The 72,089-nt window shown below is 33.6% G+C and overlaps 5 protein-coding genes and 2 long non-coding RNA genes across 7 annotated transcripts; 4 read left to right on the top strand and 3 right to left on the bottom strand.

The window, feature by feature from the left end:
• Positions 1-1,642: 1,642 nt before the first annotated feature.
• LOC124942464 (calmodulin-7) lies at positions 1,643-2,668 on the bottom strand. Its single transcript, XM_047482978.1, has 2 exons — positions 2,507-2,668; positions 1,643-2,161 (listed from the first exon to the last, which is right to left on the bottom strand). The coding sequence occupies exons 1-2, from the start codon at positions 2,580-2,582 to the stop codon at positions 1,788-1,790; spliced, it is 450 nt and encodes a 149-aa protein (XP_047338934.1). The 5' UTR covers positions 2,583-2,668; the 3' UTR covers positions 1,643-1,787.
• Positions 2,669-35,828: 33,160 nt separating this feature from the next.
• On the bottom strand, positions 35,829-36,663 carry LOC124942271 (NDR1/HIN1-like protein 3). The gene has a single exon (XM_047482737.1). It carries the CDS (start codon positions 36,570-36,572, stop codon positions 35,871-35,873), a length of 702 nt encoding a protein of 233 aa, XP_047338693.1. The 5' UTR covers positions 36,573-36,663; the 3' UTR covers positions 35,829-35,870.
• Positions 36,664-54,522: 17,859 nt separating this feature from the next.
• LOC124942419 (F-box protein At5g06550) lies at positions 54,523-57,424 on the bottom strand. The gene is made up of 2 exons (XM_047482924.1): positions 56,069-57,424; positions 54,523-54,988 (listed from the first exon to the last, which is right to left on the bottom strand). The coding sequence occupies exons 1-2, from the start codon at positions 57,382-57,384 to the stop codon at positions 54,748-54,750; spliced, it is 1,557 nt and encodes a 518-aa protein (XP_047338880.1). The 5' UTR covers positions 57,385-57,424; the 3' UTR covers positions 54,523-54,747.
• Positions 57,425-61,218: 3,794 nt separating this feature from the next.
• LOC124943573 (lysM domain receptor-like kinase 3) lies at positions 61,219-63,457 on the top strand. The gene is made up of 3 exons (XM_047484066.1): positions 61,219-61,478; positions 62,946-63,059; positions 63,305-63,457. Exons 1-3 carry the CDS (start codon positions 61,257-61,259, stop codon positions 63,455-63,457), a joined length of 489 nt encoding a protein of 162 aa, XP_047340022.1. The 5' UTR covers positions 61,219-61,256.
• Positions 63,458-63,781: 324 nt separating this feature from the next.
• On the top strand, positions 63,782-64,976 carry LOC124942730. Its single transcript, XR_007099739.1, has 4 exons — positions 63,782-63,800; positions 63,921-63,984; positions 64,145-64,448; positions 64,913-64,976. It is a non-coding gene; the product is annotated as an uncharacterized LOC124942730 (long non-coding RNA).
• A 74-nt stretch (positions 64,977-65,050) lies between these two features.
• Positions 65,051-65,819, top strand: LOC124941195. The gene is made up of 3 exons (XR_007099611.1): positions 65,051-65,202; positions 65,365-65,451; positions 65,797-65,819. It is a non-coding gene; the product is annotated as an uncharacterized LOC124941195 (long non-coding RNA).
• Positions 65,820-70,353: 4,534 nt separating this feature from the next.
• LOC124943572 lies at positions 70,354-70,890 on the top strand. The gene has a single exon (XM_047484065.1). It carries the CDS (start codon positions 70,354-70,356, stop codon positions 70,888-70,890), a length of 537 nt encoding a protein of 178 aa, XP_047340021.1.
• Positions 70,891-72,089: the final 1,199 nt, after the last annotated feature.

Raw genomic sequence — 72,089 nt, 5'->3', positions numbered from 1 at the left:
AATTGTTACATTTAGAATTTCATTTTTTTTATATTTACAAGATGAATTGAAGGTTTAGTTTTCTTTGTCATAAACTTAAGTTAGACTCCCTCCAAACAATTTCAACATGAACTCAATCTTACCAATGTGAATTTAAAGATAAGATGACATAATTATGGTGGAAATAAAGCGTTAATTTTATCCTAGTCAAAACTAGGGTTAGAAAGAAGTTGTGAAACTAATTTATATGACATTTTCTAGAACTTAAGGTTTGTTGAGGAAAGTGATCCAAGGATCCTTGATATATTGATTTTAGTTTCATTTCGAATACAAAAGAAAAGGTCGTTTATGAGCTCATTTTTTATGTCGATTAAATCTTTACATGTTTTTGATTGATTTTTTTGTTTTTTTGTTTTTTTGTGTTTTTGATCCTCAAATATTTATGTTTGATTATGTTGATTAAGGGTGTCAATTTGAGATTCTGTTAAAAGTGTACTGTGCAATGTGTGCATCACTTTATCAAGAAACTTAGTAAGGAATAAGGACACTAATACTTTGTTGCTTAGTTTTTCTTAATCTAAAACTTCTCTTAATTTTTGTTTTGTAGATTGAGTCTCAAGATTTTAGTATAGATGTTTAGATTAGAGTTAACAAAGTTGCATCAAAAGTTTCTACAAATCTTGTAATGTTTTTTTTTTTTAAGATGGTACTGGAAAGTAGATACTACCGCTACCACTACCTAGTCATTGACTGCGACTCACTCTTCGACCTAAAAATCTCTTCATCAAGCCTGATTTTTGACAGAAGCGCGCCTAGGCCTAACTGCACCCACCTGTGTCATACCCGACCGAACTCTAGTTACACCTGGCTACGACCGGAACAAGAGAAATTGGAACTAGTTATATTGAGAGGTGATATTAGCTCTCTGGATTAGAATATGATTGATATCTGCTCAGCTTGCCATAGGTTGATTGTATCAATGGTCCAAATTAATAAATTACACCTCTGAAGTCGACTTTCGGTGTTGTGGTTCACTTCAAGTCACAATCCCTTTATTGTGGGTCAAAACACCACAATGATAACATAATTTAGGTAGAATCATTGTGAGCTATGGATGGTCTATTGTCGTACCCCGTAATGACAATATCAGTTGATACTAGTTCATCTATACATAGATTGTACTCTTAAGCTTGATTGACAATTTCAAATGGCACAACCAGGTGGACCATGTATTCGATTGGAGAGTCAATGATCTACATTGAGTAGCAATGTTATAAAGACATGGTCCTTGTATTATTGTAGTTAGATCAGCACACATATGCCTCTTGACGCAATGCAGACAATGCTCCATTGATAGAGGACAAATTACAATACTAATATTATATAACTATCTTCTTAACTTAGTTAGACTAACCCATAACTAGCCAGTTACAACATTTAAACAGCTAGAATACCAAAATTGCCATACCTTAGGCTCAAGTGGTATATATCATCTTATCAATTGAGTTTTTTTTTTTCTTTAAGCCTTTGTGAAACATTATCCTTATTCATGAAACTTAATAAGTCTATTCCATTTCCATCTCAAATCAATCTATTTCTCATACCTTTCTACCCTAGAATTGATCCAAGATATTTCTGGTCAAAGGGTAGAAACATTAGAATCTACTTCAAGTGTTGTGATAGAATTGAGACCAATATGGGAATACACTACTACTTCTACTACTACTACTACACAATCAAAATTCAAACAACTAACTTCATTTTGTTACAAAAGAAGAAAAACATAAATAGGCTTTCACACTCGATAATTACTTTGCCATCATCACCTTAACAAACTCCTCATAGTTGATCTGCCCATCGCCATCAACATCAGCCTCGCGTATCATCTCATCGACTTCTTCGTCGGTTAGTTTTTCACCAAGGTTGGTCATAACATGGCGTAACTCTGCAGCAGAAATGAAACCATTTTGATCCTTGTCAAAAACACGGAAAGCCTCTTTTAACTCCTCTTCCGAGTCTGTATCCTTCATCTTTCTGGCCATTAGGTTTAGAAACTCGGGGAAGTCTATGGTTCCATTCCCATCTGCATCTACTTCGTTTATCATGTCTTGTAACTCAGCCTCAGTTGGGTTTTGCCCAAGAGACCTCATTACGGTTCCCAACTCTTTGGTGGTGATACAACCTGGATTTTATTTACAAAAGTTTAATAAAAATATTTCAATTGATTGAAGAACACATTTTTTCATGGAAGACTCCATTTATAAAATATACCCAAAATCCCCAAAATCTAATGCAACAAAAAAGGAGGGCTAAATCCAACTTTCCAAATGATTACAAATTAGAAGGAAATCAATTCTACTGTTTTGCAAATAACAAATGATCCTGAATTATGATGTCTCATATCATAATATTATAGATCTAATCAATTTGAATCTTGAGCCTTATCAATTTAAACCCAAAATAAATCAAGACTGTAAACATAGCATCAGTTTTTCATCAAATAAGGAAAAAAGAAAGAAAAACGAACCGTCTCCATCCTTGTCGAAAAGACTGAAGGCTTCCTTGAATTCGGAGATCTGGTCATCTGTTAGCTGATCTGCCATGGATGACACCTTAGGAGAGAATCAGGAGAGAGAGGTTAACTCCGGACAAAGGAAGAGAAGATGACTGGTGATATTATATTCAGAAAATCCCACGCTTTGTACACGGACTCGACTCCACCATTCTTTTACACCGAGAATACCGCGTTGCCCCCTCTCACTTTTTTTCCTTATTCTCATTTTCATTTTTTTTATTTGAAAAATATTTTATTATTTCATTTTTCTGCCCAAAAGTTTTTTTTTAAATATTCAAAATGTTACATTTTTTATATTAGCCCAATTATTTAATGGGCTCGAATTTCGAGCATTTTTAATATACGAGGCTCGAACTTTGATTTGAGTCATATGGGGGCTCGAACTATCCAAGTTTTGTCCATTTGAAACTTTTTACTTAATTTAATATGACATAGAATTTTTATAAAAAAAATGGCAGTTGTCACTCGTGCTCTCACACATAAAAAGAAAAAAAAATATCATTCTTATTAGTATTTCTCTCTCTTTGTCTCGATTTTTTCGCTTCTCTGTTTTATTGTTCTTAATTTCTTTCTTCATCTTCTTCAGTAATTAATCCGTTCAATTAGAGAACTACGTGAATTTTTCATTAAATATCACGACTAACTATTCTGACAACGAAGGTTAGTATTCTTCACTCGTCTCCCTCTCTCGATTTAGGGTTTAATTTAGGAATATTGAAGACGTGTTTTAGGGTTTACAACGATCGATCCGTATTTTAGGTTTTACCGATTGTTTGAGTAAAAATCATTTTGCTCTTTTCATCTCGGATGAGATTTTATTCTTAACACTATTTTAGGGACAAAAGGAATTCTCCTAGTGGAATTTATAACGTAACATAACATTTGAAATGAATGTTTAATATTTGTGTTTGTAATGTATTTTGATATTTGAAATTGTTTTTACTCTATATGCATGATAATGTTTGGAAAATTTTCATAACATTAACATTTTGATATGCTGATGACAGGGGATGACACACGGCTTCTCACTAATCTTGTGGACGTGAATTATTCTATTTGAATCAATAAATCTAAACACCTTTCTTGGTACTTAATAGATATGTCAGCCAATTATGATTTGAAAATTTTGAAGGTTATATATTTACTGCACATTCTAATTCTTTTAATAAAATCAAATGTTTTCATATGATCAACATTAGATATAATGTAATTTCCTTGGTTTTATTCTTAAGATATTCAAGCAATTAGAATGAAATAGAATTTGGTTTTATGGGAAAATGATGAGAGCAAAGTTTGTTGGGAAAAATTAAAAACAAAGTAAAGAAAAGAGTTAATAAAGTGAGATGTAATTAACTTAGAAATAAACGAAATCTATGAAACATTAAACAACTAAATTTTGTTAATGTTTAATTAGAATAAAGCTAGATGTTTAATTAGAATAAAGCTAAGTTATCTATTTTGTTTTGTGCAGGTCCATAAGACTATGCTAATTTAGATGTGGTCTAAGCAGGCTAATTAGACGTAATTAGATGTGGTAGTCTAACTCCTTCAAAATCGGTCTAAAGGGTAACGTAGTTAGACGAGGACGTCTAACTCCTTTAGACTTGGTCTAAAGGATAACGTAGTTAGACGAGGACGTCTAACTGTTTTAGACTTTGTCTAAATGGATGCGTAGTTAGACGAGGACGTCTAACTCCTTTAGACTTAGTCTAAAGAGATGCGTAGTTAGACGAGGACGTCTAACTCCTTTAGACCTGGTATAAAGAGATGCGTAGTTAGACGAAGACATCTAACTCCTTTAGACCTGGTCTAAAGGGATGCGTAGTTAGACAAGGACGTCTAACTCCCTTTAGACTTGGTCTAAAGGGATGCGTAGTTAGACGAGGACGTCTAACTCCTTTACACCTTGTCTAAAGGGATGCGTAGTTAGACGAGGACGTCTAACTCCTTTAGACCTGGTCTAAAGGGATGCGTAGTTAGACGAGGACGTCTAACTCCTTTAGACTTGATCTAAAGGGATGCGTAGTTAGACGATGACGTCTAACTCCTTTAGACTTGGTCTAAAGGGACGCACAGTTAGACGAGGACGTCTAACTCCTTTAGACTTGGTCTAAAAGGATGCGTAGTTAGATGAGGACGTCTAACTCCTTTAGACTTGGTCTAAAGGGATGCGTAGTTAGACGAGGATGTCTAACTCCTTTAGACTTGGTCTAAAGGGATGCGTAGTTAGACGAGGATGTCTAACTCCTTTAGACTTGGTCTAAAGGGATGCGTAGTTAGATGATGGCGTCTAACTTCTTTAGACTTGGTCTAAAGGGATGCGTAGTTAGAAGAGGACGTCTAACTCCTTTAGACTTGGTTTAAAAGGACACATAGTTAGACGAGGACGTCTAATTCTTTTAGACTTGGTTTAAAAGGACGCGCAGTTAGACGATGACATCTAACTCCTTTAGACTTGGTCTAAAGGAGCACGTCTAATGCCTTGCTTTAGCAGTTGTCTAAAGAAAGCATATGTCTAACCACGATCAACTAGCTGTCTTCTACTCCTACTCTACTCACTTCTGTGTAGTCTGTCAAGTTAGCTAATTGTATCAAATGAACGAATGCCACATACGTAAATATCCTCCAACTACCTATCTAGTACAATAAAACTTGAAAGGAAATTCGACGCACTACATGTTCGGTACGGCCACTATCCATTTGCTCAAAGTTTACTATATTATGGTATTATGGTGGCCTTCCAACGAAAACTTTCCACGTGTCCACGAAGAAGATTCGACCGTTGGTGTCCTTTTATTACAAATAGATGCTCAAGGACAACAGACGAGTCACTTATCTATCTTACTGGATAAATTGAACACACTAACACACATGCTCTTGCTCTTACTGATCTCTATCATCATTCAAGCTCAAGAGAGAAAATCAGTTATTGTCTAGCTGTGAGAATATTGTTGAGAATATTGTAAGTTGAACAGAGTCTGTTCTGTTTAACCGAGTATTCGCTAGCTTAGTAAGCTGTATTTAATTCAAAGTATTTAGTGGATATCCTTCCGGTTGTGGAAGAATGGGTGACGTAGGAGGGTTTACTCCGAACATCCATAAACAACTCCCTATTTTTTTTACTTTTTGACATTTATCTTTCATCGGTTCAAAGCTTCCAATCCGACGAACACTTCCGCACTTGAATCAGTTTCAAGAGTTCGAATGATTTGTGAAGAATAGAAACAGATATTAATCCCTCACAAGATTATTATCGAATCGTTTTCATAAGCTGTTAACAATAATCAGACCCTAGTCTTTATTGGTAGCACCGATCCTATCAAGTGGTATTAGAGCCTCGTTTTCTATTCTCAAGCACCAATAAGAACCTGAATCATGACTAAAGATTCCATCTCCTCCAAGATTCCTATGTTTTCAAAAGAAAATTACATCGTGTGGAAGAAGAGAGTTCATGCTCATATTGCTTCCATAGATGATGACATGTGGAGTGTCGTCACAAAATGTCCTATCAAGATAGAGAAAGACAAATCTGAGTGGATAATAAAGAAGAAAAGAGGAAGAACAACCTCGACAACTTGGCCATGGATATCTTATACAGATCTCTTGACGACATTATGTTTAACTACATCATATCATGTGAGTCTTGGAAAGAAGTTTGGGAAAGACTCACTCAACTCCGTGAAGGCAACGAGCAAATCAAAGAAAACAAGATTACAGTTGTCACCCAGTAGTTTGACAACTTTAAGATGCGTCATAGAGAGACGATGTCTGAGTTTGATGCAAGATTCAGAAAAATCGTCACCACTCTCTCTATTCTGGGAAAGACCTACAGCAACAGAGAGATTTCTATAAAGGTAATGCCTGCTTTGCCTAGGGAATGGGACATCAACACTATGGCGATGAGAGAATCCAAAGACCTCAATAAGATGGAGCTCTTTGACTTGCTTGCCGATCTGAAGGCTTATGAGTTCGAGTTGAACTCTAGGAATGAAGAGGAGAACCCCACATCCACCATCATTACCAAGTCTTTGGTGACTACTGAGGAGCCACCAGTTGCCACTAAAGTAAAGACGGTTGCCCAGCAGCTCAACAGCGACGCAATGGCTCTCTTCGTGATGAAATTTGGCAAATTCATGAAGAAGAGCAATTCTAACTCAAACTCTTCAAACAATAACAATGATGATAAGACTAACTCTAATGCTAACGTGAAATGTTTTATTTACGGAAAACTAGGTCATTACAAATTAGAGTGTAGGAGATGATGAACAGGAGAATCTTGGAATAAGTAATAAAGAAGCTATTGAGAATGGACTGGGAAATCTTGGGTTTTGTGAAATCAAAAGATCAAGTGCAGAAGAAGACAATTTGGTCTTGAATAAGGCAGTGAGCCTTAGTTCTGAAGTAGGGCGAATTAAAACCGATAACAAACATGAATCCAGTAGTGAAGAGGTTCAAAGTCAGAAAAGACCTACTAAAGCAGAACAAGATGAAAATCAAAGACAAAGCAGAAAGATCCTGGATCCAGAAGCTACTAAATCTATCACGGGAGAAGATGAGATCTACATGAGGCAACCCTCACTCAATGACAATAGTATTCCATGTAATCAAACTGTAGCCATTGAGGATAGTGAGGCAAGTGATGCTTATGATTTCTCTGATGAAGAGGTTCAAGACAGTCTGGAAAGTCAGGAACCCAACACTTATATTCATTCATGAATATAGTGACATGGAACATAAGGGGACTCAATAACCCTCTAAAATGTAAAGAAATAAGGAGGATCATTGAGAATCAGAAGATCACTATTATGGGTATTATTGAGACAAAAGTCAAAAGTCGAAACGTTGAGAAGATTAGCAAACTGTGTATTGATAGTATCTGGGAAATCATTCACAACTTAAATGACAAAACGGGCAGAATCTGGGTTATTTGGGATAACAAAGTTGTTGAGGTGATGACTCTCTTTTCGAATGATCAAGCAATCCTGGTGGAGGTCAAAGACAAAATCACAAGAATCGTGTTTCATCTTGCTATTGTCTATGGTAGCAACTCAAGCACTGACAGAAGACTCCTCTGGAATTGTCTTAGAAACTGGATCGATATTGATAAATCTTGGGCTGTCCTCGGTGATTACAACGTAACTAGAAACGAATCTGAGCGTAGCCCAGAATCTGAAATTACTTGGGATATGATTGACTTTAATGACTGTATCAGAGATATGGGTTGTATCGAGCCTACCAATTCTGGGAACTTCTTCACTTGGTCTTCTACGAGAGGGAATGAGCAAATTAGAAAAAGTAGAATTGACAGATGTCTGGTAAATGAGAACTGGATTAACCAATTTCCGAGAAGTCAACTTCATGTTTTGAATCCGGGTATATCTGATCACTGCCCGATTAAATTGTTCTGGGAAAAGGAAGAAAGGTTCAAAAGGCCCTTTAAATTTTTCAATTTCTGGATGGATAATGATAAATTCAAGGGTATTCTCGAAAGCGTATGGTCAACAGATGTCAGAGGTTCCAACATGTACAGGGTTTCTGAGAAGCTTAAGCTCCTGAAGAATCATCTCCAAAGCTTTGACAAGAAGAAGTTCAGCAATATCTCCAATAGAGTTCTGTCTGCTAGAGAAGAAATGGAAGAGGTTCAAAAAAAGTTATTAAGGGATGATAGTGATGAACAACTCAATGAAACAGAAAGATATGCGCTTGAAAACTTCAGGAAGCTGAGTCTGCTTGAAGAGAATTTTGTTAGACAGAAATCAAGACAGAGCTGGCTTTCGTTGGGTGACAAAAACACAGCTTTCTTCTACAGAAAATGCAAGGCTAGAAACATGAGAAACAATGTGTACAGGCTGAAGAATGATGATGGTGAATATGTTCAGGGTCAAAAGGGTGTCCAAGATCTGGCTATTAAATTCTATAAGCAGCTTATGGGTACAAGAAAGCAACATCAAAGTCACATGAATACCTTGTATCAAATTATTGATAAGAAAATCTCTGCAGAAGATACTCGCGAGTTGATAAGGGTGGTCACGAAGGTTGAGGTTAAAGAAGCTCTGTTTAGTATTGATGGGAATAAAAGTCCGGGTCCTGATGGGTTTAATGCACAGTTCTTCAAAGATAATTGGTCGGTTGTGGGTAAAGATGTTACTGATGGGGTTCTGGAGTTTTTCAAAAATAGGAAGATGTTAAAGCAATGGAATACAACGGTCCTAACCTTGATCCCCAAAACTACGGTACCTGAGAAAGTACAAGATTTCAGACCAATTTCCTACTACAATGTGATTTATAAAATCATTTCTAAACGTTTTAAAAATGTTATAGGAAAAATAATAAATCTTAATCAATCTGCATTCATCCCTGGTAGGACAATCTCTCATAATATTCTTCTCATGCAGAGCTTATTAAAAGGCTACGGGAAAAAAAAATATCCCCGAGAGTGGCTTTCAAAATAGATATCAAGAAAGCTTTCGACTCTGTTAGATGGGAAGCCATTCGAGACTTTCTGGTTGTTTCTGCTTTTCCTATGATTTTTATCGATTGGATTATGCAATGCGTTTCATCATCCTGCTTTGTTGTTAACGTCAATGGAGTCCACAGAGGCTATTTCAAGGGTGAAAACGAGGTAAGGCAAGGGGACCCCCTCTCTTCTTACCTTTTCGTAGCTATCATGGCGATCTTTGAGAGCATCTTCGCGATGTTCCGAAAGAATCGTCCATACATCTTTCACCCATTCTGTGAGGTAGAGGAGGTAACACATTTATGTTTTGTTGACGATTTGTTCATTCTAGCGCACGCAGACGTTGATTCCATTAAAACTATTAGGGCTGCACTAACGTTCTTTTCTAAGGTAACAAGTTTAACTATTAATGAAAGCAAAAGTGTGGCATTTTATGGAGGCGTGAATGACGAAACAAAGCAGGACATCTTCAACATCATGGGCATCAAGGAACACAACTTTCCCATAAGGTACTTAGGAATTCCGTTAACTGCGAAGCAGATTGAGATCTCACACTGCAAGCCACTGATTGAAAAGGTACACGATATTTGGTTGGGCAGCGAAAAAACTTTCTTATGCAGGGAGGATCGAACTTATCAAAACCGTGGTTATGGGCATAGTTGGTTATTGGGCGCAGCAAATGGTCATTCCGAAGAAGGTAATGAAGGAACTCGACACACTGATGAGAAACTTTATCTGGGGTAGTAGTGGAAGAGGAGGAAAGAAAGTCAAATGGACCGCTCTCTGCAAACCGAAGGACGAGGGAGGCATCGACTTGAAGAACTGTATCAAGTGGAACAAGGCTCTAACCTTTAAGCATCTGTGGGATTTGAAGCGCAATCAGGAGTCACTATGGATCAAATGGGTGCATACGAGGTTTATGAAACACGAAACCAGCATCTGGACCTGCAAAATTCACGAAGGTATGAGCTGGTCTCTAAAAATGATTCTTAAACTAATAAGCGATATTGCGGATCTTTATGACATCCGACTAGGGGACGGGAAATGCACTCTATTCTGGCACGACCCTTGGTTTGAAAACCGTCCTATCATCGACAAAGAGGAGTTTCAAAATACTCGTATCAGAAGGGACTGCGCAAAAGCGAAAATCAGAGACATCAAAAACGGGAATTGGAACATGCTCTTGAGAAGAATTCCAGAAGGAAAGAGGATACTTGATCATATAAGTAACATACAACTACACGACATACCGGATATTCATGAATGGAAAGCTGAGGACAATGGGAAGCTGGTATTGAAGAAAATATGGGAGGTAATCCGGGAAAAAGCGTAGAAAGTAGAATGGGCTCCTCTTGTATGGTCAACGAAGATTATCCCTCGACACTAGTTCATCCTATGGCTCGCCTTCTGGGAAAGACTCAACACACGTGATCGTATCAGTAAGTATATGAGCATCCCGGACGCGAGCTGTCTTCTATGCATAGGAAATGAAGAAACCATAGATCACTTATTCGGGAGCTGCTGTATTGCTTCGGAGCTTTGGGACAGATTCTATAAAAGTCTGGAGCTGATCAGTTTCCCGAGCGAATGAAATGAAATCGAAGAAGCGGCACTACTCAAAGCCAAGGGAAATAGATTTGCAACAACCTGCGTGTTCAAGTGCGGCTTTGGAGCAGTGGTGTATAACATTTGGCAAGAACGGAATGCAAGGGTATATGACAGAACCCGCAGGAGCATTGACGAGTTATGGAAAGATATTGTATCGGATTGCAATGCCCTCGCGGGAACGTGGAGAGGAATTCCAAGCACGGAGCAGAACTGGAATATCTGCAAGAACTGGAATTTACCATTTTTTAAACTCACTAGAAATGAAAGCATTGTAAATAGATAATTCATTTACATTTTTAGCTTTTATTCAGAATGTTACGACTTCAAAATCATTCTAGGCCTGTCTAGAATGATCTCTTAAACTCGTGGTTTTTTTTCCCGTTTTTGGGAATTTTTAATGAAATGACGCTATGTCGTTTTTCCCAAAAATAGCCAAAACGTGATGAGAAAAAGAAAGACAACGAGAAAGAGCTGAAGGCTCTCATGGCGGCTGATAGCAAAGCTAAGTGGATACAAAGGAACTTTGATGACTCATCATCTAGTGATAGTGATGATGAAGAGGTTGCTTGCTTTATGGCAAGAGAAGAAGAAGACTCTAAGGAATGCGAGGTATTTGATTTCTCTTCAGAAGAGTTTTTACGAGATGACTTAGTTACTGCACTCAATGACATGGTCATGGAGTAAAGAAAGTTATATAAATCTCAATATGAAATAAGATTAAAATCTGAAATCGATAAATCTATTTTATCTCAAAATACTAATTCAAAAGTTTTTGAAAACAACATGGTCGAGATCTTATCTAAAAATGAGAAACTTAAAGAAAAGGTTTAAACAATGTTTTCTGAAAACCAACGTTTAACTTATATTGTCAGTTCTTGGACAAGGTCTGGAGAAGTTGTCAAATATCAGATTGGTCTGTTAAGGCCTGCCAGATACAAATCCGGTTTAGGATATGACAAAGCTATCCCTGATAAGTCCAGTGAAAAATTAAACTCAGCAACTGACAAGTTTAAGCCAATAAAATTTGTCAAAGGGAGTTTAACTGATAATGAAACTGATTCAAGCTGTGAGGATCTAACCTTAAAGGACGAGATTACTTATGTTCCGCCAACTGTAGGCTGGTTGAAACCTAGAAAGGAAGCAACCAACAAGTCTGGCATATCAAAACCTAACAAGAAGTCAAGGAGTTTTAAACAAAAATCATCCTATAAAGTTAAGGGATCATTTGTTAGTAAGAAGACGTCTACTAAGCCTAAATCATACGCACTAATCACAACACAAAATAGGATGTCCATCAGAATAATTCAAATATGGATTCCTAAGGGACTGATTGACCGAGGACCCAAGTAAATGTGAGTACAAAAAGCTGTAAATATATTTTTGTGTAGGTGATATAGGACAGATGCATGGAGGAAACTTGGAGCACACTCTTTTGAGAACATGCTCCAGCAGATCAACAAGTGGCACATTTGTCACTCCTATGGACTAAGTTTTTCTTCCTTAAAATTATTTTTGGGTCTTGAGGACATCAAATCATTTATTTATTTATTTTAAATATGCATAAATTGAGGGGGAAATTTAATGTTTAAAATTTTCAGACAGATGCACGCAGACAAAAGCTTTAATCGGTCTAATAGACGAGGATGTCTAAAAAAAATCAAGTACTTAAATGTATATTTGCTTATGTAGTATGTGCTTCAGTGTTAGATATTTGTCTTGGTTTAAAACCTATGCAGGTTAGACGTCTGAAAAATAAGTGTAGTTAGACGCTCACGTCTAACCAGACACACGTCAAACACGTATTGTTCAAGCGTAATTAGACGTCTAGACGTCTATAAGACAAGCGTTTAGACGCCCGCGTCTAACAGCACTTGCGTCTAATAGACGTCTATCCAACATAGACGCCAGAATGTAGATATCAAGTTAGACGTCTAATTACGTGTGCAATTAGATACATCATCTTCGGACTAATGAGGACAGTTGTCATCGATATATGCGCTGTAATCTAATTTTCCCTCACAAACATTAAAACCTTTATTTTCTAATTCGAATAACTTGAAGACATGTGTCTGTCAATGTTAAAGAAAATGACTAATATACCCTTAAATATTAAGATATTTTTGGTAAAAACTCAGTTAATGATGACTACTTTTGGGAAAAGACGTCTAAAATTAATTGAAGGGTTTCTTTCTCAAAAATTGACGATTAAACATGTGACTCTTTGAATTCTATTTAAAGACATTTTGCATGTGTTCTGGGTTCTTACGCTTCATATTTTCTTACAACCCTAGTTTTCTCTCTACCTTCTCTCTAAGAAACTTTGCTTATTTCCATACTATTCTATTTCTTACTCTCAAAATGGCTGACAAGAAAGTTTTCTCTCTTGCTCACAACACCCTGCAGGTGGATTTTGATTCTGTTTACTCTTTCGATCAATAGGATGACGTGGAAATGTTCCGTTCTCTCGAGTACTCCGGCCTCAGGAAATATCTCGGCAGTCCTTATGTCTTCTACAAAAAGGAGGTGTGTGAGTTCTTCAAGACAGAGAATGTAGTTGGTGATACGATAACGACGACAGTGAACGTAAAGGCTATCTCCTTCGATGAATCAGTGTATGCTGAGTTCTTTGAACTACCATCAAAGGGTCATACCTTTGACATTGCGCTTCCAGCCGAATCTATTTCGGAAATATAGATCGCTTTTTCAAACGATGGCAGTTCGATCAGACTGAACGGGAAGAAGAAGGCTCTGAAGCCCCACTTCATTCTTCTAAACGACATTATGGCAAAGGCTCTTCAGGGCAGGGCAGGTTCGTTCGACCTGTATAGCCAAGACCATATCGATTACATGACAACCATATCAAAAGGTATTTCGATTAACTGAGCATCCCCCTCATTTTCTAATCTATGCCAGTTAGTTTATTCAAGGAACAAGTAGAGTGCGGGCTTCTCAGTCTAACTCGGCTGGTTCATGGAGCATCTAGGTGTTCCTATGGTCGGGGGTGAAGCTATTAACCCCAGTCGCATTTTCACTAACTTCTTCGTGAATAGCACCCTTGCAAGATTGAATCTCTAAAATGAAATGAATTCTGGTTCATTTAGACAATAGACGGGTGGCCAGTCGGTCACTCAGTCTAAACGTCAAGCTACTTCCATCCATTCTACGGGTGCTAAAAGAGCCAAACGTTCAGTCATGGAGTCTACAGCTAGCTCTAATAGCCAAAAGAGTACGTCAAAGAAGGATTCTAGAGTAGTTAACTCCATTCCTGAAAGGGCAAGACAAGGTATTCCTTCCCTTGCTGTTATTCCAATCTCATCTCTTTCTCCCTCCCCTAGCCCGATGAAGAAGCAAGCTAGATCTTTTGGTCCTGCTGTTGATCAGACTAAGGCGTCTAAGGCGTCCAAGGCGTCCAAGGCGTCTAAGGCGTCTAAGAAGTCTTCCAAGGTAATTTCTTCTACTCCTCCGGCTGTAGTGCCAAGTATTGATGTTCCTGTGTTGGAATAAGCTAAAGGACCGACTGTTGATCCAGTTGGTCCAAATATTGAATGCTTTGATAGGGATTTATCGCATGTCCTTCTTAAAGAATCAGTAGCTTCTAAGGCTTCTGGTAATGCCAATATTGTTAATGAAACATAACAGGTAATTGCTCCAACTTCTACTGTTGATGTATCCTCTAAACAAGCTCTCATTCAACTGAATGTTGAGACGCTTGTTGATGAAGTTGTTAAAGAATAACTCGTTGCTAAGGGAACGGGAATAAAGTTTGTACTTCCACAAGGGGACATTCCGAAGGTTATGTCCCCTTATGAAATTATGAGAGCAGTTAAGGGGGCTCTTGGCATCACAATTAGAGAACCTTTACCCACTCCCAAACCAGTTGTAGTTCTTGGAAAGGGAAAAGGCATTGCTGAAGAAATTCTAGAAAAGATTTCAGAGGTTAGCTGCATAGTCAATCTTGTCATGGAACAAGTGGAAGAGAAAGATGCTGAGAAGATTAAAATCTTCGATACCTGGCTGAATCACATGCTAATCACTCAATTTGATGAAATTATCCAAGGAGGCAAAATTGAAAAGGAATAGAAGAAATTGATCAAGATGGAGAAGAGAGTCCTGAAATGGGCAAAGACATTTGAGGTCTCTAAAGCCCTCAAAAGAAAGGATCTCGTGGTGGAGAATATTATGGGTCGTACTCTCTTTCCCATGCTTGAGGCAAGAAAGGCCAATTTCAACCTGTTTGACAGGGATGCTCTTGTAGAGCATAATGCATTGAAGCAACTTGATTTGATTATGAATAATTATTACTCCATAGTCCTTCAACACGTTCACTACACTGAGTCTTCCAAGTTGAATTTGTTTGATGATATATCCTCTAGTCAAGACGAGCCGATGCAAATCATTGAGGATGATCAGACTATTTCCGAAGAAGAAGTGCAGGCTGCTAGCCATCCTATTGAGCTGGCCAATATATCATTTAAAGAAACGCGCTTAATGGCCCCTCATATTATTGAACAGACTCCTGTCTTGGTTCAATCTGATATTAACATAGAAGAGGAAGTAGTTGCTGATGAATCTGATCATAAGCCCAGTCCACAGAAGGAGACATCTGAAGTGGCTCCTCCTATTCTTGAAGTAGAAAAATCTCCACTAGTCGAGGAAGAATCATCTAAGTTAGATGATCAGTCACTAGGGTCACAGGCTGAGGGGGAACCCTTGAAGCAAGCAGATTCTGCTGGATTCCCTCTCCAACTTGTTCCTAAGCCGTATCTTCGTCTGCTCAAACTTCTGAAGAAGCTTCTCATAGAGGAGCAAACTTTTGTAATTCGGTCATGGATGCACCGAGTTCTATGCATCAGAATATAATGGACATATCGTCCAGATTGGATCATCTTGAACAGGGGTCTACTTCAAGTAAATAAGATGTCTCTTCCATTCTTGCCACCCAAAAAGAAACTGAGAAAATTCTGAAGCGGAATACATATGAAATCAACATCCTTAATACTCAGTACAAGAAGTTTAAAAAGAATTTCTTTAATCGTCAATTGGAGCATCATGCTGAAACTAAGGCTTTCACCCTAGAGCTTCACCAAGATATTATATCAGCAATGGAACTTATTCGGGCACAAATGATGGAGATGTCAAACGCATTGAATAAAGTAGAGGCTAAGCGAATGGAGGAGGCTAATACATTTGCAAGGCAAGTTCAAGATGTAGAAGAAGCTGAAGCTGTTGCTGAGAAAGAAAGAGCTCTTATTGTTGCCGGCCCTGATAATGTTAAAAAGGGGGAAGAAAGCACAAGAGGGGGGTCAACATCCGCTAAAGGAACTCGATCTAAATCAAAGCGAAAATCTGCTAGAGGTGGTGAAGATGGTTGTGCACCAGCAAAGAGAGGTCAAGATCGTGGAGGCGATAGAGGTGGTGGCAGTGGAGGTCGAGCGATCACTCGATTCCATAACATCCTAACTGGCAAATCAATGCTTGAAAGCGACGCAGAACTAATAGTGAAAAGAGAAGGACCTTAAATCTTTCTCTTTGTTTCTCGTACTTTTAAACTTATGCTTTAATACTTTGGTGAACTACTTTGATTTCAATTTTATTAGACGTAGTTAGACGTGGAGGTCTAACTCCTTTAGACTTGGTATAAATGCTAACGTAGTTAGACGTAGTAGTCTAACTCCTTTAGACTTGGTCTAAAGGGTAACATAGTTAGACGAGGACGTCTAACTCCTTTAGACTTGGTCTAAAGGGATGCGTAGTTAGACGAGGTCGTCTAACTCCTTTAGACTTTGTCTAAAGGGATGCGTAGTTACATGAGGAAGTCTAAGTCCTTTAGACTTGGTCTAAAGGGATGCGTAGTTAGACGAGAACGTCTAACTCCTTTAGACTTGGTCTAAAGGGATGCGTAGTTAGACGAGGACGTCTAACTCCTTTAGACATGGTCTAAAGGGATGCGTAGTTAAACGAGGACGTCTAACTCCTTTAGACTTGGTTTAAAGGGATGCGTAGTTAGACGATGACGTCTACCTTCTTTAGACTTGGTCTAAAGGAATGCATAGTTAGACGAGGACGTCTAACTCCTTTAGTCTTGGTCTAAAGGGACGTGCATTTAGAAGAGGACGTCTAACTCCTTTAGAATTGGTCTAAAGGGACGCGCAGTTAGACGAGGACGTCTAACTCCTTTTAGACTTGGTTTAATGGAGCACGTTTAATGTCTTGATTTAGCAGTCGTCTGAAGAAAGCATACGTCTAACCACGATCAACTAGCTGTCTTCTACTCCTACTCCACTTACTTCTGTGTAGTCTGTCAAGCCAGCTAATTATATCAAATGAACGAACGCCACGTACACAAATATTCTTCCAACTGCCTGTCTAGTACAAGACAACTTTAGAGGATATTCGACACACTACAAGTTCGGTACGACCATGATCCATTTGCTTAGAGTCTTCTGTATTATGATATTATGGGCGGCCTTCCAACGAACACTTGCCACGTGTTTACAAAGAAGATTCAATTGTTGGTGTCCTTCTACTACAAATAGATGCTCAAGGACAACGAACGAATCACCTATCTATCTTACTGGATCAATTGAACACACTAACACACTTTCTCTTACTCTTACTGATATCTATCGTCATTCAATCTCAAGAGAGAAAATCAATTATTGTCTAGCTATGAGAATATTGTTGAGAATATTGTAAGTTGAACAGATGATGTTCTGTTCAACGGAGTGTTTGCTAGCTTAGTAAGTTGTATTTAATTCAAAGTATTTAGTGGATATCCTTCCGGTTGTGGAAGAAGGAGTGACGTATGAGGGTTTACTCCAAACATCTGTAAACAACTCCTTGTGTTCTTTACTTTCTGCCATTTATCTTCCATCGGTTCAAAGCTTCCAATCCGACGAACACTTCCGCACTTGAATTCGTTTCAAGAGTTCGAAGGATTTGTGAAGAATAGAAACATATATTAATCCCTCATAGGATTATTAATGAATTGTTTATCATGAGCTGTTAACAATACTCAGACTTTAGTCTCTATTGGTAGCACCGATCCTATCAAAGTTTTTTAGGAGTGAAAATCTATGCCTTAATCCATCTTATACTTTGATGGTTTGTGAGATAAAGAATAAGAGTTGTGTTCATATATTTGTCCTTACAATTTGATTTGATTTAGATATTGATAAATTGTTGCATTTTTCTCATACATTAATTTGTTTTATATTAGAAAAATGAAGAAGAGTATTTTGAAGAAGATGTTGAAATTGAGACAAGTGTTGAAGATGTCCAAATTCAGTGTAATGCTAAGGATAATTTTGAGATCGAAAGTGAATATCAAGGTGATGATGAAGAATATGACATGACTTTTGAAGAATAAGAGAAAGTTGAAATTGAAAATCAAGTTGAGTCAGATTATGATGATGCAATTGAGGTGGATGAGAAAGATATAGATGATGAAGATGAAGTTTTTGAATATTTTGATGAAAGCGACCTAGGCATGTATTTGTGGAGTGGTAGTGAAGAAAGTGATTATGAGGGGCTTGATGATGATGTAGTATCTCATCAAGTAAAGAGACAACAAACTAATCATTTAAAATTCAACCATTCTGTTGATGGTGTAGGAAGGTTCGTTGTAGGCATGGTGTTTGAATCAAAATAAATGATAAAAGATGCTATAATAGATTATTCTTGTGATTGTAGTGTGAGCTTAAAGAGGATAAAACAAGAATCTTATAGAATGAGGGTAAAATGTAGTAAAGAAGAATGTTCATGGTATTTTTTTGCATGTATGGATAATACAGAAAAAAATGAATTGTAAAGAACTATCGTCTTGAACACTGTTGTTATTATGATAACAGGAATACTTTGGTCTCTGCAAAGTATGTTGCAATGAAATTCCGTAATCGAATTTTAACCCAAAGAGATATTTCTGTAAAAACACTACAACAACTTTGTAGGGAGGATTTGAATTGTGATGTCAGTTGTTCGTTGATGAATAAAGCCAAAAAAAATTAGTTTTGGCTGAAATTGAATACGACGTCAAGAAAGATTTTATGAGTTATGGGACTATTTGAAAGAACTACAATCAAGGAATAGTGGTACATTTATTCTCAAAACCATCAAAGATAAAACCACCGGTGAAACACGATTTCATAGAATGTATGTGTGTTTTGAGGCATGTAAAAGTGGTTGGATAAACGGTTATAGACAAAAATTGGGCTTAATGGTTGTTTTTTGAAAACAGCATGCAAAGGTGAACTACTTGCTGCCGTTGGTCAATATGCAAATGATCACATGTTTCCGATAGCTAGAGATGAATTGGATTGAAAATGTTTCTCCAGTAGCAATGCAAAGGCTAGAACAGGAAAAAGCAAGATATCATAGGTGCGCATTAGACTTTAACGGAGAATTTGGGTATGAGATTACTGAGAGAAAACATAGACATGCCATAGACATTAGAGAAAGAAGTTGCACATGTAGATTGTGGAAACTCACAAGTATACCTTGTGCACACAGTGTTTGTGCCATTTATCATTACGGTGGACATCTTGAGGATTATATCTCAAATTGGTATAAACAGTCAACGTTCAAGAAGACATATGGTAAGATCATTAAACAACTGAGTGGGCGGGAATTTTGGAAACCAGATTGTGATGGATTTCCTTTGATTCAACCCCCTAATGTTCAAAAGTGAGTGGACCAAGAGGGAGAGCTGAACAAATAATGGTTTGCAACAAATGTGGTCAAGAAGGACACAATAAAAGAAGTTGTAAAGAAATTATTAGTGGTGGAATTGCTCGGAAGATTTCACGGAATAATTATTCGTGATATTTCACGAAAGATTCACATAGTTACCTGATTGAACGAATTACTTACTGATAAAGAAGATGTAGAAAAAATTAAGAACATGAAGGGAAGAGAAGAGAAGAGAAGAGAAGAGAAGAGAAGAGAAGAGAAGAGAAGAGAAGAGAAGAGAAGAGAAGAGAAGAGAAGAGAAGAGAAGAGAAGAGAAGAGAAGAGAAGAGAAGACTAATAAGAATAATATTTTTTTATTCTTTTTGTGGGGGCACGAGTGACAGTTGTCATATTTTTTTTTATAGAAATTCAATGTGATATATATATATATATATATATATATAATGATGCTTAATTTTTAAAGTGTCCGGATTGTCGGGTCGAGAACTGTGGTTAATTTGGATACTTGGGTCAGATTGTGGGTTGACCCGCCCATAAACTTAAAACGGTTAAAAATAAAATAAAAAATGCTAGAGGTATGTTTCGAACTTGCAACCTAACAAAACAAGTACAACCCTTTAACCAACTAGGCTACTAAGACTTCATATTTTAAATTCAACACCAAATTTGATGAACGCGAGACATTTTAATATTAGTATAAGTTCAAATTTTTAACTGACTAACTAATCTATATATATATATATATATATATATATATATATATATATATATATATATATATATATATATATATATATAATGATACTTAATTTTTAAAGTGTCTGAATTGTCGGGTCGGATTGTGGGTTGACCCGCCCATAAACTTATAACGGTTAAAAATAAAATTAAAAATGTTAGAGGTATGTTTCGAACTTGCAACCTAACAAAACAAGTACAACCCTTTAACCAACTAGGCTACTACGATTTTTTATTTTAAATTCAACACCAAATTTGATGAACGCGGGACATTTTAACATTAATATAAGTTCAACTTTGTAACTAACTAATATATATATATATATAAATATATATATATATATAATGATGCTGAGTAAATGAATACTTGGGTCGGATTGTGGGTTGACCCACCCATAAACTTAAAACGGTTAAAAATAAAATTAAAAATGTTATCCGTAATTTTTTTTCACGGTTTTTTATAATATTACTCGTGCAAATGCACGGGCTAAATTCTAGTTAAATTAATGGATATAACGTCCGTTTAATTAAAAAATTTGATAAATTTTGATAAAAATGACATGAATAAAAAATTATTTTTAAAACTTATCTTTATAGAGTCAAACACTGTAGAACGTCACACAAACTTTAGAGTTTATTTTTAGCATCTTCTTTTTAAATTTAAGGGGTTAAGACACCCTACAGGAAAAATTGAATAGGTAATATTAGACTCAAATTTTAATATTAAATTATTTAATAAGTTTAATTATTTATTGTTAAAATAAAATAATACATTTTTAAATATAAAAATTGTTGGGTCAAATTATTTCGACTAAGTGTTGAAATAATTTAACTATTGGAATTTTGATGATAAAATGACTTATGCGTTTTGATGCAAGTGTATCGAAATCATATTTCATAAGACTTGGCTCTAATGATGGTCATTAGACCAATTTTTGCATTAGATGCACAGAATTAGACGTGCAGTCTAACTCAGCGGAGTTAGACGTGCAGTCTAATGAATGCACAACATTAGACGTGTAGTCTAACTCAGCGGAGTTAGACGGTGCAGTCTAATAGATCTCGAAATTAGACGTGCAGTCTAACTCAACAGAGTTAGACGTGCAGTCTAATGGATCTCGAATTAGACGTGCAGTCTAACTCAGTGGAGTTAGACGTGCAGTCTAATGTAAACGGAATTAGACGTGCAGTCTATTGGAATGTGATAGTTAGACGTGAGTCTAACTCCTTCAAACAAGTCTGAAGTAGAACCGGAATTAAACGTGCAGTCTAACTCAGCGGAGTTAGACGTGCAGTCTAATGGTTATTGGATAATTAGACGTGTAGTCTAATTAGTGAAGGTTAAACGTGGGTCTAACTCCTTCAGACAAGCCTGAAGTAGAACTGGAATTAGACGTGTAGTCTAACTCATTGGAGTTAGACGTGCAGTCTAATGGTTTGTAACAATTAGACGTGTAGTCTAATTGGTGAAAGTTAGACGTAAGTCTAACTCCTTCAGATTAGTCTGAAGTGATTGTAATTAGACGTAAGTCTAATCCCATTAGACCAGGCGGTCTAATGGTTTTTGTTCTTAGACGGGGATGTTTGATTTCATTAGACAAGGGCGTCTAATTGAAATACGTCTAATGCTCAGCTTAAGAAGTATGCTTGAAGCTCGCACCCGCCTACCCACGTGTTATAGTTGTACCCTACTCCTACTCCACTTTCTAGTGAAGATTAGTACAACAGCTATATGCAACCAACCAACGAATGCCACGTAAGAGAATTTTCCTCATATTACTTGTTTTGCAGGTACATCTCTGATGGAATATTCGGCGCACTACTAGTGGTGTACGGCCACGATCTTTGTGCTCAGAACCTATTGTGTACAATGGAGGCTTTCCAATGGAAGAGTGCCACGTATCATTCTAAAAGATTCGACCGTTAGTCTCTTCCTAGTATTTATCAAATCTCAAGGACAACGCACAATTTGACTCACAAACTTCCAGATTTTACAAAGAGTCAATCGATAATTCTGCTTGCTATTCCAGAGAGAGAAATCAAGCCTTATACTGTGAAGCTTCTTTCCTGATTGTACTGTTTGTGAATCAAGAGAGAGCTAGAATCAAAAACAACTTTAGCTGAGTGATATTCTTCATCTTGTAAATTGAACAGAGGGTGTTCTGTTCAATAGTGAGCTAAGTGTGTGCAAACTGTATTTGATTCTAATCATATTATAGTGAATCCTTCCGGTGATTGGAATAAGGGGTGGTGTAGGAGAGTTTCTCCGAACATCCATAAACAAACTGTTGTGTTCTTCATTTATGTCATATTTTTATCTTTTATCTTGAACTTCAAACCCAAGTAAACAATTCTGCTTTAAATCTATTTCAAGTGTTTACAAGTGTTTGCGTAGAATAGAAAGTGAATTAAATCCCTAACAAGATTTTTTTCAAACCATTTTTCATAAGTCTTAATCAATAACCAGACACCGTCTCTATCGATAAAGTCAATCCTATCAAAAATAATCTTGAGTTATAATCAAATATAAAATTATTAACTCAATTACACAAAATAATTAATATATATTATTTTTACTTTAATACTATTTAAAATAAAAATATATTGAAATAAAATGTTAAAGAATTTGTTTTTGTTCAAGATAATTTTGGTTAGAGACATTCGTGTTCCTAATTAATTATTCTTATTTTAAAGAAAGTTATTATATTACTAGAGGGTTTACTAATTTGATATTATTAATTACTTTTAAGTTTTATATTTTGTAAGCATTAAAAATCTTACCCCTAATTTATAATAATAAAATAATTATTTAATAATGTTTTAAATAAATAAAATTAAAATAATTAATCACATTACCAAAACCTAATTAAATAATTAATTATTATAATAATTAAATTAATTAATTAAGGGTAATTGTCAAAACAAAAAATAAAATAATTTGGGGTAAATGTTGTACTCATTTTAACTTAAAATAATTTTAGAAAAATTAAAAGATCAAAAATAAATAATTTAGGATGAAATGTGGTACTCATTTCATCTCAAAAATTATTTATTTAACCCTAAAATATACAAAAATTAAATACATTAGTAAAATATTTGTAATTTTATTTTAATATTTTGTATATTTAAAAAGATTAAAATTAAAGGCAAGAGGGTGATAGAGAAATCAATTTCAAACAAACCCTTAAGATTTTAAAATAAAAATAAAATCATAATCCGGTATAACCGAAATCCGAAAGGAAGACTACAACTAAAACCACGCCTGCTGGATGAGCACTGGATTTTCATCGAAAGCTCCTAATGCGCCCGCGTAGCCCGCTGCAGCCAAAGGCACACGCATACGCGAAACAGACGATGAACTGAGACATAGATGAAATGCGACATAACACTAACGGACCGCTCTGCGTCCGTGTTCTCGCCCGAAACGACGCCATTTTAAACCTCGATTGTCTTCTTCCTCGCAATCGTCGGAGGGATAAGAACAAATCCATCTTTGATTTTTCAAAGATGAAACTTTCTCCATAGTCAACTATTTTGGCTGATTCAAAAGATGAGATAATCACCCTACTTCAGTGATCATTTCTCCTACATCAATAGGGATGACTCATCTCTATTCCGATCAATTGATCCAAGAACATCCAAAACACCATTGAGTGTTTCTAACTAAATCGATCCACTTGAGCTATCCAAACAACTTCGGGAGGCTATAAATATCCTCCTTGAACAAATTCGAAGCCATGAGATCCACCCTCCAACTTTAAATCGAAGAAGTTCATAAATCTGCCATTAAAGCTTCAAGCTTTTGGATTTTTTAAAATCTTTGCATAAGACCTTAAAGCTTGGACCCGAGCATCCCAAAAGCTTCCTTAAAGTCTTAGGAGTGTTCTCCAATTATTGGTAAGATTCCAACGACCCTTTAATTCATACTTCCAATTTGAATTTGAAATTTTTATATTTCAAATTGCACAAGTTTGTTTAATGTTTGATTGTTGAATTTTAGGACTAAAAATCAGTCCTAGAATCATTTCCAAGCTTTCTATTTAGGTTAGAATCAATCAATCAACCTTAAATAGAAAAACCCAAATTTGAATTTGAAAAATTAAAAAATTGGGTTTGTTGTTCTTGGGTTAATCCTCAGGGATCACAACCTAGAAAGCTTCCCAACATGATTGTAATGATGTTGGACAACTATTTGGATTATGTTTGATCCATTCCAATCATGTTTGATAAAAATCAAAACTTTCAAATTAATTGAAAATTTTGAGTTCTTGAATTGATGAAGATCTAGTGTTTATGTTTTGCTACCAATCAAGTATATGAAGCATAATAAAACTATTGAATAAATCCTTTAACTTCAAAACAGTTTTAAAACAAAACAAACTAATTTTGGTCACAAACTGGTTTAAACAAATTGATCACCATCCAAGTTGATTGATACATTAGGATAATATTCTAAATGTTACTAAGAGCTTTATGAAGCTACTCAGACCTTTGAATTGAAGAATCCAAGCACTCATCAAAATTACAAAACCTGCAATTTAGATGTTCTTAATGACCGATAGGTCCAACCTAGGACCGAGAGTTCCAACCGAAAAATCTAAACTCAAGACCGAGAGGTCTAACTAAGAATTTCGACAGGACCGATAGGTCTGACCGGTGTTCTTCACCTAGGATCGAGAGGTTCGAATGATGATTTTACCTCCATTACCGAGAGGTCTAATCTAGGACCGAGGAAACTCGACCCTGACCAAGAATTCCCGAACCTAAGACCGATAAAGTTAGCCTAGGGTTAGATCATGACCGATAATTTTTACACTATGGCCGATAAACCCAGCTAAGGACCGAGAGTCCTTAGCACCTCGATCGAGGCTTCTTGGCCCGAATTGATGGGTCCGACCGAAGGTCCCGAACCCCGACCGAGAAAAACAAACCCAAGAACTAAACCTCCGGTCATAAGACCTGTTTAGTTCCTCTTTTCAAAATACATTTTTTTTAATTTTGGAACATAAAACCATTTCTAAAAATCCCATGAGATCAAAAAATGATTTCAAAATATTCTTGGGATATTTTTTCACAAAAAACATATTTTGACAAAGGCTTGTTTGGGATTTATGTTTAAACTTTATTGCCTTTAAATGACTGATCTTCAAGTATTTTCCTCCCTAGTTGTCATCAACAACATGTACCAGTATTTAAATATTGTTATTACGATATTTTAAATAGCGCTAAAACCTAGAAACATGACTAGGACAAGAAGAATAATCGGTTAAAAATCAAACATTATATAATTAATTTTTAAAATCCAAGTTTATAAGTAGAGAATAAGTAGAGACCGTTTTTAAAACGGGTACGAATAATGAAGCGCGAAAGCCCTTTCCCGAGTATCACCAAACTTTGAACCAAAACAAAACTCAAGTGAAAAATACGTTTATTTACGCACACTTTTTTTTATTGATTATTCGAAAAATAATTGGCGACTTTATCTTCAAATAAATCTTTTAAATTAATTATGTTTAATTAATTTAAACAATTAATTTTATAAAAAATCAAATTGTTATTTGATTATCACATATTCCTAAATTATTTAAATTTGAAAAAAATATTTATTTTTATAATTAATTTCATAAAAGCTAATATGAATTGTCAAAATATTTTAATATAATATTTTATTTTAAAACAATACACATGCAAACCAAGTTAAAATTATCGAATCTAGAACAATTTGACCCACGAAAGGTTTCACATGGTCACATATTTATAAATTATTTTGATTTATTTTCACTTAATTATAAATTATGTTTATTAGGTTCCTTTATCTTCAATAATGTGAAATGAAATTGAAAACTTTATTTATATACAATTTAAACTACTTTTAATAAATAAGTAAAAATTACTCAAATTATTTTGGTTTAATAAATTAATTGTTGACATATTATAGTACTATTTATATGAAAATTTTATAATTTTAAACAATTATTCAATCATTTTTGTAAAATATTATTAAGTATAAGTTCATAACCTCATAGGGAATTTTTGTTTTTTATTTTTATATTTGTATCTAAATATTATTATTTTAAATTTACATCTAAATATATTATAACTTCTTGAATTGGAACACCAATCAATATGATGTATGAAACTTAATTTCATTATTTTATAATAAATAAATTATAATTAAAGTTTTGAACTAATGTTACGATTGTTGTCGTTAAAAATTATAATGCATTAACATAAAATAATTTCGATAAAATATATTATACACTTAAGATTGGACAAATATACTAAACAAAATACAATATACCATTAATTAAAAGTTACATAAAATTAACATTTTATAAAATAAATAAATAAATGTAAATTGACAATAAAATTGAATTACGGAATGACATTACATATTTCCTATTATATGTAGTCTTATTTTACTTTAAAAGACAAATATAATGGGATTTGTCAACAATTTTACTTTTCTAAATGTTATTTATATATAAAAAAAATTATGGACAAAAATCTCACTTATCTACTTAACTATTTAGACGTATATATTAATAAAATATTATTTATATATACATATTTTAACTTATTAGTAAACTATAATTAATTTTATTTTTTATATTTATTAGTAAAATATTTATATATTTTTTCTCTCCTTCTTTTCCATTAATTAAACCGTTTAAATTAATTTCAATCCTAAATTTTTATTATTTATATATTAATTTTTCTTTCATTTATTTCAATTTTTTTATCATTTTTTTTTTCTTATTTCTTAAATTCGCATTGAATAAATTTTAACAACTTATTTATGAATTTTGTTTTATTAGAATATTTTTGTGAAGAATTTCTTTCTTATTTAATTTAATATGAACAAAAATTATATTAATAAATTTTTATTTAAATTTTTATTTAAATTTTGAATCATGACTTATAGTAGTAAAGAATATTATTTTGTCTAATATTTGATTATTAGAAAAAAAAAACACTTAGACGTAACTCGCTATAATATTATTTACTGTTACTATAAGTCATGAATCAAAAATTAAATAAAAAATTATTAATTTATTATTTATATTAAATTATATAATAAATTATAGTAGAACAAAATTTATGAATAAACTGTTAAAATTTCTTCAAAAATAATTTCAAAGAATAAGAGAAATAAAATTTGATATAAAACAATAAATTAATATAAAAATAATAAAAATTTTAAGAATAAAATAAATTTAAATAGTTTAATTAATAAAAAGGATGAGATAGAAAATATATTAATATTTAATTAATAAATAAATAAATATATAAATTAAAAAATAAAATTAATTATGATTTATTAAAAGAAGTTAAATAAACCTATTTTTATATTAAGTATATTTAAATGATATTTTATTAGTACATACGTGACTCGTTTGAATGGGCTTCTTCTACAAGTACATATGAACTTTTTTTTTTCAAAAAATAAACTTGCATATTTAGTGAATAATTAACTTATTATCTGATAGTTGAAATATAATTTTTCATATCTAAGACATTTTTTTTAATAAAAATATTGAATTATATATAATACCTCGTTATTAGAAAAAATATATCTTGTATATATTATTATATTTGACTATTATTTATTTTATATTAATTCTTTTAAAAAAAACTATTTAATTTTGTAAAAACCAACTCAATAAAATAGATAATTTAAAAATATAAATTCATTCAACCATAAAAATAATATCACACATTTACTAAAACTATTATCTAAAAGTATATAAATCATAAAATACTAAGTAAGGCAACTCAAGTTTTTTCTTTCATTTTAAATAAAAACAACATAGTTCATTTTAATTCATAAACAACCAAATCTCATCTCTTTTATTTTATATTATTAGTAATCCCTATATATTATGATCAGGGACTGCCTGTGTTTTAGACTATGATAGTTATGCCTCAGGTCAACTTTTATTTTATTATTAATTGTGAGATTGAGCTTTTGAGATGTAACATTTCTATTTCGGAGGGGTCATTATCTCGATTTTAGTAGGGTTAAAATCTACAACATTGTAAGCACTAAAATTTTATATATCTAATTTATAAATTTTAAAATAATTATTTTGAATAAATAAAATTAAAATAATTAAAATTAAGGTCAAAATACAATTGAAATAATTAATTAGGTTAATTATTGTAATAATAAATCATAATTAATTAAAAGATAATGGCTGAACAAAATAAATAAAACAATTTGGAATAAATGTTTTACTCATTTTATCCCAAATTAATTTTAGAAAAATAAAAAGAAATTAAAATAAATAATTTAGAATAAATGTTGTATCCATTTTATCTGAAATAAATTATTTATTAAATTCAAAAATATGTAAAAAAAAATAAAATAATTGACAAAATATATATCATATTTGTTAAAAATATTTTGTGTATTTTTAAGATTAAAACAAAGTCAAAATGATGAAAAAAAAACAATTTTAAACGAGCCTTTAAGTTGAAAAGTGGAGTGTGATCCGATGCGGCCGAAACTTGGAAGAAGTGTTGCACCAGAAGCCACAACCTTCGTATGAGCGTTGGATTTTCATTCAACTCCCAACACTCATCCACGTCGCCCGCTGGAACTGGGGAACACAAAATGTTCCTCTATCCAAAAACATGAGTTATTTGTCCATAAATAAGATCGTAAGACTACCAACTGGTTTTAATCAATTGTGAAAGTCATTTTGGAAAAAGAAAGGGGGGAAAAAGATTTTGTTGAGATATCCCCTTGTAAAGCAAAGAGCCAAGGCCGATACTACAAAAATAAATAAGCAAATCGAGTCTCCAAAATCATATATGTTGATTGGTCGTGAGATCGTTCGTACACGATCCCGTTTCAAAATCCTAACTGTATTTAGGTATCATAAACCCTATTTGTTCATAGGTATGTGAGATCGTTCGTACATGATCCAGTTTCAAAACTCTAATTATATTTAAGTACCCTAAACTCTATTTGTTGATAGATACTTGAAATTGTTCGTACATGATTCCGTTTAAAAACCCTAATTATATTTAGTTATCCTAAATCATATTTGTCGATAGGTACATGTGATTGTTCGTACACAATCTCGTTTTCAAACCCTAATTGTCCATAGGTACTAAAACCATATCTGCTTATAGGTGCAATAGATAGTTTATACACGATTCCGCAAAAAACCCTAATTGTATTTATGTACCTTAAATCCTATATGTCGATAGGTACATGAGATCATTCGTACACAATCCTGTTTTAAAATCCTAATTGTTATTAGGAAACCAAACCCTATATGTCGTTAGGTCGACACGCGGTTTGTATACGACTCCGCATCCAAACCCTAGTTTATTATAATTAATTTCAAAATTTTAGGATATATAGTTATAAATCTTTTGAATAATGTTTTATTTAAAAAGACTTCTAACACACAAATCGATGTCAAAACTTCTCAAATTTCAAGCTTTTGGAACAAGGATTTTTTTGGAGTTACTGTTTCTAGCGACTCTACTGAAGATTAAATTGTTTAACTCAAAAACATAAACTTGACTTTTGAAAAAACGTTTGTATTACGTTTTCAACTTAATAGGCATATCCCAAAAGGGTACAATACCTAAGGGATATATAGGTTTTATCCTAATAAATGCCTAGACATACAAAGAGTAGATAACCTTAATATTGCTTTAAGAAGTACGTGATTGGAGTAGGTACTTCTAAAAATTATGTGCAAAGATTATCGATGAAGAATAACAACTTGTTATAAAATGAGTGATGTTCAAGAGAAAAAACTAGAATGCATGGGATCGACCTCCGCCCCCTTTGGCGATGAGTCGTCCAATAGGACGTAGGAATTGTGGAGGTAGAGGAAAATCTCCGATTGAGTTGATATTCATTAGTTTATGGCTGTGGTTTATCCCATCCACTATCGGTAAATAATACTCTCTTATGATTCCCTTTGGTATAAAAAACCTAGATACTCTCTCCAAACTGGTTGTTTGTCGTGCCCAAATAACTAAACATAGTCACTACACTCTTATGTGATTGCTATATTTGTATTATGTGTATGCATTTATAGTCTAAATGAACATCTCAAGAATGTTTCCTCTTCAAAATAAACACATTTTTGTAAAAAAATTTGAACTTCCAATCTTAGACGATATCCATGCTAAGTGATATCGCCCTGATCCATTGGATCAACAATTTCAACCATAACGAGTGGAACCACGATATTTATGGACTAACCCCCGTAGTAAGGTTTATCAACATCAAAATAAACAAAACCTTCATGATGAAAATATAGATGAGGTGAAGCCTTGCTGGCCGGGTTTACTTAATGAGAGATAGGCAGATGTACCCAACCATAGAAGAGTTGAAGGCAATCTTGATGATGGACAACAAAAACATTATACATCTTAAACCCTTTATAGAATCAATGTCCTTGAGAAAGACACTGAAAGAGGAGTACAAATACACAAAAAAAACATCCAACACTATCCTCAAGAAAGCCTATATTGACTTCCAAAAATGGACAAAAATGGAAGTCAGGAAGGGAGAAGTGCCTCTAACCTTGGGCTCATCGATGATGATAGTAACAATCTTACTAGCTCAATTCTTCTTGGCTGCGGTGGATAAAAAACCATCCTCTAAAATCCTAGAAGTCTCCTACCACCTCCGTAGAGGAAATAAGGATCCCTTGGGAATCATCTTAGCGGAAACGCTAATGGGGTTAAATGAATTATATTTAACCTTCACTGTGAGCAAAACACATTCCCCTCTAGTTCTATACATATGGATGGATGATAAACTTGGACACCTACCACCGACAACACCCAATGGCACCATAACCCCTACTCTGCAATATCGGAGAATGAGAAGGGTCATACATGAGCCTCTCATAAACAATGATGATGAAGTCAAAGAATTACTTCCATGGTATCCCATAAGAATATTGGCTTACATGATGGATGATGAACCTATGATCACACTCATGGGTTTGGATTGGATCACCTCCTACTCCACCCATGACCTGTTCAAACAATTTGTTTGTGACTTCATGCCCCTTATACGGGAAATGTCATCGCCCTCGACATGTCAATTGACAACAAGACCTATGTTGGATATACGAAAAAGTGGCAGAACGCCTCCAAAATGGGAATCCCAAAGGAGCGGAGAATTACTTGACGGATATTCTCGAAGAATATGAGCAGGTTATGAAGAACGAAGAGGAAGAAGCTTCAAGTGTACGAACGCGCTATAGTAGGACTTAAAACCTACAACCATTTTCATCACTTTTTCCTATTTAGACTCTCTTTGTAAATGTCAACAAGAGAGATGCGCATGTAACAAACTCAACGGGTGTTTTGTATAAATAACTCATATATTTTTTAACTTCTAAATCACATGGAGATGTTCATTCTTTGGGATTCATTTTACATGCATATGCATTGCATTGTACTTATTTTACAATTACAAATCATCACCTCTTTCTCTTCGCTACAGTCCACGACTACAGAAGCCGATACGACCCCTAGAAAGTGAGATCTGAAAACTGGACGTTTTATCCTCCAGAAGATGGTCGAGAAAACAACGACACCTAAAATGGTCTTTGCAACATGTAGCGGTACACCTCGCACTAATCACGAGTTTTTTTATCTAATCAACAAATACCATATACATCCCAAAACACGTCTTCTTCCTCTCAATTTCCTACCCAGTACACTCCCATTAATCTCCATCCTACTAGTCCTCGAACTTAGGAGGAAGTCTCTCACTATGAAGACCCTGAAAAAAATTTCAACCATACTACACAGGCACAACACGGGATACACGAGGATGAACTCAACCCCAAGGGACTGCATGGTTGACCCATTTTAGTGGATGATTAACCACCATCCACTAAATATGAGCTCTAGATGGCTCATAGTTTAATTAAAAGAAATATGTATTAATAAAATTAAAATATGATCTATTTGAAGAAAGAGTCATCAATAAAATGTATATAATAAAACATTTTTAAAAAGACATTTGACAAGAGATTCTTTTGAGTTTGATATTTGGTGATACCCGGAAAAGGGTTTTCGCACTATATCATTTGTACCTAGTAAAAAAGGTCTTTACTTTATACAATCTTGGCTTTTGAAAAAGTGATTTTAGTACGTTTAGATTGACCAATTATTTTCCAAATTCTAAACATGCACATGTTTTTTCATTTAAAATTGTAGGAAAATATTTAAATGTTTGTACATGCGATTGATGTCAATGATTATCGAGGAAGGTACCTGAAAAATATCAATTTAAGGCATTAAAATCTAAAAATAAAACCAAAAAGACCTTCAACAAAATATTATTTATGAAAATATTCTAAAAATATTTTGAAAATGTTTTTTATTTTGTCAAACTTATGGAAAATTGATTGGGTCTTCTAATTTCTAAAACTAAAATTCAAAATAAACGGGACCCTAGGGATTAGTCCTCTCAGTCAAGGGCTAAAACTCCTCGGTCGTGGGCGTTAGACTCTCGGTCAGGTGCGAGGGATCCTCGCTCGAGGCTAGGATTCTTCGGTCATGGGCAAGGGAGTTCTCGGTCACACGCGCTGATCCTTCGGTCGAATGCGGAAGATCCTCGATCATGTGCTTGAATTCCTCAGTTGGGGCTAGAATTCCACGGTCGGATGCATAGGAGAGTTCAATTTTTTCGGAAATCGAACCCTACTAAATTCCTTGGTTATACGTTAAGAACACCAACTACAGGTTCAATAATTTTGATTGGAGCCTCTATTATATGATCTGAGGGTATGGGAAGCTTGGTCTAGTCTCCATGATCATTTATAATATCATCCCGATGCATCATTCGATCGTGATGATGTTCCATTCGATTTAAACGGTTCTTGAGTAAAATCAGGTTTTTGATTTTAAAGGTTATATTGTGTATAGAGAGTTTACAAACAACTTCCTTATACATGTTATGGTCATATAAAACCAAAACATGAACACTGCCTATTCGTTTTAACCAACTCGAGTACTAAAATTTTATTTTTATAAAAAAATTGGTTTTTGATCAAACATGATCGAGATTACTTAGAATTGCTCTAAATATACTCCTAACTCCCCTAAAAATGTGCTAGAAAGGTTTTTGGGTCACTATAACTCAAGAATATAAACCCCGTTTTGAAAATTTTCTAAATCAAATTTGTGTACTTTTGATTTAGATCGATTGATTCAAATTGGTTTCGACATAAAGCTTGCAAATGATCTAAGGATCGTTTCTTAATCAAGAAATTGAACAATCAAACAATTTGTAAAACTAGTCAAACTAAAATGTAAAAATTTAAATTTGAATTCATAAGTTGAATTACAACGTGAATGGAAGCTTACAATGAGTTTGAGAACACTCCTGAACTCTTTTAGAAGCTTTATGATTACCTAGAACTGGTCTTTAAGGCCTTACACAAATTTTTAAGAAAACTATGAAATTTTTAATGGCAGATTTTGTGTGAAGTGGATTGAGGGATTATGATTCTAATCCTTGGTTTTGTTTTGGTTGAGGGAAGCTATTTATAGTTAGCCAAGGTCGGTTAATCGATCAAGTTGATCGAATTTCAAAAGAAAAAAACATCATTAATGGCTTTTGTTTGTTCTTCATCCAGTTGATCGTTATAAGGAATGATTATTCTTATGATTGTAGGTGAAATGATCACCATGTTAGGGTGATCATTTTAGCTTTTGAATGAAATCATTTGGTGGAGTATCTGCTGAGTTCCATCTTTGAAAAATCAAAGATTTCGGCCGATGTTAATCTAGTTCTTCGCAAGGAAGAAGACAAACTAGGGTCGAAAACAACGTCTGAGCGTTGAGTCTCGAAACGACTTCGTTTTTGGACAAAGCGCGGACGCTTGGGCGTTCCATCCGCGTTCCGTCTACGCTGGAGTGTTCCGTTCGCGTCTAGGCTAATGGTGTTGAAGCGCGCGTTAGTTGATATACTACTTTGCAAACGAGCTTTTCTTCCGTTGCAATGAACGACGCGACTAACTGTTGTGCGTTGGATGATACAACGCTCATCCGAGGGCTGTGTAGTATATTATGGTCGTTTCCCTTCTATTCAGCAACACTAGATCCCGACCTTTTTCCAACCTTGGAGCCTGTTTGTAATTGATTCTTTTTAATTCCTTTTGGCTCCATTTTCAACCTACAAAATACACAAAATGTTTTTAATAGACATATCATTTATTTTGTCTATTTTTTTTTCATATTGTGTGGTTCGTAAATAATTCATTTGGGATTTAATTAATACAATAATTATTATAATTAATTATTTAATTATGATTTGGCCTTAATTCTAATTATTTTGAATTTATTTATTCAAAATAGTTATTTTTAAAATTTTAAATTGTGTAGGTAAATTTTAGTTTTTAGACCTATGTTATAATAATTTAATAAGATATCTATCTTCTAGTCTAACGGGAATAAGAAGGGGATATTCTCACCCTAAAATCCTGGGTGCTTAAGCGGCAAATTATGCACCTAATTAAATGATGTGTTTGCGGACTAAATGGTTAATCCATTTTTCCATTTTTCGTTTTAAAAAATATATAATTAGAGTTATCTATTTTTTTTTTCTCTACAGAATAAAAAGTTTATATATATTTTAATTAATTAATCATATATAATTTTTATAATCATATACTTAAATTTTAATATAAATAAAATATATTATACTTTATAAATATTTATATTATAAAGTATATATTTTAATAATTTGATTAAAAATTAAAATGATATAAACAATAATTAAAATAAAATAATAGATTAAAGATCCTTTACATTTTAATTAATTTTTAAACATTTTATTTATGATTTTGTTTGAAATTGCTCTATCTATAATATATATATATATATATATATATTATATTAAATTATGTTGTGTTTTTTATATTTGAATTAGAATTTATTTTAATTTTTTATTCATAAATTGATTTCGTCTTCAATTAAAATTAAATTCTTTTTCACTAAGTGGATAATCGCCCATTTTGGTGTAAGTCAGTTTTAGCGGGTCGATTAACTATATATTACGGATTTTATATTACGATATTATATTTTATATCTTGTATATTGTCTAATATATTATTTATATTTTAACTATATATATAACTATCATACATTTTTTTTCCTTCAACATCAATATTCCTTATCGTTTAAATGATTTTGAGGACACAATACAAATACACAATATTTAAAAATGGAGTAGATAAATGAATAACAATACCGTCGTCGTCTTATTCTGTAACATCATTGTGTGAAAATTAAAATTATTATATAAGTTTTTCCTTTTAGGAATTAAATTTAAAAAATCCCTTCAACAGGAAAGTGAAAACTTTGTTCCCACTAGTATTTAGAAAATAAAAATAGAAATCCTATAATAATGTTAACAAATAAGACAAATAATAATGTTAACAAATATGACAAATTATAATGTTGTTAGCTTTGTAAAATTAAAAACAAATGAAATAATTTTTTTTTGAAAATATACCTTTAAATTGACATTATTTATTTAAAAAGTTATGTTTTTAATAAATTATAGATATTTAAGAGTTTATTTCAATATATTTATAATTTAAATTTTAAAATTAATTGATTAGAGCTTAAAAATGAAATAAACATAAAATAAAAAAAACGGAGATAAAACAATGATGATGCCATTTATTTAATAATTCAAAAACAATTCTCGTAGAAGGAGAAAGGGAATTTGGTAAAGTAATTAAATTATTCGAAAAGAACCCACCCACTCAACCCACTCACTCACCCAACCAACCAACCCACTGAGTCGACTCACCAAATCTATTACCAATCAATGTCGCACCTCTTACTCTCAAATGTGGAATTCATCGGAACTTTCAGATCGCAGTTTACTTTCGCCGTGAACCGTGGCGATTTAAACCACCATGCCTTTAGCCGAACCCTAAGTCGCAGCTTCAATTCAATGCTAAAAACCCCAGACTTTTTCTCCGAGTTATACTGAGTTCTATCAATCTGAAGCAACAGTAAATTCTGACCCTTAATCTCCGCCTCAAGCGACGTCGTATTCTTCTTCCCCTGGTAGAATTTAGTAAGCAACTCGGTAGCGAATCGCTGATTCTCGTAATAAGCATTCGTCTCGAACGAGTCGTAGTAAATACCGACTCGTTTATTAGGGTTTCTAATAGTTAGATTTAAGGAGAGATTATAATAGAGCGTGTTGTTGGTAGATGACAGATCGAATCTAGTAAGAGAAGCGTCGTCGGCGTAGAATTTTACCTTGTTTGGACGGAAGATTAGCCAGAGGACGAAGACGATTACACCTAATATTAGTAAGATCGTACAGAGAATTTGGAGGATTAGGTTGCAAATGCAACTACAGAGACAACCAAGACAGTCGCAACAACAGCAACATCCGGTGCCACCGCCGCCGCCGCGAATTGGATGATGATAGTTATTCGATGACGGAGGAGGGATTGAAGGGCCGTAGAAAGCGCCGTTTAGATGAGGCTGGCGAGAATTCGTCATGGAGGGTTTTGATTTGATCCGAAATTCTGGAAAAACAATTCTAGGGTTTTGAGAGAAAGAGAGAGAGAGACGAGGGAGAGATAATGGCCTCAAACATACGCTGCTATTGGATAAGTATTAAGTACTTGTCCAAACCTGTAACGGCTATTTTCACGTTGAGTGATTGTCTTGATATGCGGATATTTGGAAATTAATTCAAAATCAAATGCATTTGTTTGATGTGAATTGTTTTTAAATAATTAATTAATTATTCAAAATTGGCTAATTGTCAAAATTTGAATTTTGAAAATGTTTGTTTAAATTCTTACAAGAATTTTTAATAATAAAATTATATAAAATAATGTTTTATCTTAATCATTTATAAAACCTATGATTTATGTGACATTATTTATTAAAAAAATTATTATTTATGTGACATTATTTATTAAAACATATATATTATATAGTGATATTTTTTTTTAAATAGTAATATGTATTTAGAAATTAATTTAAAAATCAAGTATGTTTGATTTGAATTATTTTTAAATAATTAATTATTTTTTTATTTTTTTTAATTAATTATTTAAAATGGTCCAATTCTCAAATTAAGCATTTTTGGGAACTAAATGAGAACTGGCATGACACTCACCTTCATGTTCCCCGCATAATCTCAAAGCGCAAAATTTTAACTTAAGTTAATCTCAAATTAAGCATTTTTATTAGTAATTTTTTTTTTGAATTTTGAACATCTTTATTCAAATCCTTACAAGAATTTTTAATAATAAAATTATATAAAACATGATTTTACCTCAATAATTATAAAACAATTAACTTATTATTTATGTGATATTATTTATAAAAAGAAATACATTTATTTTTTTAACTAGTAATATATATATATATATATATATATATATATATATATATATATATATATATATATATATATATATATATATATATATATATATATATATATATATTAGAAAGACAACTTAATAATATGGAGTAGTTGTTTAAGCTATAGATTTTCACTTTTATCTGTTCTCATCTATCTCCACCAACGATTTCGATATATTTCACTTCGCGATTCCACAACTTGAGTGATAGTGAGGCATCTAGAAAGCTCCATAACTTTTTGGAAACGATTTGGAGTTTAATGTAAGTCTCCATTCCACATAAACTCCATTTATGAACAAAACTTAATTTCTTATAAACATGTGTTTGTGTTTGTTTATTCACTATCTATTTATTTAATTTCCTGATGGCAACTCATTCCTTATGTACATTACAATAACGTGTCGTCAAATTTACAAATTTGGGCTTTGAATGTTTAGCATTTTACTATCCTGTGTCGAATTTAGGAGAGATTAAGATTTTAATGAGAAATCATCATAGGCCTACTTAATTTTTTTAGTTTAATTAAATTTCACGACTTTAGAAAACAATAAAAATGTTTTGACGTAAGAAAGTTGATCAAGAGATTTCTTTTGAGTTCAAATCAAAAATCAACATTTCAAAAACCAACAAAAATCCAAAATAGAAAATAAATAAAGTTCAAATCCATGCATAAAATAAAAGAGAAAAGGGAGACAAACTGTGTGTGAAGATTGATCGCTGGAAGAACTCTCGGTTGTGTCTGAAAGATGGCTCAAATTCTCGGTCGAAATATAAGTCGTTGCTCGGTCATGGCTTGAATCGGGTGCCATTTCTCGGCCGCTTGAGGGAGAGCTGAAGCCCTAGGTCGGGTCTTGTATCGGGTGCAGAAACACGGTCAAAAACAACGTCATTCCTCGGTCGGGCATACATCAGTAGCAAGTTCCTCGTTCGGGTGTAGCGTCAATCAGCAACAAGCAATAACATCATTACTCAATCTTCATGTCATCCCTCGGTCGGGCGCACAACAACAACAACGTCTTTTCTTGGTCGGATGCATCGTCGATCAGTAGTACGCCACAACAACATCGATCAATCTTCATGTCATCCCTCAGTCGGGCCCACAACAGTAATTTCTTTTCTCGGTCGGATGCAGCGTCGGTCACAAATAAGGAATGACTTCAATTCTCGGTCGTAACCACGGTCGAGTTCCATGACATCCCTCGGTCGGGTGCAATGTCGAATGGGTAGCAATAAAGGAAATCTTCGGTCGCAACTTACTTCTCAGTCAAGTGCAACTACGGTTGAAAATCATGTCATCGCTCAATTACCAGTAACTTTATTCCTTAATCGGACAATAGGTAGTAGGTAGGGGCATCAGTTGAAAATCGTGTCTTCTCTCGGTCGGGTGGAAGTCAACATCAGCAACAGGCCTCCCTCGGTCGGAAGCGTCACCAAACTTATTCAGGCGTAGGATCTGGTCCTTTTTTTCAGTCGGATATGATGCCAGTTGTAGAAGCGGGTCAAGCATCGACATCTGAGCATCACTATGCTTGAAGAACAGCTAGAGACTCCTTGAAGGAGCGTCTCTACAGTAGAAAATCCTAATGTTCTTTGTTTTCTTACCAATATCCTATATTAATAACTCATGAATGGTGGCCAAGATTGACCCCAAACTCAATATAAATTCATATAATTGTTAAGAATATATAAATAAAGAAAATCATGCAAGAAAATCATATATAATTAAAATCAAAGAGCAATTAAAGGCATAATTATTATATTTTTGTTCTTAGTCAATTTTTAGGATTCTTTTGAATAATTCTCGGTCAAATACCTTATGCTCATTATTAAATTTAATTTCTTTTGAGCTTAAATGTTAAAAAAAAATTATTAAACGCTTTGAGCACATAAAAATTCAAATTAAAAGATGAATTTGAATCCTTCGATCGAGCATCATCAAATGGTCATTTCAAGGGCCAATTTTGAGTTTTAAAGTAATTTTTGGTTAAGAGACCCTTGTTTTTAATTAGTTTTATGATTTGTTTTTTAGTTTTCATTTAAGTTATTTACATGTTGAGTTATATGTTACATATTTGAATATATAAAGCATACAAATTAAAGCAAAACAAAATTAGAAATCATGCAAACATAAAGTAGAAAAGACAAAGGCATGCATTCATATTTTTTATTTAAAAGACAAATGCAAATAAATGAAACAATGGTTCAAGAAACCTTACATGGGATTAAGTGTTTTTGACTTAAGGAGAAGACTAACAGAAACTCCTAAGAAAAACTTGTGAAACAATCTAACATAAGTTGGTGTTTTCTTAGGGTTTTAAAATATAAATGAATGTAGGCAGCCTAGGGGCATTATGTTGTAAAATTTCAAATTGGGGGTTGGTGTTTTGCAAAATTATCTTAGTAGTGTTTATATAGGGAATTCTAGGAAAACCCTAGGGCCCAATGCCCATTTACAAACTACCTATAAATGTTGGGGAATAATTGTCCTTTTTTAACATGTCAAAATGTTTAAAGAATCCTTTATTTTAAAATTGTTAGAAATATTGTCTTGAAATAAATTACAGAAATATATATAAATTGATGTTACAGATAAATGAAATAAATAAAATATATGAAGAACAATATCACCGAATAAATTGTTGATTCGAGGCATGTGCTTAGCACATTTTCCTTAAAACAGTTTTATCGTCTCCCGTTTGTGCTGGAGCTTATCGCAGATGGCTGTCTCCCAGGGTACAACGAATCCTGTAGTGATTCTGCACTAAAATCACTACTCGTCGAACTTGATCAGCGTACCTGAACTATCACCGGGTTTCAACGGAAATATCGAACAAAGAACTCGAAGAACACTCACAAAACAAGAAGAAGACTTTTGGAATTCTAGTGTGAGAAAAATATAAGATAATGTAAAGTTTGAGATTAAACATGAGGGGTTTTATATTGTTGAAATGTTAAACTTTCATAAAAATAAAATCAACTATTAATCTTTGATCCAACGGCTGACCTTGATTGCCTCTTCATTGCCCTTTGTATTTTCTCTTCGATTACACATTACATTATTTTCTTGCTAATAAATTGATAGCAATAATATCATGAAGGTTACAATGACAATTAACAAAATTAAACATATTTAATTTGATAATTGTTCTTCAAGCCATTAAATGTTAATTACATCATTAACAAATTAATTATAATAATTTAATTATTTGGATCAAATTTCACTTTAATTCATGTTTGAATTTCATGTGAATTTCGTTTGAATTTCATTTGATTTTATTTACCCAAACTCTCATTTCCATTCATTAATGAAATTTATGAATTAGTTTAAAATTCCAACATTTGAAGCTCCTCCTAGAGGTTCCTAGAAGCTTCCACCACCTTCTTTTGGGTTGGATCTTGGTTCATGGGTTAATTCATGGGTCAGGTCACCGGTTGGGCTCCTCAGTTGAGCTCATGCCTTAACATTGATTTGAAATAATTCTGATCTTGATCTTGACATGGGAATGGACCTTCATGATTTCGAAATTAAGCATTCTCTTTTGATGGATCTTGGCCTTTTTTGGATCTTGAATTTTGTTTGTGAATCTTGGCCCATTCTTGGAGAATCTTCATGGACCTTATCTTGTTCTTGATGGATATCCATGAAGCTCCATGATCTTCACATATTGTTTTTTCTCTTTTATTTTCCTACAAAATCAAATAAAATGAAATAAGAAAGATAAATAACTAACTTCTAACTAATTTTCTAAAAGAAAGACTAACTAACTTTCTAGTTAGAAATTAAACAAATTATTTAATAAAAAAAGACAAAGTCTACGCCCTTTAACCTGATAATTTTATTTAATTAAATTAAATCAAATCTAATTAAACAAAATAATGAAATTTAATAAAATAAAATGAAAATTTTGTTAATATACAGAAAAAAAACGGTTTTCTATGTCCTTTTTATTTTATTATCTAAAGTGATTTAATTTAATTAAAACCCTTAAATATTCTAAGTATAATAAAATCTCTTACATTCCTTCAACTTAGGCTAATTATAACCTAATTAAACTAAAAATCCGAAATAAATTATTTTAATAATTGTTTATAAACTATAAAAATTGGAGGTGAAAAAATAATTGTGTACAGAATGCCCTTTAGGAAAAAATTGGTAGAAATCACTTAGTTTAGAAAAATGCATGTCCAAACTTGAACATAGACACTACGTTTTGAGAACTCCCAATTTTATAGTTTATTTCGAATTTCAAGAAAATAAACCTGGCGAGCCTCTTGGGAGACCCGTATGGACTTGAGTACGATGTTTCATCGCCTATGAAACATCTTTCGAATGTTCCGTCACCTGTGAAACATCTTTGGAAAATAATTATCGAGTATGACATTTTTCCACTCATGAAACGTCTTTAAGATTGATTTGTCACCCATGAATTATCTTGGAAAATAATAATCAAATACGACGTTTCGCCACCCATGAATCGTCTTCAAGATTGTTTCTCTACCCATAAAATATCTTAGAAAATAATAATCAAATACGTCATTTTACCACCTATGAAAAGTCTTCAAGATGGTTTCGCCACCCATGAAATATCTTGGAAAGTAATAACCGAATACGAAATTTCGACACCCATGAAACAACTTGGAAAATAATAATCGAATACGGCGTTTCGCCACCTAAAATATCTTCAAGATTCTTTCGCCAACCATGAAACATTTTGGAAAATAATAATCGAATACGGCATTTCACCACTCATGAAACATCTTCAAGATTGTTTCACCACCCATGAAACTGATATAGCTTAAAGTAGATTTAACTGATAACTTAGCTATAAGTGAGAGATAACTTGATTTAAGTGAAGAATAGAATATAATGGAGGTGAGAATGAGATTCACAATTATTAGGTGAGTAAGAATTTAACGATAAGGAAGAAAAAGATAGGAGATAGAAAATATAGAGAGAGAAGTTAACCTTAGAGGTTTCTGTAAGAATGTCGGGGTACCTCTTGCAGATTATGATCTCCTCTTTATATACCCATCCTCTTCCATAATTAACTTCCCGCTAATTCCATATATTTTGCTCCAACAGGTGTTTCAATGCTTCATGATCCGTTTTTATGATGAATGGTTTGAATTGTAAATAACTTCTCCATTTCTTGATAGCATGTAATACAGCTAACATTTCTCGTTCATAAGCAGATAAGGCCTATAGTTTCGGACCGAGCCCTTTACTGATATATGCCACAGGGTGTCCTTGCTGCATCAAGATCGCCCCCATACCATTGTTATTCGCATCAGTTTCAACCACAAAGCTTTCCTCGAAATTAGGTAATTTTAGTACTGGTAGATTCATCATGGCCTTTTTCAGTTCCTCAAATGCCACAGCGGCTTCTTCATTCCAAACTAATTTTCCCTTTTTCAATAAGGATGTTAGTGGCCGAGCTATAGACCCATAATTCTTAACAAACCTCCTGTAGTATCCTGTCAAGCCCAAAAATCCTCTAAGTTGTTTTAAGGAATCTGGAGTCGGCCATATTTTAATAGCTGATATCTTCGACATATCTACAACAACTCCCTGCTGTGAAATAACATGTCCAAGGTAATCTACTTCCAAACAAGGAAAGACACACTTGGAATGTTTCAAAACTAAATGATGTTGTTTCAGTAACTCGAATACCAATCGCAACTGTTTTAAGTGATCTTCCCATGTTCGACTATAGATCAAAACATCGTCAAAAAAAACTAGTACGAATTTCCTCAAATAAGGCTTAAAAACCTCATTCATCATTCGTTGAAACGTGGAAGGTGCATTTGTCAAACCAAAAGGCATCACTACAAATTTGTAATGACCCTCATGTGTCTTGAATGCAGTTTTATAAATGTCTTCTTCCTTCATTCTGACTTGATGATAACCAGATCTTAAATCTAGTTTAGAATAAATACAACTACCATATAACTCATCCATTAGTTCTTCTATTAATGGAATTGGAAATTTGTCTTTAATAGTTACCTCATTTAAACGTCGGTAGTCGATGCATAATCTCCAGCTTTTGTCCTTCTTTTTTACCAGCACAACGGGTGAAGAAAATGGACTATAACTTTTGCGTATCACTCATGATTTAAGCATCTCTTCTATCATGCCTTCCATTTCATCCTTTTGAAGAGCAGGATATCAGTATGGCCTTAAGCTAACGGTTCCTGCTCCTTCTTTGAGATTAATTCGATGATCATAATTGCGAGTAGGTGGAAGTATTGTAGGTTCTCTGAATAATTCTTCAAACTCTATTAACAGTTTCTCCAATTTTTGTTCCTTGTCAGCCTCTGGTGAATATATTATTACGGAATACAATTCCGATTCACACCCTTCTGATTCCCCAATACTCAGCATAGCCACATTAGCGCCCTTTCGGATAACCTTCCCTAATGTTCTGCCTTCTATCATGGAAACCAAATTGGATGTATCCCCGTGTAGCTTCCGCAATTCACCATTAAATGAAAATTCCATTATCAGATTCTTGAAGTCCCACTGAATTCCACCAAGTGTCACCAACCATTATATTCCGAGTATAATGTCATACTTGGGAATGGACAATACTCATGCATCGACATTGAAATCTATTCCCTGAGCTGACCATTGTAATCCAAGACATTTGGTAGTACTTACCAATTGATGACCGCTTGCTACTGTGACCATTAGTTTAACCGCCGGAGACGTTACAAATTTTGTATTCCTGATCACTCGTGGGTTAATAAAATTATGCGTACTTCCCGAGTCTATCAGAATATATACGTTGTTTCGTCCTACCGTTCCTTGCACCTTCATGGTATCAAATGTATTTGATCCTTCAATTGTCATTGCAACGCCATCTTCTAATTCGTCCACGGTTTCAACCAATTTTTCTTCCTGATTCTCTTCCTCGAATAGTTCATTTATCATCGCAATGGCACCCGCCCTGCATCTATGACCATACTCCCATTTCTCTTCACAATAGAAGCACTAGTTGTTTTTCTTTTTCTCGTCATACGCTTTCTGATCTAAATTGACTTTTCTTGGAATAGTATTTGTTGTTCTATTGTACTGGCCTGTACTATTAGAACTGCTTGCAAGGCTTGTCGATGTTCTATTATACGGTCCATTATTATTTCCTCAATTCAGGAAAGATGCAGCCTTCGGAGTTGGCAGTAATGGACCTCCCTTGTTTGCTAAATAGCCTCGCCGCACTAACGAATCAAAAACAGCATCTTGTAATTTCTGATTAGTTCGTTCTTGAAGTTTAACCATTCTCATCGCTTCAGTTAAGGACTGAGGTTTCTGTATCCTGATTGGATTGGCTATTTCTTCTTTTAGTCCATTTAAGTATCCCTTAATGGAGTACTCTTCAGTAAGATGTGGCAGTTTATATGTAATATCGAGATATTTCTTACCGAAATCCTTAACTGTTGTCGTCTGCTTCAAGTCCTTCCATTCGTCTAGTGGATCATCCAATTCGCTTGGACCGAATTCCTTCAAAACTAATTGCTTCAGTTCGTTCCATGTCATAGCTCGCCCTAGAAGTCGGTGTTGTAAATATGAGCTGAACCAGCAACGCGCTCGACCGGTCAGATGAGCACATGCATAATCCATCTTTGATTCTTCTGATGTTCGGTCTATTTGAAAAAACATCTCGACTCCGTAAATCCAGTCATCCACCTCTTCGCCGTTAAACCTTGGAAAATCAATCTTCGACAGCCTAGTTGGAGGTTGATACCTTTCCTCGTTATGAACTTCCCGATGTCTGACATCTTCGCCTCGTCTGCGATCACGATGATTATCACCTCGGAGATTTTGACCTTCATCTGGTGGTACTTGATTATTCCCAGTTGTACTTAGTCGGTTGATTGCATCGCTCATTGAAGCCATCATAGCTTCCATCCTTTCGAATCGGGCCTCTTGAGCCAACAGTCGTTCGTCTTGCGCTTGATTGCGGCTGCGGATTTCATTCAACTCCCCGTCGATACGCGTTTCCACCATATTGCCAAGAACTTGCTCTGATACCAATGATATAGCTTAAAGTAGATTTAACTGATAACCTAGCTATAAGTGAGAGATAACTTGATTTAAGTGAAGAATAGAATATAATGGAGGTGAGAATGAGATTCACAAGTATTAGGTGAGTAAGAATTTAACGATAAGGAAGAAAAAGATAGGAGATAGAAAATATAGAGAGAGAAGTTAATCTTAGAGGTTTCTGTAAGAATGTCGGGGTACCCCTTGCAGATTATGATCTCCTCTTTATATACCCATCCTCTGCCATAATTAACTTCCCGCTAATTCCATATATTTTGCTAATACCTTATTAATACTTATTTATTTCCTTAGAAATAATTATTTATTAAGTATTCCATATTCTGGCTAACTGCCTTATTTATAATTATTTATTTTGAATAATTAAAAATAGAACTGCTGACATGGGTTACGTCTACCCGTCAGCTTATTTTAGGGTTAGGAAACATAACCCTAACAATCCCTTGTAACAGAAACATCTTGGAATATAATAATCGAGTACGACATTTTGCCATCCATTAAACGACTTCAAGATTGTTTCTCCACCCATGAAACATCTTGGAAAATAATAATAGAGTACGACGTTTCGCCACCCATGAAACGTCTTCAAGACTGTTTCGCCACCCATGAAACATCTTGGAAAATAATAATCGAGTACGACGTTTCGCCACCCATGAAACGTCTTCAAGATTGTTTCGCCACCCATGAAATATTTTGGAAAATAATAATCGAGTACGACGTTTCGCCACCCATGAAACATCTTTAAGATTGTTTCGCCACCAATGAAACATCTTAGCAAAATCGGTTCCGTACATTCTTAGAATGCTCCGCGAGGATACCTTGTGAATTCGAGTACGACATTTTGTCACCTATGAAATGTCTCAGGATGTTTTGTCATCATGAAACATCTTGAAAAATCGGTCCCGTACATTCTTAGAATGAGTCAAGAGGATACCATGTGAATTTGAGTATCGTACATCGGTTTAACGAAATACTTTGTCGTGAATGGGTGAACATCACTCCTCTATTTAACGAAATATTCAGATGTGAATTGCATTTAAGTCCATAATTAGACCCTTTTAATTGTTCATGTGTTAGCGTCTCTTCAGCTCTTTTCTAATATTTTGTTGCATTGAAACATCTTCAGAAATCGGTTCCATACATTTTCCTTAGAATGTGTTGCAAGGAGATCGTGTGCGACTAGTATTTTTCGAGATCAATGCCATCGCTTTAGGAATTTGTATTTTACCGAGACTTTTTGCCCTAAGTTTTATTTGAGGGATTTGTTTGTTTGAACATCGTTTAGAATTTTAGATTATGCTTAATCTTTCACTCATGCACCATGAGGTTTAGTCTCAATTTTTAGACTTGGAGGTTATCATACTTTAGATTTTAAGGCATTTGAGCTCTTTTCTTATACTCATGATATATATGATAGAATCGATACATTATTATTCTTACTTCTCAAACTAGACGAGAGTCTAGATTAACAACAAATGGTGATTTCAAAATCTCAACCTTTGTGAGTATTTTCTTTTTTCATTTGGCCAATTTTCTTGATGACCGGGGTGTATCTGATAGACCCAAACACTTTATTCTTGCTTGACAAATAGACTTGCTTCTAAGTGAACAACAATATTGTTGTTCGTATCTCAACCAACATAGTCTTGTGTTATTAAATATTTTTCTTTAGATGCCTAAGACTCTTGCATTCGACCTCTATCTGAGACGAGACACTACCTTTATTGACAACATGCTTCCGAGTTTGGGCATTAGTATTTTTTGAGTTTCCTATTAAACATCAGCACTTTAAGCTTATGTTTGGACTCGAGGTAAATCTGTTTGCAAATCATCTTGCTTTAATCTCACTAGTTACATCAGTTCAATCATAAGACACTCGCTAGGGAGAAACGCTTATTCATGCATCCTTACTCATTTCTTGAGTGCTTATTCGTCGCTTCTATTTTGCACAAGTGGGTTCAAGGGTTGCCATTATTTCTTGAACACATTTTATTTTAAAAAAATGCCCATAGTATTAATGTAGGAGTTTGATTATTTCGAATAGATCGCGATCCTATGTTCCCAATAGCTTCAACTCAGTGGGGATGCTTTTTGTATTCAGTGTTGCGGAGTTGATTTCGAATTGAACTTCATTTTTTCATCATTTTTATTTTAATAAAAATTTCCATAGTGTTGACATAAGGGTTCGTATTTTTAGATTTATTGGGACCGAGCTCGTGGTAAATTGCCTAAGTATTCTCATAAAATGAGAAATTAGGTCTGAATGTAGTTCCAGAATTATATCATAGATAGATCGTGATTCTATGTTTCCGTTGAGGTGGCCACTGGCTTGATTTTTGTTGGTGATTGATGTGTCTTAAGTTTATACTAGAGTAACAATTGACTTAAAACTTTTCAAGGAGATTTGTTTAAGTTTCTACTGGATTAACAATTGACTTAAGTTATGGAAATCTCTTAAGTTTCTGTTAGAGTGACAATTGACTTAAGTTGGGAAAGTCTTTTAAGTTTCTACTAGAGTGACAATTGACTTAAAGTTGTGATGATTTTTTTCGTTTTTTAAAATTTCCTAGTGTTGACATAGGGATTTTGTTATTTTAGATTTATTAGGATCGAACTCATGATAAGATGCCTACATATTCTCATAAAAGAAGAAATTAAGTCCAAAAGTAGTTCCAAGATTATATCACGGATATATCGCGACTCCAATTGAAATACTTTGGACTTTCGTGATGGGGAGTCACATTTATTTTTATTATGTTGGGGATTTGGAATACTTGTTTCAATGTTTTGATTTTTATTGGAACCAAATTCATGAATGGCTGCCTATGTACATTCATAATAAGGAGAGATAAGGTCTGAACATAATTCAATACTTGTGAATTTCAAAGCATTGATTTTTTTTGAATTTTTTGAATTGAGTTTTATTGGGACCGCACCCATAATAGGTTACATACGTACTCTCATAACAAGGAGATATCATGTCCGAACATAGTTTCGTACTTGTAAACTACTTGGGGATTGTCGTGAATAGATTTCATCACGCATACTTTAAACAAAATATATTTTGAGCATGTCAACGTTGAAGGGTGTTGAGAGTTCTTCTTCGTCTAAGGTAGTCAATCGTGTGACGCCACCTAAAAATACATTCTCGAAAAGGTAGAGTACTTCCCATGGGATTTGAAACTTGTCTTTATGGTCTATTATCCATAAGTTCTTATTTAAGACTATATCACCTTCTTGTATGTTCTGAGGCTTAACTTTCTTGTTGAATGTTCTGGACATTCATCTTTGATAAGATTGTATGTGACATAACGCGTCTAACCTCTTGTATTACATAAGGGCTAGTTAATTGTACCGAGACTTGCATCAATCTTCTTCTACTACATGTGTTTCGAGAAGAACTCTCAAAGTAGGAACTTCGATTTTGATAGGTTGCACTACATCCATTCCATAGACTAGCGTAAATGTTGACATTCACATGGTGGTTCTATAGCCCTAAAGGGCATAGGGTAGCTTCTCGTGCCAATCTTTGTAATTCTGTGTCATCTTCTTGATGATTTTGATGACATTCTTATTTGCAACTTCTATAGCACCATTAATTTGAGGGCGATAAGGTAATGACTTTTAGTGTTTGATATGGTATTCATCTAGTATTTTGAGTACTTCACCTCAAAAGTGTCCACCATTGTCTGAGATCAAATCTTGAGGAACTTTGTAGCATGCGATGATATTATTGTGTATGAACTTAGTAACATGTGATGACTTGAGAATATTATAAGATTGAGCTTCGACCCACTTAGTAAAATAGTCGATAGCTACGAGGATGAACTCATGTTCGTTTGAAGCGTGAGTATAGATCTTCCCTATGATATTTATCTCCCCACGTTGAAAATATCCATGGTGAAGTCATGTTTTATAACTAAGATGTTGGAGTGTGCTTCAAGTTCATGTAGACTTGACATTGATGACACTTTTTGACATATGTTACACATTCTTGTTCTATGTTTTGTCAGTAATAACCAAAGCGAAGGATCTTCTTTGAAAGTGTTGTTCATGTGTGGGTTATAAGTTTTTGCGTGTACTTCTTCAATGATCTTGGATGCTTGAGGATGGTCGATACACAACATGTTTTGACCATTGAAGTATCGTCAATATATCTTTCCTGTGAGCAACACGTAGTTGGTTACGTATTGACGCAAAACTCTCCTCTCTTTTTTGGAAATTTTGAGGATATTAACCATGTTCGACGTACTTCTGTAGAAGTTTGAATAATGCTTTAGGAACTACTTCAGTGTTGGCTATCATCTTCTTCTCAAAGTCTCTCTTCTCCTTATGTCAAATCTTTAAGGGTTTGATCTCGATTCCTTTTTGAATTGATGTCATTACTATTAACGTGGCCAAAGCGTCTACGAATCAATTAAGACTCCTTGGAGCGTGCGTGAACATTAGATGTTCGAACTTAGCTATCAAAATGGATAAGTGTTTATGGTAGGGTTTGAGGTTTTATTATTTTACTTGTCATTCACCTTTAGCTTGTGAAATAACCAAATTTGAGTCTCTTACCACTTCTAAGAGGTTGGCTCCTTTCTCGTGAGATATCTTCAAGCCAAAATGTATGTTTCGTACTCTGCTTCATTATTCATCATAAGATACTCGAGCTTCACTAAGATTGGATTGTATGTTCTAACATGATGTATGAGCAAAATCGATGTCGTAATCTTGTTTGCTTGAAGCTACATCGAATAATATCTTATAGGTTATAGGATCTAAGGTCATCACTTCGTCGTTTTGAAATGCCAACTCCTCGTCGTCTTCTAGTTGATCAGTAAAAAGTCTAGTACAATGCTTCCTTTGATTGACTTATGGACAGTGTAATCGATGTCGTACTTCAAGATCATCATCATCCACTTAGCTAGTTTGGGTGACAAGAGCGTCTTTTGGAACAAGTGAAAAATTGAATCTAACCATAACACCAATTTTATTGTGTGGGCTTGAATGTAATGCCTTAGCCTCTTTATAATCCAAGTTAGGGGTCAATACAATTTTTCTACTAGCGAATAGTTAAGCTCATAGCTTGTCATTCGCTTTCTCAAGTAGTAGATTGTGACTTCTATCTTCTCTTCGTTCTCCTGAGCGAGTAGACTCCCCATTGTAGTTTATGTCCTCGTTAGATAGAGAATTAGTGGAACATCTGGCCTTGGAGGCATTAGAAATAGAATAGAAGAATTCTTAAGTTACTCCTTAATCTTCTCGAATTCGTTTTGACAAGCGTCATCCCAGACGAATCTTTCATCCTTCCTTAGAAGTTTGAACAATGGATTGCATGTCATGGTCATCTTGTTTATGAAACGGCTTATTTATGGGATTTTACTTTGAAAGTCTCACACTTATTTTCGCTTCGAGAAGCTGGCATGGCCGTGATTACTTCAATTTTGCTTGGATCTACCTCGATTTCTCTTTGTGTGATTAGAATGCCTAACATATTTCCTTCTATCACTCTGAAAGTACACTTCTTTGGGTTGAGTCTAAATTGGAAATTCTTGATGTGTTGTAGAAACTTGTCGAGATTCTCGATGTGTCCTTCTTGATCTTTCAATTTAACAATCATGTCACCAATGTAGACTTCTACCTCTTTGTGGATCATGTCGTGCATGATTATTGTAGTTGATATCTAGTACGTTGCATTTATGTTCTTCAGTCCAAAAGGCATGATTCTATTGTAAAATATCAAACTTCTGTGATGAACGCCGTCCTCTCCTTGTCTTCTAGGGGCATCAACACTTGGTTGTATCATGAGAACCTATCCATTAATGAAAGGAGTTGATGCTCTTCTATGTGATCCACCAACACGTCGATGTGTGGTAAAGGAAAATTGTCTTTGAGACTAACTTTGTTGAGATCCCGATGATCGATGCACACTCAGATATTTCCATCATTCTTTGTGACTGGGACTACGTTTGCGACCCACTCTAGGAAGTCTACCACTTCAAGGAATCCTGCGTCGAGTTTTTGGACTTCCTCTTTGATCTTCTCCACGACAACTGCTCGCATTTTCGGAGCTTCTGTTTCACCAACTTGGCATCCTCGTACAAGGGTATTTGATGCTGAATAATCTGAGGATCGATACCTGATATATATTTATAAGACCAAGAAAACACATCTTTGTTTATTTTTAAAATTTTTGTTAAATTTTCTCGTTCTTGATCGTTTAAACTTTTACCAATTAAAACAATTTGAAAATCTTCTTCTGTGTTCAAATTTATTTCAATTGTTTCTTCTACAGTGGACACATTCTTCTCCTTCTTATCTAAATAGTGTTTAATTTCGTAAGTCATTTTTGACTTAAAAGCTATGTTAGAGGGCGTGTAATCAAAACTTCTTTTTCGTTATCTAAAAAAAAATATTTATCGAAATTTCAAGTGAATCAGAGTTATTAAAAATTGTTTCAGCATGCAGATATGTTTTCTCAATTATAGTTTAGAGATTGTTCGTTTTACATTAGGATTATTTTTAGAAAATAGCATTCGCTTGATGTCGAACGATTGTTTCGTTAGATATGGATAGTCTTCTTCGCTTTCAGTAGCATCCTCACAATTTGAATCCTTGTGGATTAATTCTTCTGTCCTAAATGGCTTAAAAGGACTAGTTCGTGCACCATAGATATGTCTTTTGATCTTAGACCGTGTTCATGGAAAAGCTCGTGCATTCTATCCAGCATGTCTTGTCAATTGTCAGGTTCCCCTGATTATAGAAAAGAAAGGGGTTTGGGTAAGAAAACCGTCAAAAAAATATTTCCAAACCTAGAAATCAACGTTTTGAGGTTTAATGGATGAAGGGTTCTAGGAATTTGAAATAAGGAAGAGTTTATCCCTCTTTTACAAATTGTCCATTTAGGGTAGGTGGGATCGTTAAGGTGCATTTCCTTAGATGTAGCGTGTGTTGAACTTGTTCCTACTGTAACATACGACTTTCCATTTATGGTGATCATCTTTCCTTGGGGTACGAAACGAACCTTATGATGTAGAGTCGATGCAACTGCTCCGATCTGATGCAACCATGGTCTACCCAAAATGATGCTATACGATGGCGTTATGTCTATCACGATGAAACTCCAACTGTCTGTACCGTTGTCTTGAAGCTACTCATGATGTCTTTCTTCAGGCTGTCAAAACCATGAACACATCAGTCTGATGGAAGAACTTTCTTTTAAGTACCCCAATTTTCTTTAACGTCTTTCATGAACAAATGTTCAATGCCGATCAGTTGTCTACCAAAGCCATAGGAACAGTTTTGCCTTCCATACTCACGAAATGTATAAGGCCTTGGAATTATTCGCGTCAAATGGAGCTAAGTCTGAATCGTCTAATGCCACATTAGTATGGTGCTATGCCGCACACCATGCTCACTAGCTGCTCTGGAGACGTGTCCACTGAGATGCTGACTTAGGACAATTCGTTCCACACAGCTTGACGATGCTCAATAAAGTAGATGACGGACGTTCGTTTGGAACATAACCTCAAAATTCAAATGACTAAAATTGTAAGCATTCGAGTCTGTTCAAATTCGAGGCTAAAATTGCTTGGCCAGTTTAAAATACATTGATGACATGAATTTAAAATAGGAAATTAAAATTTCAAATCACTAATACATTTATATTTGTAAGTGGAATTAATGTCCTAGGTTAGCTAGGGAGCAATTTCAGAATTCCTTAAATGTATAATTAGCAAAATCAGACTAAAGTGAGGAAAATACCTAGATATCCCTTTGTTATTACTCTGCAGGACTTTTATTTTGAGGCTAGTTCATTTGATATGTGTGATATTGATATCACCACAAACCAAGCTCTGAAAAATAGAGCTAAGTTTTAGTATTGTTTAGTTTGCGTAATAAATAGGGGAGACTAGTAAAGTTTGCACAAATTAATGGAGATTAGTATTGCACAAACTAGTGCAATAGAGAAAAGGTATTGGTTGATAGGGACATAATGATAGAATGGTTCAACCATAAGGAGCATAGAATGTAGAGTCTAAGGTCTCCCTTCTAGAATTTTATATTGATCTTCAATGGAGGATAGTTGAAGCCAGAAAATTTCGTCATATGGATACCTTCAAGGTTCCATACTTTCATCAGTTTCCTGATCACCACTATTGTTGGGACTTGGGAGCTTATGCATGATTTATTGTTTTACAGATGATGTTGTGGTTCCCATCATCCGTGGGCTTATTGATTATAAGGTGAATAGTCTGTGTTAGACATCATAGTATATTTTGATATATATATATATAGTGGGAATCTGGAATCTGGATGCATAGATTGTGATTTGTAGTAGTCTGGAAGTCAAGGGGTTCACTTGTGTTGTTACAGTAGTTCGAAATAATGTTATTGTTGTGGCCTAAAAAATGAAGGAGGTTAGCAAGTCATTATAGAATTAATTGAATGGTTTTTTCCCGATTTGATTTCTGACTGAATTAGGAACTGTTCGGATGATGATCTTTTAACCATAGAGATAGGATTTGAGGAGAGTTAGTTTTGAAGAACTATTTTGAAAAGTCGCCCCGACGATTAAACCTGTTATAACTTATAAGTATAGACCAAACAACAATCCAGCAAACCAAGAAAATAAGCAACCGGGCGATTCCGATCAGCACGATTTACAACAAAGGTTTAAGAGATAAACCTGCTCTGTCATGATTGTACCGATTAACTTCACAATCTAAACTTGTCTTTAGCAAAGGAGTGAATGTGTTAGGTGTGCTTGAATCAATAAAAACTAATATAGATAGAGAGATTTTGCAGCAAGAAACTGAAAATAAAAGCCTCAAAGGTATAAATGATTAATAGTTTTGCATTATTGAATATTTATTTGAGGCATTTTTCAATTGTACCATGTATAGTTGAGAGTTTTATGTCTCACTTTATTTTATTTGGTGAAAATTTGAAATACTACTTATCTTCTAGATATTTGGATATTTTCTATATCATTATTAGGCTACTCAGCTGGTTGAGTATTGTAAATAGAAATATAAAAACCTAACTTAATAAAAAAAAAACTAAATTTCCATCCAAATGGATCATTGTGTTTAACAACCAACCAACCATTCATTCAAAATCTTGATAAACCCGAAAGAAATTATCTGAGCATTAGAAAGTTCAATATTTGTAAATAATAAATAAAATAACAAAATAGTGATGCATTATATTTGTAAAGGGTAGGTAAGTATAATCCTCCTCCTTAAGTTAGAAAGAGAACTTAAAGGCACCTCCTTTGGCATCGCTTGCAGCCTCCCAGAATGTAGGTTTCTTAAGCTGCGCAATTTTCTCCGCTTCTTTAGACATCAATTCGGCAATAGTTCCAGGGAAAGATGTCTCAATTGCGGCCTTAAAGTTGTCATGCAAGTTCACTCGATCTCTTGTCCCAGACACAAGGTTCTTGGCATTAGGCCTCTGGATAAAATCTAAAACGTTCAACAAATTCCTCCTGTACATGAAAAAACAAATATGTATCACAGAATCATCAACTGCCCTCTTCAGTTACTGAATAAACGCAAATAATTTTTGCAGATGAAAAAATTGATTTGAGGAGAGATCACAATCGAAATAATGGAAGTTCATATTGTCAAGATTATCTGAAATTATATAACCAGACTTACAATACCATTTGTCATATCATAACTATTCCTATTGGCCAGAAAACATAATAGTCGATCAAATCTTGATGTGTTCAAAAATATTATTTCAGAAATGTATTACTGTGTGGAATGAGGACTTTGGGTTTGAAAATTTGTCCTACAAATAGTGGTTATATGGTTGATATTTTGAGGGTTGATGTGTTTAGGTGTGGTGAAGCTCACAGTTGTTAATTTTTGTTTGATGACAAAAGATGGGACAGTTCAAAAAGCAGTAAAAGCTATTGAATGTGATACCAATGAGAGGAATAAGGACACTACAAAGTGGTAAAAGAAGGTAGGTCAAAACTTGAGTGGAGAAAACATCGTTTGAGTAGTGATTAAGTTTGCATGGATTATGTGATTTGTAAAGGGAAAAGAAACATAATGTCAAGATCGGAAAGGTAAAGCTTAGAATTATTTTATTTCAGTCCTAAAGTTTGAGTCTAATACCCATGGGATATATGTATGAATTGTGTTAGTTCACAATGGTCGGTTTTGCAGAATTGTTTTCCCACATGTACTCACTTTTTATTGCAGTGAGAATCCTATTCCTTCTATTGTTATGAATCTATAAAACCAAAGACAAATTTGGCCCAGTTTGAAACAAGTTTCGAATCATCATATATTTCTAACTAAGTTATGTTTTCAAAAAGAAATTTTTCCAGATCGACATCAAGATGACATATCTGACAAGGAAAAGAAAAAAAAAATGTTTCCAAATGGATCATTGACATCTATTTTGATTGAAAATAATCAAAACCAATATCTCAACAAATTGGTCCAACAAACGATGATTAATGATTAAAGATATCAAACCTTGTTGCATCTATAAAACAAAGACAAAACAATCTCAAATGCACATAGAGAGAGAGAGAGACTAACGCTATTACCTGCTGACAAAATTCTGTGTAATTGCAATGGAGTCTTCTAAATTGAAAACTAAATGCCACCATCCGTTGGGCACAAATATGACTTCCCCAGCCTTACAAACACACTCAATTGGTCTCTTCTTCCATTGCTTTGTTTCTTCATAGAAGTTCATGAACCACTCAGTAATCGAGACTGGAGAAGCCACTTCAGCCCCATCTGGGCTCGGATGCACCCCAGGAGGAACAACATCTGGTGGGAACAAAACCCATTTTTTCGAGCCTCTGATTACTGCATTCCAAGCAGAAGTCGAATTCGGATCAATGTGGAATGAAGAACCTGATCCTGCTGGTCCAACTATAATCCATCTATAATCTGGTCTCTCATTACCCAAAATGCCAAAAAGGTCTTCTCTAAAGTATTCTGGTATTTCATAACCTGATCCAAGTTCTGGAACTTTTTTTACGAACGATGAATCAAATAGGTATAATGGTCTTTCTTCCTTAGCCTGCTCTGAATACATAAAGAAATCATCAAGTTTCATCTCCACCGGTCCAACTGAAAATTTGACACTGCCACAAGTCTTAACCAGATAATCCTTATCCCATTTTTTAAATGCAACCCAATTGTCCATACAACCCTCCAATAATACAGGTTTGTTTGGTTCCTCAAAATTCTTTACAAAGTCATCAACTGAAATTCCCCTTCTCCTCTGTATGTTATCCCTTTCAAGCCATTCGGGTTTCATTTCAAGGTTTGCGCAAAGCCAACTCTGAAATAGATAATCAGAAAAGAAATCCCTAACTTTTAAGCATGTTGGCACAGATCTGGAGAGTGAAAATGAAGGGCTGAATGTGGCAATAAAAGTCGATTTCCATGACCCATTATAGAGAAACTCGCCGTTATAATTCTCCAATACGAGATTTCTCCATATAGGTTCGTGGTTACAGAAAACGTAGAACGATTTACTAACAGTAGATAAAATCCCCAAATGGGTTCCGCCTAATAAGCCAAGAATGTCGAGTACAAGTTCATCTGTTAACTTTTGGAGATTACCTAGACCTGTATCTCTGCAGTTGCGTAAATTTGGGATGAAATAGAGATTTCCAAGTGGTTGAACGACATGATTGTTGTAATGGCAAGTCTTCAAGCTGAAACCAACTTCTTCTTCTCCTTCTTCTTCTTCTGCAACTTTCGTTGCAAAATTTGACGATTGTTTAGTTTCTGCAACAAAGATTTTCTTACTTTGAGTTGTTGTTGACTTACTTTTACTGTCGTTTCTTCTTCTCTTCCTGTGTCTAGAAGATCTCAACAACAAATTCTTGTATCCAAGCATCATTCAAGCGGCTCTGCTGCCACCAGCCGCCGAAGTAGTGAGGATGGAAAAACCCAGGGATGGGTAAAACAGAGAAATTGAAGTAATAGTATATATTAATTTGATCTTGTGTTTATTCTATTTTTCAACCATTAAATCAATTATTTATAAAACAAATATGAAAATATCTCTTTAGCTTTTTTTTTAATAATTTTAAATTATTAGAATTTAAATAAATTTAGTAAAATAAAATTAAAACAACAATTTAATAATTAAAAAAAACATGAAATTAAGTTTTTTTCTAAAACATAATACCTTAAAAACCCTAAATTAAACAAGCTCTAAAGATTGTTACTTTGAATTTTTAGGTTAGAATTTTATTTGATGGATTGGAATATTTATGTTAGGATTCTGTCTTGTTTGATTTATAAACTTTTTTGAAGTTTGTCTTTTTTTTTTTATATATTTGGTGAAGAAAGTTTTGTTGGTTAAAACTAAATCCTAAACCTTACCCCTAAATCCTAACTAAAATTATTAGAGTATTTAAAAATTAATTTAATGAATGATAATGATAGCATTGTAATCAATTTTCTTAGTTACATAGCTTTCATCATCCTATAAGAACTACTCTAAATATAATACATGGTTAGATATTCACATTCAAAAAATGAAACGAACACATATCTACAAATTTTGATTGTTGTTCATAACAAATATTTTGAATTTTCACATAATCTTTGTTGTCATTTTGTCATTCTTATATAGTAATTTGTCATTCTTATATAGTAAGTTGTCTTCAATATATTTTATTCGATACACTTAAAATAAATACACATTGATATACAACAAAATTTAATTCATTTTCTCAATAAGATTCTATTTTAAAACATATTTATTATTATATGTAATTGTACACGTCTAAAATGGTAATGCAAGGAAATATACTCGAATTATTATTAGCTCCATGTCTTTTTATTTTTCAAATCTCGAGTTGGATGATTGACCAAAATAATACTGGAGTTTATTTCTATAAATTCTAAAATTGATTGACTATCTTAGAGACAAAGTATTGAGCTCATCTCTAAAATCATCGATCTAGACTAGTTCGACTTTTTTTAGAGTCGTCACTTAATTTTTTTATTTGAAAAATTAAAAAAAAATATATATTTTTACAATATTCTTATGTGTTCGATGTTTTTTTTTTGGGGAAAACAGCTTAGTGCCATTTCATTAAAAAAACCCAAAAGAGGGAAAAAAATACAAAAGTTTAAGATCAGATCTAGACAATTTCTAGATTTGACAATGAAACAATAATTGAATTACAGACAATAACAATAATCAATTAGCTCCTACAACGTTTTTACTTTTGTTCTACTTGTGACCTTCTCAAACGAAATATCCCATATATGGCAGAGCTTTCTATTCTCTTCATTCCTTTCGATTCCTCTCCAGGATTGAATGAGTGCATTTCCATCTGAAGTTATATCTCTTCAAATATCTTCAGCGGTTCTACTTCTTCCACTGTGAGTTCTTGAATTTCTTTCTTTCCAGATATTGTAGATTACTGCTCCAAAGTAGCATTTCAACATACTTACATAGAAGGATATTCCTTTTGCTTTATTCTTCATCCACTCTTGGATTTCTTCCCATATTCTTGGAAAGTTGATGATGTTCATGTTTGCAGCATACATTCTCCAGATTTGTATTACAAAAGAGCATTCCCCAAATAAATGGTTTATGCTTTCCTCAACTCCCGAACATAGGACACAGTTGATATCAGGAATGTTTATATATTTTCGAATTCTGTCTTTTGTTGTCAACCTTTTCCTGTATACTAGCCAGAGAATAAATTGGTGACGAGGAATAATCTTTGGAGACCATACCACATTATGCCAATCTACCTCCTGTCCTCTTGTTCTAACAATTTCCCATGCCTTTCCTGTAATAAGCTTCTCATTGCTTTCTGTTTTCCAGCTTATTTTATCATTATTTTCATTGAGTTGCTTCTGCCTCATTAGGTTTAGGATTCTATCACTTTCTGGAATACGCCTCAAAAGTGAATCACATCTACCTTCATATACGTCTCTAAATGAGTACTTGATGTATTCTCTTCTAACTTTGTTTCCTTGCATTTCTTCTTTGAATATAATGGGAATATTATCCAGCCAAGGATCATGCTAGAATAGTACCCCTCTTCCATTTCTAATTGTGGTTTTCACCATTTGAAAGGCATCTTTTCTTGTTTTTAGGATTTTCTTCAATGACCATGCCATTCTTTCGTTGATGCTTAGTGTCCAGATACTCTGATCTTCTTTCATAAATCTTGTATGCACCCATTTGACCCATAGGGAGTCCGCTTTTTGCTCCAACTCCCATAAGCTCTTGATGGTGAGGGCTTTGTTCCATTCAACATAACTTTTTATTCCTAGTCCTCCTTCTTCTATGGGAGTGCAAACATCCTCCCATTTGACTTTTTTTCCTCCTCTGCCTTGTGTTCCCCATATGTAGTCTCTCATGATTCTATCGAGTTCAGCCATTACTTTCTTTGGGATGAGTATCTGTTGTGCCCAGTAGCCAATAATTTCAAAAATGACTCTTTTAACGAGCTCGATTCTACCTGCATAAGACAGTTTTTTCGTAGCCCAACCCAAAACAGAATTTCTAACCTTTTCTACCAGTTGTCTAAAGTGATTGTATCGGAGTTGTTTTGATGACAGGGGTACTCCAAGGTATTTCACTGGTAGTTCACCTTCCTTGATTCCCATAATATTGAAAATGTTTTCTTTCCTTTCTTCATTAACCCCTCCATAGAAAGCCTGACTTTTGTCCTCATTGATGTATAGACCTGTAATACTCGAAAAGATTGTTAGAGCTTCTTTGATTATACTAACAGATTCAACATCCGCATAAGCCACAAAAAACAGATCATCTGCAAAACATATATGGGTTATTGCTTCTTCTTTGCAGTACGGGTGAAATTTGAAATGATGACTTCTCAGAAGCATTTCACTACAACAAAAAAGACTTTTGGCGACGCTTATATGCCAACGCATATTAAGCGTGGGTAAAAACTAAAAGATAAAAATCTTTTGCCAACCTTTGTACCTATACAACCACCTTTATTTTTTAATATATATTTATAAACTTTCATAATAACCTTATAATTTAACTATTCTAAATTTTTATATTTTTATGTTTTACTTTTAAACTTTAAAAATATTTTATTTCATTATTTTAATTTTTTTTTAAATTAAAATTGACTTAAAATTTTATTAACCATAAAATTTTATTATTATTTTTTATATAACATATTTTTTTAATTTTTATAGTATTATTAATTTTTTTTATTAAAATCGATTTTTTATTTAATAATTATTTAAATTTAATTAAATAAAAAGTAAAAAATAATATAAACTAAAAATAAAATAATTAAACATTATATATATTTAAAAATAAAAATTAACTTATATATTTTTTAAAATTAAGAATTATTCTATACGTAGAAAAGCCCAAATTCAATCCCAAATTCATTTTTGTTATTTTTTAACCTAATCAGTTCTTTCTTCACAGCAGCCCGTTCGTCTTCTCTGCAGCAGCCAATTCGTGAGTAGTCTCTCCATTCATCTCATCTCTATTTCTATGTATGTAAAATATTCATCTCAATCAAATTCTACAATTCTAGATTTGTGTTATCTGTGTTCCGATTCATCTCGAGTATGCTCATTGCCTCATTCTTCATCGCCTTCAAGCCAAACGCAAACGAGACACTTCAACTGCTCCAATCCATGTTCGACGTGCTTCCACACGATATCACAGTCGAATGAAACGGTCGAGATTGCGTCTTCATCCGTAAGAATTGTTCCTGTTCTCCGTTATTAAATAATTATTTGACGAATATGACGTTTACAATTAGGGAAAATAGAGTATCTCTTCACGATATTAAGATCGATGCATACAAGGGTTTAGCTTTTCTTCCTAATTATACTAGGGCGGCTAGAGCTGGATCAATTGTTTCGTTAAATCTGTTTTGTGGATGTTCGAGTGAGTTGCGGAACTACCCGATGGGTTACGTGATGGGAGAGAGTGATAGTATTGAATCTTTAGCAATTAGATTTGGGGTTAGTATTGAATCTGTTAATGAAATTGTTAATTCTGATTTCTGATAATGTTACTGTTGAATCTCTTTACTATATTCCTTTAAATTCAGGTACGTATCAATATCATCATCCTTTTTTATTTCTTAATCTATTATCAATATCATCATCCTTTTTGATTTCTTAATCTATTATTGCTTGATTGAAACAGAGTTTAATGTTTTTAACCTTTTTTTTGTTCAAATGTTTGCAGTTCCTGGCGAGCCATCATATCCTGCAGAGAGAGTTGTTCCTCCAACTCCTGCTTCTGCTCTAGCACCGCCTGTTGATGATGGTGCCTGGTAACATGGATTGGAGCAGTTGAATTAGTCAAATGAAGATAAGAGTAAGATGCTGATAATCTCAAGTAGAATAAAAATATCTGGATATATTCTGAGCAGATTGTCCCATAGTAGGAGAGAAAAGAGACAGAGAAGGAGAAACCACATAGTACCTTTATGAATGCTTTCCAGCTAATAGCATTATCATATGACCTTGATTTGTGTGGACTTTTTGAACAGGTGACACTCAAGATAGATATACGGTTTAGTTACCAATTAATTCTTAACCTGCATGATAAAGCTAATACATCCCCTTTTTTCACAATTTAGAATAATGAAAAGCAGAAGATAACAATTTGATCTAAACATACAAAGACTGATCCAACGCCGCCGTCCGTGGCGCATTGTTGAGATTCTACAGCAGTGCGAAGGCGAAGTCGTCCGGCACCTCCTTCGGCATCCCGACAAAGAAACCTATATCTCCTCGAGTTTTTAGGTTAACGATCTGAATCTTCACGATTAAGCTTTAGTTCGAACTTACTTATCGACTTGATGAACTAATTTATATGATAATTTATTGAACAGATCTCCTGTTGAGATGAGTAGTATCTCCATCGCATCGATGCTTCCTTTTCGAGGTAGAAACATTGTCAATCCTCAAAGTTCAAGGCTAGTTTCGAGGTAGAAACATTGTTATTCATGTTCTAAGATTTTGTGTTTGGGGATTACAGGCAGAAAAGTATGCATTTGAGGAGACAAAAAAATGCAGAAGATGAGGTTTGATTACTAACTAGTTTTTGCAGTTATCTCAATAATCTTTTATAGTTATCTTCTTTGTACTGTGGGGTGCCTTAAAAGAGAAGTTAAAATTAGAAGGGTGAACTTAGGATAAAGAAACCCATGCTTATTGTTTTAAATGTCTTTTAAGAGCCATATTTCATCAGTGATTCCTGTAAAACTTAATTTGTCAACATTTTTAAGAAGATTTTGTATATTCCTTTAACATTGTATTTAGATTATGTATTGTTTAAAGGTATTTAGGGACCCAATCATGTTATTTCCTTTTAAACTTGTACCTGCATAACTCTAGTTGTTTGATTTCTTAACTCGGTCACACATTTCAAGCTAAAATAATCATTGTAAGTTGAACTTATGGTTCTGTAATATGCAGTCTGGGAAACTTATTATTGAAGATGATGATGAAAAGGATGACGATGATGAGGATGATGATGACAAAGATGAAGATGACGTTGAAGATAAATTGTACAGATTGATTCAAATTCCGGTCTCTATTGTTCAAATACACATTTGTTTAAGACTGAGCTCTCTAGGGTTCTATATGAAATCAATATTGATGTTAATTAGCTTTCATGCTATCATATTCTGTGAACTGTGTTTGAGAGATGTCAGACATTCAAAAGAAATGATTTCCTCACAAAATTTAAATAATACTTAATTAACTAATTTGTTTTTCAAGTACATGTAATGAAGAAGATTATGTTTGACTAAATGTGACAACATTTTGAGAAGATGGCAGGTCAAGTTGATGCAACTAGCAGATTAAAGCAAAGCAGAAGCGAGAAAAAGAGCAGGAAGGCAATGCTTAAGCTTGGAATGAAGTTCATTCCTGGTGTCAGCAGAGTTACTGTGAAGAAGAGCAAAAAAACAGATTTGGAGTTCTAAACTGCAACCCATCATCCAAAGAGTTCTTTCTGTTCATTTTTTTGGATCATGTGGGTAAAGAGATTATGTAAAAAGGTTAGTTTCTATTCTATTCTAAGCTGTTCAGATCATTGGTCAGATGTGTAATATAACATTCTCATATAGATATATGCCTGTCATGGGGTTGCTGTTTCTTCATTTATTAACTGATGAGGTTAGCTTGTTTTTATTTATAATCAGGTGGATTCCCATTTTTTCTAATATATTGATAATTAAGCTTTAGTGTTGTGCAGCTCTTGAAATAGAAGATAATACTACTAAAGAGAAGAGAGGAGGCTGAAAGTGAAAGCAATCATAAAAATCTGTAATTTTTCTTCTTATTATTATTATTAATTTTTGAATAATAATAATAATAAGAGAGAAGGAGAAGAAGAAGTTGTTGTCTGTTTCCTGATTCTTGAATGGATCTGGTTCGTTGGTTAAGTAGTGAGCAATGGTGACTGGAAAATGGTATAAGAAGAGGAGCTGTGTTTAATGGGAGAAATCAGGTCTGGAAATCCCTTTTTTTTATTATTCATTATTTATCATTCATTATTAAATGGCATCAATTGGTTTGTTCATCAATGGGTCAGATTTTATTTATGCTGAAATGGCAGAAATGCCCATTTCTGACATCTATTAGTATTATTTTGATGGCTAATCAAATAGGGTCACAAGTATGATTAATGGAGCGAGGTTAATAGAGTAAATTAACGGGGAGTTAGAATAATGAATGTGGTTGCTGTTAACAGGGTTGAAGGTTGACTTTGGTATAGTGTATTCATTTATGAGCATTATAATAGTCCTTTCTATTTTTTTATGACAGGAAAGAAAAACATTGGCAACTTTTCTGGCTATGTGTGGTTGACTTGTTTTTAAATAAGAGCAAGACCTTCCGGTTTCCGTCTATGGATTGTTTCTTGAAAGATGCAAGAGCTTCCGGTTCCCTCAACCTCTCCAACCGTTCACTAAGGTGATTCATCTCTCTTTACAGTTCATGATTCCTCAAGCTTTATCTCATTTTCTTCACTTGTAATCCTAATTAAGCGACTAATCGGATGGACTATCTTAGCGTGTATTTGTTGGTTCTATTGTCTAGACTGTAGTTTGTTTGTTTGTTCATATACTGTTAATGTCTAGACTGTAGCTTGTATTCTTCTATGCATGATCACTGGTGATCTAAACTGTTTATGTTTTTAAAGTCAGATGCATTTGTCTATTTTTTTGAGATTTTTTGGAAAGAGATGTGTATTCTTCCATCTGCAGAAGGAAATAATCTTCTGCTTTAAGTACTTACAACTTATGCTTACCTTCTTACTATATCCTTACAACACTTAGTATGCCTAAGAGAAATCATTCGTTGTTAAAGATATGTTCCTAGATGAGAAATTTGTTAAATATGTTTTTTATGTCTTAGTTGTTCTTATTTTGTATCAGTGAAGTGCCAAATGAAGTATACAAAAGCATGGATGCTATTGGAGGCAGTGAGAAATGGTGGGAAGTAATAATCGCATTCCTTCATTTTTAACATTCTGAATCAGCTAAGATAAATTGACATAAGATGTTACTAAAGAAAGTTAATGTTTGTAGACCGTGGAGCTACAGAAGCTTATTTTAGCGCATAATAACATTGAATCGTTGAGGGAAGATCTCAGAAACTTGCCTTTATTGTCTGTACTTAATGTTAGACACAACAAGCTATCCCTCCTGCCGGCTGCCATAGGCGAGTATGTATTGTTCATTTCTTTCTAGTAACTGGTTTCTTTAGATTAAATTTGTATTTGTTCTTTTTTGAGGTCTTGTATTTTAATTGTCCCTCTTTTTGCTTAATCATTTTGTGCTTTGGAAATGGCATCGTCCAATTGATGATCTGTATCATTGTTTCACAGGCTTCACATGCTAAAATCATTAGATGTTTCATTTAACATGATATCCAGCATACCTGAAGAAATTGGATCGGCAACTGCTTTGGTCAAGTAGGCTCTTTACCTTGACTTTTTCTTCATTTGTTAAGAGGTGTAGTTGGCAACTCCATGGGTGCATATTTTTTTTCCTGATTATTTGAGGTTGGACACATGATACTCCAATTGCTTTACCTGGATAAGATTATATTTTCATTGTACAATGAACAATCATATGATTCATTTTCTTAAAAATTTAATGATTTATCCATCTTTGTGTCAATACTGTTAGGATATTAGCTTCGAATAAAATATGGACAGTGAGTTCAGTATATACGTATAACGAGAAAAAATATTAGTTATGCATCTATATAGACAGGTGCATCTTGTTTGCATGAATTTTAATTTTGTGGTTTGTAGGTTTAAATGCTCAAATAATCAACGAAAAGATCTTCCAGGCTCCATAGGACGTTGTTCAGATTTGTCAGAGTTCAAGGTAAGACTGCAATGGATTTTTACATTACAAGGCTTATTTAAAACAAATGCAAAGATTAAACCTAGCTTTTCGAAACTCTAAGAGTTTCTGGGTTTTTTCATTTCGGAATCATAGTTTCCACTTTTAGTTCTAGTTAGATATCTATAATTAATTCACATCGATATACTTTTTATTTTATTTCTTATCTTAAAAATAATATCCATTTACGTAATTGCAGTGGAGGCCGAAGAGAAGATCAAGTAGATGAAAATCATCCATTCCAATTTTTTATTTCATTTTTGTTGTTCAAAACTACTTTGTTTGTTTGAGATTTTTGTGACTATGATATGATTTTATTAAATAATTTTATAAGATAATTTTGTTGGGAGAATTTATGTTAATTTTGTTATAATTAAAATTTTTGTATGAAATTATTTAATTTAAAAATAAAAATGTTCAGGTAAAATTGTAAAAAAAAAATCAATATTATAAATATAAAAGAATTGTTAAAAATTAAACATACTTTTAGCAACGCTTAAATTAAGTTTACCGACGCTTAATTTAGCGTTGTTATAACTTACGCCCACCCTGCTTCTGGCAACGCAAGAATAAGTGTCGGTAATATTTTTGGCGACGCTTTTAAGGGTTGGCAGAAGTCTTTTTAAGCGTCGCCGTAAGCCTATTTTGTTGTAGTGTTTTTAAAATGCAGTCAAGAATTTCCATTATTAAGACGAATAAGTAAGGAGATATAGGGTCTCCTTGCCTTACTCCCCTTTCACCCTTGAAAAAGCCTCCATGAATACCATTCACGCTCACAACAAAGTGAGGAGTGGAAACACATTGCATAATCCAATCAATGAAAATAATTGGAAAACCTGCAGCAAGGAGGAATTCGTGGATTGATCCTCATCTGATCGAGTCAAAAGCTTTTTTAATGTCAATTTTGAAAGCCACACGTGGCGATATGTTTTTCTTTCCATATCCATTCAATAAGCTCTGCATGAGTAGAATGTTATGGGAAATAGAGCGTTTGGGAATAAATGCTGATTGCCCTAATCCTACAAGTTTATCAATAACTGTTTTCAAACGTTGCGAAATAATTTTTGAAATAATTTTATAAATAACATTGCAACATGAAATAGGACGAAAGTCCTGAATTTTTTCCGGATTTGAATTCTTAGGAATCAAATTCAACACTGTGACGTTCCATTGCTTCAACATTTTCCTATTTTGGAAGAATTCCAAAATCCCTTCGCTTACATCTTTACCCACTATTTCCCAGTTTTCTTTGAAGAAGTTCGCGTTGAAACCATCTGGCCCTGGGCTTTTATCCCCTTTCATCGAAAACACAGCTTTTCTAACTTCTTCCATACTAACTATTGTAATCAATTTGTTACCACTTTCTTCACTGATTTTCCTTTGCACAATCTGTTGAAGCAATCTTCGGTTGTCCTCTATTATTGTGCTAGTTTCTATTCCAATCAGCTCTTTGTAGAAACTTATTGCTTCCTCATGAACTGCTTTTTGTCCCTGTAAAACATCTCCATTTGAGTTTGTGAGCCTTAGGACTTGATTTCTGAAATTCCTTGATGAACATTTTTTATAGAAGAAAGAAGTATTCTTGTCTCCTAATGAAAGCCAATTTTCTCTTGATTTTTGCTTATCAAAACTTTCCTCTTTAGAACAGAGGTCTCTGAATCGCGTAAGAGCCTCTTTTTCCTCTTCCCTGTTATAAAGTAGATTTGGGGCTCTTAGTGCCTTGATGTGTTCGATGTTTGGTTATATGTAAGAAAAAATATCGACATTATGCTCACACGTTCGTTAAAAATAACATTTTAGCCTTTAAAAAAATATATGACAATATTTTACGCATTAATGAATGAAACTTTCATCCTAACCACGTGTGTCTACATCATCACCTATATCTAACCTAAATTCTAGGCTACCATGCCCTTCTATCCATAAGCATGCATTTAGGTTATCCATTTGTAAGGTATAAAATAGGCAGCCAAAGAGAGATCAAATACATTTATATCGTAGGCAGGGAAAAACATGTATATGACACAAGCATAAAGTAGCTAAAACCTATAATAAATTCAAACATTAAGGTCACTAAACCAAATGATCAGATTTTATTATTCAAGGATCACTCAAATATTTTTTTAATAATTTCTAGAGCCATGAATGACAAGTTATAGACAGAACAAGTGGCCACAAGTTATTTTCTATTTTTTTTGAATTTTTATAAATGATGTTGAGCATTTTAAAATTTAATTGGATTAAGAAAATGAAACCCAAAGCAAACATGTCCCTAATTTAGGGCTACAAATGAGCCGAGTCGAGCTCAAACCAGCTTGAGCTTGAGTTTGACTCAATTAAGGATTTATTAGTTCGGCTCAAACTCGAGCTCGAACGAATTTATAAATTTGAGTTCGAGCTCGACTTGACTATTTACCTATAAGCTAGACTTGGTTCGAAAAGTTTGACTAAAATTAAAATTTCAAACTCGAGCTCGAATTCGAGTTCAAACTCAAACCAAAATTTATTTTCTAAACGAAAATATCAAACTTCCATATATATTCAACGAAAGAAATGGTTAAGTAACTTGAGTATTAATTTTCGAATGAAATAATATGAAAAAAATAAATAGCTGAAGGTAGAAGAGTGTTTGTAAATAAGGGATAGAAATTGTGAAGATGAGAGAATGCTTATGTATAAGTAAGAAAAATTATAAAAATAGTAGATTATTTTTTTAAATAAGTGAGATAAATTATAAAAAAAAATACAATTAAAAATATATAATACTATTAGAATATATTATTATTATAATATAATATATTTAGTATATATATATATATATATATATATATTTGAATATAATATATTTGATGACGAATGAGGGAATTAAAATTTTTAATTTTAAATTTTTGAGCCATATCATATTATAATGTGGACACATATGAACTACGAACATGAATAGAGTAAATAAAAAATATTTGTTTTAGATTTTAAATTTTAATATTAAAATAAATGAAAAAATATACTATATAGTATGAGGCTCGAAAATGCTCGACAAACCATCGAACAAATGTTATATGAGCTCGAGCTCGACTTGAATATTAAATGAGTCGGCTCGAGTTCGGCTCGAATTTGGTCAAAGTTAAACTCAAGTTGAGCTTTGATCGAGCCGCTCGCGAGCGGCTCACGAGTACTCTACTCATTTGCAACAACCCTACCCTAATCTAGTGGCGGTCAAGGGATCCACGAACCGCTGGATGAGATCAACCCGCCCATCCGCTCAGGTCAACTAAGGTCAAAATGGATAATAGGTAGGAACAAGGCTTTTAAAATCTCGAGTTGACTCTTAAAATCTTACGATTTTACGATTTTACATTAGGTTAACGAGTCTAGTTCTAAGTAAACTCTTAAATAGGTAAACTCTTACGATTTTAAATTTACGATAATAAAATTTTACGAGTTTACGGGTTTATAAATAATTTCGATTTTACGATTCTATACGATTTTACGTTTAAAAAAATAAATTTATATTTAAAAATTTAAAAATAAAATTATTTTTTATTTAAATTAATTAATTAATAAAATTAAATTTTAAGTATAATTTTTTAGTATTATTATTTATTTATAATTATTTTATAATTAATTTTATATTTAAATATATAAAATTTTAAAATTAGTTAGGTATAAAATACTTAATTATATATATATATATATATAATAATAATAATAATATATATATCTATTATTTTTTTAAAATTAAACTCTTACGATTTTATGTAAATTTTAGATTTTACGAGTTTACAACTAGTTAACGATTTTACGTAAATTCTCGATTTTGACAGCCTTAAATAGGAGGTCATACGCTAATTTAATCTATTATTTAACACTTCCTCCTGCACGCACGACATTGTCTAAAAAAAATGGTACTCTCAAAAATATAATATATATTTAAAAATATATATATTGTTATTTGATTATTTATTTTTAATCTCAAAACTATATAAAAATAGATAAAAAAAAACAAAATATATAAATATTATAAATTAATAAAATATATAAATATTACAAATCAATAGGTAAAAAGAGAAATAGACAAAAGATAGAGAAATATATATATTTTGAATTATATTTATTCAATTCTTAATAATAGGAGTTACAAATTTATCCTTCAATACATATTCAAACTAGCATGAACCCATCATCATTTTCACCCAATTTCTTTCTTAAGAGAAAGAGAGAAAAAAATTGTAGACAAGATTCGTTGGCGATCCGGCAATTTCTGACAATTACCCTTTTATCTATATTAAACAAATTATCATACTTGTTTCTTCACCATCCCCATCCCGTCTTAAATCAATCTCTTTCGACGGGAGAATCTTAATTTATTTATCTCCACAATGGAGAACACCAATCCTTTTACTACATGGAGAAATCTGGGTTTGGTTCTGTGATTTTTTTTATACCAATTTTGAATCAGAAAAAAGATGCCTCGAAAGCTCGTATTTCGACAGACGTCGTCGGTCAATAAGACACAACAGCCACTTCTAGTCGGGTCAGAATACTCCCCAAAATATGCCGTAGCTAATATCAGCGGTAAAAGCTCTCGTTTCGCTGAGGTTGCCGGAGGAACCGCGGCGGAATGCGCAGCGGTTTGTTGTTGTTGCCCATGTGGTTTGGTTGATATTCTATTCCTTGCCATGTATAGGGTACCAGCTGGGCTATGCCGTAAGGCTCTTCGAAGGAAGAGAAGACGTTGGCTTATAAAACGAGGGATACTTCCTCATCGGAGACGACGATGTGAGTGCGGGTGCGATGATACAGAGCTTCAAATCCACCCGTTTTCTGGAGAAATCTCTGAGGAATCTTCGTCGACGGTGACTGATAATGTGATGTCTGCTCAGTCGGATAAAGATGTTGTTGAATTGGAGAAGGAAATGTGGGAGCATTTTTATAGTGGAGGTTTTTGGAGAAGTCTATCTCGGAGGAGTACTTCTTCTGCTCCGGCAGAAACTGGAAAATAAAAAAATTTCAAATAATCCCAGTGATAAAATAAATTTGTATATATAAAGAAAATATTACTTTTATTCTACACAGACTAACACACAAACAAATATATTATGTTAATTTATGTTTTGTATGTGTGTATTGTTTTGATGTGTCATCATTTTGATGTATTTTAATTTATTTTATGTTTATGGGTTTTATGTACAGATCATTATAGATGTTTTTTGTTTTGTTTTGGATGTCATTAACTTGTCTTGTTGACAAGGTATTGTTAAGCTGATTTAAAAGAGTTATATAAGAATGAAAAATCTTTGATTGTATTGTTTCTATTTGATAAGCATATGCACTTTTTTTATTTTGTTTCTCAATATTGGAGTCCAATATACTTTTGATTTGTTGCAGCATCATTCAAACTAGTTCCACTACATTCACGGCTAACTATTTATTTGTTTTAGTGATTATTTTTCTAAATTAAAATTTATATTCTATATTAAATTTGTACCATTTCTAACTTATCTGTCAATTAATCCTTTCAAGATTCAAATATATAATTCATTTATTTGTTTGAGTTAATAGTTTTTTTTTTGTCTTTTATATATAAATTTAGTAACTTTTAAAACAGTCGGTACATTAATCGAGCAAAATTCGGTCGGTAGTAGTCGGTTACGAGAAACGTGACCGGAGTCACAATCATCAGCATGTCTGACACGTTTGGCACATCGAGGAAATTGTCTAGGGTTATAAGTTGTGAAATCAAGAAACATCGATTAGGGTTTGAACAAGGTCGGGAAAAATGGTTGCGAATTCTGGTCGCGAAGTCTTTGCCTGCGATCGATTGAGGTTGGTCGCGGTTCGGTTCCTGGTCTGTTGCACAGGGTATTTATGTATTCTGTATTACTCTATTATGTATATGCTATATTTGTAACATAATTATGTCTTCTACAATAATAGGAAGAAAGAAAAACATAATACGAAGGAAGTTCAAGAATTTGATCTGGAGGTACAAAGGATGTTGATGAACCAAAAATCAGTAGAAAAGCCAAGAAAAATGTATAGGAAACTATACAGGAAAGCAATAAAGGTAAAGAACTAGTTAATGTTCAAAGTTCTGGTGAAGCATGAAAACATGGAAAAAATTAGGGAATATGGAGGGTTGGGTATAACAAAAGAATAAATCTATTCGGACTTAAAAATCAAATCACAAAGTTACTGATGC

The sequence above is a fragment of the Impatiens glandulifera genome, chromosome 6 (assembly GCF_907164915.1).
Source record: "Impatiens glandulifera chromosome 6, dImpGla2.1, whole genome shotgun sequence".
NCBI classification, from domain to species: domain Eukaryota; kingdom Viridiplantae; phylum Streptophyta; class Magnoliopsida; order Ericales; family Balsaminaceae; genus Impatiens; species Impatiens glandulifera.
Note: the sequence above shows the minus strand (reverse complement) of the source record. Positions and strands in the feature narration are given on the sequence as shown.

Excerpts from the sequence above, each read along its gene's own strand:
- LOC124942464 (XM_047482978.1), bottom strand. The coding sequence starts at position 2,582 with ATGGCAGATCAGCTAACAGATGACCAGATCTCCGAATTCAAGGAAGCC. Across the intron at positions 2,162-2,506 it reads TTTCGACAAGGATGGAGACG|GTTGTATCACCACCAAAGAG; the intron begins GTTCGTTTTTCT and ends AATAAAATCCAG.
- LOC124942271 (XM_047482737.1), bottom strand. The coding sequence starts at position 36,572 with ATGACGAATTCTCGCCAGCCTCATCTAAACGGCGCTTTCTACGGCCCT.
- LOC124942419 (XM_047482924.1), bottom strand. The coding sequence starts at position 57,384 with ATGATGCTTGGATACAAGAATTTGTTGTTGAGATCTTCTAGACACAGG. Across the intron at positions 54,989-56,068 it reads ACACAGAATTTTGTCAGCAG|GAGGAATTTGTTGAACGTTT; the intron begins GTAATAGCGTTA and ends TTTCATGTACAG.
- LOC124943573 (XM_047484066.1), top strand. The coding sequence starts at position 61,257 with ATGACGTTTACAATTAGGGAAAATAGAGTATCTCTTCACGATATTAAG. Across the intron at positions 61,479-62,945 it reads CTTTAGCAATTAGATTTGGG|TCTGGGAAACTTATTATTGA; the intron begins GTTAGTATTGAA and ends TGTAATATGCAG. Across the intron at positions 63,060-63,304 it reads ACAGATTGATTCAAATTCCG|ATGGCAGGTCAAGTTGATGC; the intron begins GTCTCTATTGTT and ends CATTTTGAGAAG.
- LOC124943572 (XM_047484065.1), top strand. The coding sequence starts at position 70,354 with ATGCCTCGAAAGCTCGTATTTCGACAGACGTCGTCGGTCAATAAGACA.